We start from the raw sequence: 72,089 nt of genomic DNA on the forward strand, positions 1-72,089 counted from the left end.
ATTTCATCGAAAGTTAACGACATGCATACCATTTCATAATATATCTAACTATAATTGACTAAATACTAATCTTGATGAACTCAATGACTCGAATGCAACGTCTTTTGAAATATGTTATGAATGACTCCAAGTAATATCTTGAAAATGAGCAAATGTATAGCGGAAGATTTCTTTCATACCTGAGAATAAACATGCTTTAAAGTGTCAACTAAAAGGTTGGTTAGTTCATTAGTTTATCATAACAATCATTTCAATATTTCTAATAGACCACAAGATTTCATATTTCCATTTCTCATAAACATATGTCCCATGCATAGAGACAAAAGTATCATTCATATGGATTGAACACCTGGTAACCGACCTTAACAATATGCATATAGAATATCCCCATCATTCCGGGATCCTCCTTCAGACTTGATATAAATTTCGAAGTACTAAAGCATCCGGTACTTTGGATGGGACTTGTTGGGCCCGATAGATCTATCTTTAGGATTCGCGTCAATTAGGGTGTCTGTTCCCTAATTCTTAGATTACCAGACTTAATAAAAAGGGGCATATTCGAGTTTGATCATTCAACCATATAATGTAGTTTCAATTACTTGTGTCTATTTCGTAAAACAGTTATAAAAACAGCGCATGTATTCTCAGTCCCAAAAATATATATTGCAAAAGCATTTAAAAAGGGATTAATGAAACTCACCTAATGTATTTTATAGTAAAAATACATATGACGATAACGAACAAGTGTAGGGTTGGCCTCGGATTCACGAACCTATATCATTTATATATATGTTAACACATGTAATTGTAATCGAACAACTTTAGTTATTATTATTAGTGATATAATTGTCATATTTCATAGTTTATAGGTTTCATTTATAAATTAGTTATATATATCAATTTTATATACTTTGGTTAATTAATTAGTAAAAGTATTAATATAGTTATGTCTCATGTATCAACCGTAGTTATTTATATTTATTTGTTATTGTAGTTTATATATAGAATTTATACCAGACTTTGCCTATATATATATATATATATATATATATATATATATATATATATATATATATATATATATATATATGTTAATATGTTTATTATATAATTATAGTTAATATAAATATATTTTATGTACAAAATCTTTACTGGTTACAATATAGTAATAATAATGAAAATGATAATTTTTAATAAGAGTGATAGTTTTAATATCTATAAGAATTTTTAATAATAATGATACTTTACATAAATACGATAATAAGAATGATATTACTAATAAGATTGATATTAATAATAATAATAATACTAAATGTGATAGTTTTTATATAAACTAATAGTTTTGATAATAGTGACAATTTTTATGATGCTACTAATAATGTTCTTGATAATAATAATAATAATAATAATAATAATAATAATAATAATAATAATAATAATAATAATAATGATAATAATAATAGTGATAATAATATAAATTGTGTTACTACATATAATAAGTTTCATGATATTTGTATTAGTGATATTAATAAGTACTCTAAAGATAATAATAATGATAATAATAACAAATAAACTACCTTTAAAGCTTTTTCCTAAAAAAAATGCCATTGCTCGGGTTCGAACACATGACCTCTTGATAACGCGACATCTCCCCTAACCACCCCTCCATCCTTCATTATCTGATTTATATTACGATTTCTTTTATTTTATTTATCGTGCTTTCTGTTTAAATTCTTCATCTTCTCCTTTTTCTAAAAAAAAATGTCACAACCGAGGATTGAACCCGCGACCCCTTGCTTCCCAATAACACTCCTAAACCAACAAGCCATATCCGTTTTTCCTGCTTCGTATTACGCCCTAACATATATAATCCGACTTCTATATCTACCAGCTAAGGAACTCGACTAAATGAGGCCTCATTCCTTCAGCCCAACAATTAATAACAGCCCAATTAGAAATCAGAAAAATTAATACGGCCCCAAAAGAAGAATGAAGTTATTTGGCTTATCATCTTAATTAATTACTTCAACAATCTAAAAACGTAAAGATCCAGCTCGTCAACTCAACAGCTCGTCAACTCAACTCTCCAAATTCGTTTTCATTCAATGACCCCACGATGCTCTTATCATCTAATAAATTATAACTCAAGTGGTAACTAATGGCCCATGTTGCTATTGTAATTGTATACTCAATAGCCCAACCGACGATTTGTTTGACAAGTGGTATCGTACGTGTAAAAAAAATGGAATTGGGTTAGACATCGTGGGGGACAACATAATTACTTCATTCATTTTCATCATTATCCTAGGACGTTACCATCTTCATTATTTATATAACACTATCATTATTGACATTCATTAACATCTTCATGATCTTCGTTTATTTAACTTGGGTGAAGGTTTGGTGATGGAGATTGGCGGCTGTAAATGAAGCAGAAAACTAGCGAGGTAGCAGCGAGCAACAACAATAGTAAGTAGCACAAACAGCATAAATTACATGGGTCTGATGATCGTTTGGGTTGATGTGTTAAAATAGAAACTTGAAGAAAAGAAAGAATGAAGGAAAGGTGATGGAAGGTGATTGAGTGGTTGCCGTGAGTTATCAAGGTGGTTCGAGGGTTGTCGACTTTGGCCGGCGGTGGATGTAGTTCTTGAGGTGGCGGTTTTGGTTTGAATATGATGAGATTGTGATCGAAACAAAAGAAACCGCATGGTAGGTTGTTCTATCAATAGGAATCCTAAGTGGGTTTCGGTAGTGGTGATGTGGTGGTAGTGTTGTTTAGGGTTCTCGAAGAAGAAGGTGAAGAAAGGTGGATGGCTTCGTTTGGTGATGAGAATGTATGGGTTTATGTATATATATATTGCAGAGATTAAATACATATATAGTGCATAGATTGGATAGGTGGGTTTAGTAAACAAGTGGGGCTCTTTGTGTGATATTAAACAATATAGGGATCATGCAATGATATATAATATATGGATAAATGTTAAAGTCAACTAACACAAACAAGAATATATATCATACAGATTTTTATGGATGCATATTCAAATGGATTGTACATAAAGTTAAAGTGATAATAATCAATAAATTCAAAAGGATACACTTGCTAATTATTCAGAATGGATTTAGGATCCTATGGTTGTGGCTCGACATATAGCCAATCAGAAATAGTAGAAAGATAAAAGTCATTGATGGCAATTGGAAAAAGGCGTAATATATATATGCATTCATATTCTGTATAACTTAATATTAATAACCATTAAATTTGTTAATTATAATAATAATAGTAGTGTGTGTGTATATATATATATATATATATATATATATATATATATATATATATATATATATATATATATCTGTATATCTAGTTTTATATATCTTCATTTTACTAATAACTCACTTGTTTGTTTGTTATTTTATATTTTTACTTCTAAGTGATTAAAGTATACTTCATTAATTCAAAATATTATAAATACATTTATATTTATATTCATATATATATAATTATTTGTTCGTGAATCGTTGGCAACAGTCGAAGGGTAATTGCATATATGAAAACAGTTTAAAATTTTTGAGACTCAACAATACAGACTTTGCTTATCGTGTCGAAACATATAAAGATTTAAGTTTAAATTTGGTCAGAAATTCCCGGGTCGTCACAATAATCACATTAAATATTTAAAGTAAATATCAAACGTAATGGATTAAGGGTTAAACCCTCGATGTAAATCGAACGAGAGAGTCGAGTAATGTTCAGAAGTGAAGCTCATCGCCGATTCGTATCATATCATTTTCTTAACCGCCATCATCATTCTATATCACTTATCTCGTGATCATAATCACTTCGTGATTTTTCATCACCGAAGCACCATCATCATATCATTTATCATACTCGTCTTGTTTACATACCATCCTCAATAAAATATCACGATCTTATTCATCATAAACGTTACCATCATACATCATACACATCATCATAAAATCATATATATCCTTAACATCATCTTAAACATCATCGTCATTGTTTTCCATCTTCTGTTTCATCATTGATCATATTGAAACATCATCATCTCCATTTTTGTTTATCAGAAACATCATCCTTCTCCTTTTGTATCATCATCATAGTTCTATGTATCTACTTTGTTTTAAAAAAATTATAACGTTCGCTGATGTAAAACAGATGGAAATGATCCAACCCCCACTCATCAGTCCAAAAACGAAACATAGGCCCAACATTCAATTCCCTTATTGTAAGTCCATTCCATTCATAACCAGCCTACTAACTGAAGTAAGTAGCCTGCGTCCCAAATAGCAATACTTAAGGGATCGTTTGATACATGAGTGGTCTACAAAAAAATATTAACTTGAACCCACGTAAATTTCGGAGATACCCCAACTGTTTCCCATGATTCACGACTGATTTGTCGTGGTTTAATGTCGACAAGGAATAAATAATAAAGACAGCAACGAAATTGTTTTTTCCTCATCCTCATCTATCAAGATCAATTATTATCATCGTCATCCTTTATCTATGATGACATAGATTAACAGAGTTACTGCAGCAGCAATCATCTGATGATGAAAGTGGCAATTTTTAAATGGGTTTCGAACAAGATTAGATGAGAGAGAGGAGAGAGAGAAAACATGTGAGAAAGATGGTGGGGTTGTAGTAGTTCACGGAGGTTGTAATCTTTGATGGTTTTGGTTGTGGGTCTCGATCAAGTGGGTCTGTGGCTGGGTTGAGCTGATAATTGAAACAGAAACCTAGAAAATATCATGTAGCAGTAGGTTGGTAGAGGTGATACAAAATAGAAATTAGTAAACCGCAACAGTAGCGGTTTAGTTAATCATGAATGAATGATGGTTGTGTGGTGTTCGGACAGACAAGGAATAGCAATGAATTAAGGGTAGCGGGTTTAGTTTCAAGGTATTGGCTGTATGTGATGGTGTCATGGTGGTGTAGGGTTTCGTTAACAATGGTAGTCACAGTGGTTCGAATAAGGAGATCGTTGTGGTTAATAAGAAGGTGATTATGCAAAAAGAAAGAAAGAAGGAAGAGAAAAGAAAGATTTACGTTCATATTCATATGTATATGTGTATGTATATATATATATATATATATATATATATATATATATATATATATATATATATATATATATATATATATATATATATATATATATATATATATATATATATATATATATATATATTAAGAGTGGAGGATGTGTTATACGTAATAGCATGGTGGTCACAAGAAATCAAGGAAACATTAAATCACCTTTCAATTAGGCATAGTACCAATCAAGTAAAAGGTAGTAATCAAGTGGTTGTTAGTGGATTTGTTAGTCTAGAATAGATATAGATAATAGAAGTAGGTATCGATGATCACAAGCAAAAAGGAAAACAGAAAAAGAGAGAATATAGATAGTGGATTTTTTATACTTGAATCCATATGTGAAAGGACCCGTTCATATACATTATAAACTATTCACAATAGTTGATTACATCGCGAGGTATTTGACCTCTATATGATACATTTTACAAATATTGCATTCGTTTTTAAAAGACAAACTTTCTTTACAACGAAATTTGACGGCATGCACACCATTTCATAATACATCCAACTATAATTGGCTTAATAATAATCTTGATGAACTCAATGACTCGAATGCAATGTCTTTCAAAATATGCCATGAATGACTCCAAGTAATATCCTTAAAATGAGCTAATGCACAGCGGAAGATTTCTTTAATACCTGAGAATAAACATGCTTTAAAGTGTCAACCAAAAGGTTGGTGAGTTCATAGGTTTATCATAACAATCATTTAAATATATTAATAGACCACAAGATTTCCGTTTATAAATATATGTACACTCGCAAGTGTATAAAAGTATTCTATAAGTTGTAGGCACCCGGTAACAAGCCTTAACGTTCATGTTTTACCCTCTGAAGTACACCAGATCAGGTGTGTTTAAAATAACCTCGAAGTACTAAAGCATCCCATAGTCAGGATGGGGTTTGTCAGGCCCAATAGATCTATCTTTAGGATTCGCGCCTACCATACATAGACAAGTAGTTTAATGTTACCAAGCTAAGGGTATATTTCTGGTTTAAACCCACATAGAATTAGTTTTAGTACTTGTGCCTATTTCGTAAAACATTTATAAAACAGCGCATGTATTCTCAGCCCAAAAATATATATAAAAAGGGAGTAATGAAACTCACAATACTGTATTTCGTAGTAAAAATACATATAACGTCATTTAACAAGTGCAAGGTTAGCCTCGGATTCACGAATGTATCAATATTGAGATTCAATATTGCAGGAAAGTACGTAGACGCAACGGAGATGATAAACACTAGATTGACCTCACGAGCATACCCATGAACCATACCCATCACCTCCATAGCTATAACCCATAACTTCCTTAGCTTCGACTCATTCAAAAAAACTATTTTGAAATCACTCGGACAGCACGCCGTCGTAATATTTTATGTATACTAATAATATCTTGAAATAATACAGAGCAAATATATATATATATATATATATATATATATATATATATATATATATATATATATATATATATATATATATATATATATATATATATATATATATATATATATATATATATATATATATATATTAAGAGTGGAGGATGTATTATACGTAATAGCATGGTGGTCACAAGAAATCAAGGAAACATTAAATCACCTTTCAATTAGGCATAGTACCAATCAAGTAAAAGGTAGTAATCAAGTGGTTGTTAGTGGATTTGTTAGTCAAGAATAGATATAGATAATAGAAGTAGGTATCGATGATCACAAACAAAAAGGAAAACAGAAAAAGAGAGAATATAGATAGTGGATTTTTTATACTTGAATCCATATGTGAAAGGACCCGTTCATATACATTATAAACTATTCACAATAGTTGATTACATCGCGAGGTATTTGACCTCTATATGATACATTTTACAAACATTGCATTCGTTTTTAAAAGACAAACTTTCTTTACAACGAAAGTTGACGGCATGCACACCATTTCATAATACATCCAACTATAATTGGCTTAATAATAATCTTGATGAACTCAATGACTCGAATGCAATGTCTTTCGAAATATGCCATGAATGACTCCAAGTAATATCCTTAAAATGAGCTAATGCACAGCGAAAGATTTCTTTAATACCTGAGAATAAACATGCTTTAAAGTGTCAACCAAAAGGTTGGTGAGTTCATAGGTTTATCATAACAATCATTTCAATATATTAATAAACCACAAGATTTCCGTTTATAAATATATGTACACTCGCAAGTGTATAAAAGTATTCTATAAGTTGTAGGCACCCGGTAACAAGCCTTAACGTTCATGTTTTACCCTCTGAAGTACACCAGATCAGGTGTGTTTAAAATAACCTCGAAGTACTAAAGCATCCCATAGTCAGGATGGGGTTTGTCAGGCCCAATAGATCTATCTTTAGGATTCGCGCCTACCGTAGATAGACAAGTAGTTTAATGTTACCAAGCTAAGGGTATATTTCTGGTTTAAACCCACATAGAATTAGTTTTAGTACTTGTGCCTATTTCGTAAAACATTTATAAAACAGCGCATGTATTCTCAGCCCAAAAATATATATAAAAAGGGAGTAATGAAACTCACAATACTGTATTTCGTAGTAAAAATACATATAACGTCATTTAACAAGTGCAAGGTTGGCCTCGGATTCACGAACGTATCAATATTGAGATTCAATATTGCAGGAAAGTACGTAGACGCAACGGAGATGATAAACACTAGATTGACCTCACGAGCATACCCATGAACCATACCCATCACCTCCATAGCTATAACCCATAATTTCCTTAGCTTCGACTCATTCAAAAAAACTATTTTGAAATCACTCGGACAGCACACCGTCGTAATATTTTATGTATACTAATAATATCTTGAAATAATACAGAGCAAATATATATATATATATATATATATATATATATATATATATATATATATATATATATATATATATATCGATTGAGAGAGTTTAGAGAAATATATTTTCAAGTTTCTATGAAATAATGAAACCTATTGAATTCTATTTATAATAGATTTTTGAATTATTAAAGTGAATTATTAAAGTATGAATTATTAAAGTGAATTATTAAAGTATGAATTATTAAAGTGAATTATTAAAGTATGAATTATTAAAGTGAATTATTAAAGTATGAATTATTAAAGTTAATTATTAAAGTATGAATTATTAAAGTGAATTATTAAAGTATGAATTATTAAAGGGATTTATTATAGTATGAATTATTAAAGTGAATTATTAAAGTTAAAGTAAAGTAAAAGTAAAGTAAAGGTAAAGTTAAAGTATAGTAAAAATATAAAAACTATGTATGTATAATACGCGTATAAATATATATAATATTAATTTAAATCGTTATGTATATTTAATGAAATAAAATATAAATATCGTTATATTTATTATCCTGGTTAAGTAATGAGTTGTCAAAAATGATTCTAGATATTTATAAAAGTTATATACGTTTTAATAATAAAGTTCTTTTTAAACTGAAAACGTCTTTGTACGTTTAAAAATAGATTAATAGAATATTATGGAAACCAATTCTCCACTAACTTTTGTCTAACTTTCGTAAATGACACTTTTTGTTTTTATTTATAAATAGCTTTATAAATTATTCTGAATATCATTAAGAGGAATAGATTTTCTCAAATCATAGTGGACCTCTCAACAGAGACTTGTAATCATAATTCAATGTTTCTGATAATTCAATCATTTAATATTTTTTTTTTTAATTTCGTCAAAAATCATATTGAAACAAATACGTTCGTGTAAAGTATTATACGTTTAATACTTTATTAATATTCTCAAGTTATAATATATATATATACATATACATATCTATTTATATATAACGGTTCGTGAATCGTCAGAATTTGGTCGAGGTTATAATGAATGTATGAACACAGTTTAAAATTCTTGAGATTTAACTTAACAAACTTTTCTTATCGTGTCGGAATAATATAGAGATTAAAGTTTAAATTTGGTCGGAAATTTCCGGGTCGTCACAATACCTACCCGTTAAAGAAATTTCGTTCCCGAAATTTGATAGAGGTCGTCATGACTAACAATGAGAATGTTATTATAACGATTATAGAGTTTTATCATGTTCAATAAGAATGAATAAAATAATTCAATTACTCGAAGCGTGTGAGTGAAGTTATCGTAAATGAATGAAATAAGATAATAGTGATTCGTCGTATCTTTTGACGTCATCACGATTGATCTCCGAAAAGAAAATCTTTGTAATCTATATTGGATTTGATTATTCGGCGATTAAGGAAATTATGATCCTCTTCGAATTAATACGATAATCCATTTTGATTTCTCTGTCGGATATTTCACTATAAATCCACCTCATTTGTTTTCTTACAACTCACACCTTCTCAACTCATATTTTTAAGTATTTGTCAATATGCTTCATCCAGTGCTGATTCTTGATATACTCCTCACTTTCATATCTGTCGCTCTTCTTTTTCATCTGTCTCTGGAAGAATCTATTTACTTCTACTATACTCTTGGTTTTATAGTGTTTTTAGTTCTCCCGTGTCTTTATATTGCTATATGCATTGATATATACGGTTTGTGATTTCTGGGTTGTTGTTGGGTTTTATATCTTCCCTTATATTTCAAAGTCCTTGCTTCTTCTATAATCATTGTCATCCACAGTTAATGCTCTCTTCTATTTGCTATGATTTATACTCCCATTTCTAGTTCGAAGCTTTGTCCTTTCGTTTCTTCTTCTTGCGATTAAGCACCGCTTGTAATGGTCCAGAATTCGCAGATATAAATTTCGGAATGAACATTGTTAATGTTCTAGGAAGGAAATTGTAATGGCACGATCTTGACTTATCAAATTACCAGAATACCTCGGAAAAGGCCGAATCATCAAGAAATATTTTCTTGATATTTAGAGATCAAAGAGAATACAAGAGTCGTGTAACATAGCACATGATGACGTTATGATCTGTGAATCATCATGTTCTATTTAGAAACTCAGCATGAATTACTGTAATATAATCACGTTGATCAAGTGTCATTATATTATACTAACTCATGCTTCAGCTCCCAACACTTTTTCAAGAATATTCCTATTTTAAACTCGAATGTTTCAGAATTTAGAAACTAAAATAGTTTCTTTTATGATATAATACAGATAGCGCGAAGAGGTAAAAGATTTCAGATAAGAATAATTATAAAAATATCTTCAGAAGTATGGATGATATTTATAATGAAAGATACGATGATATCTTAGAATGTCTAATATCAGAGGATGATGAAGGATATTGTCCACAGGGGTTTAGAGTCAGGAGCAAGGTATTCGTTAATGACTTCAGCAAGTACTGAATCATTTGGATTCTTTGAAGGCAGGTTCAGCCTTTGTGATTTATCCACAGCCTCCTTCATACTTTGCTCAATCCGTTTTCCAGTTCCAAAGCTTCTCTTTTTCTGAGCTTTGCCAATATACTATCCTTTATCATCCAACTTTTTACTGTTAATGTCGTTTACAGTTTTTGCTGCTTCATCAGTATTTTTTCAAAATTTCGAGAACTGGTTCGCAGTTTAGGGTGTTTTTCAGAAATTTCTCATTCAAAGAATGTAAGTCTTGGAGGTAGACGTTGTGTGTATATGTAATTGTTGATGTAGACATGCTGTGAGGTTTCAAAATACTGATTGCTGATTCTCAATAATTGGTATGGCAATTCTTGTTATAAGGTACGAATGAGTATATGATAGGGTTTCGATAATTATAATGATTTTTTTTTTGGAAAGTCAAAGATCAGTGAAGTTGTTGGTAAGTTTATTGCTAATGTGGTGAATATAAACGATTCCCCGGTAACGTTGGCGAAAGGACAACGTATCTATCAAGGTTATAATAAGACTGTTTTGATTGAGAAGTCGAAGTTGACTTGCTGGAGCTGTGACAAAACTGTCTATTTTGAAACGGAATTGAAAAGTTATTTTAGCTAGTAAATGCCAAAGGGTCTAACACGGATACGTGTCGAACTATGACTTGGGTTTTGAGAGTTTTTCAGGTGTATAACTGTGGGTAACATGTGGTTGGATCATCATCTCGATTGTTCCTTAGTTGAAGTGTCTTCAGGAATTTCGAAGGGTTTGAGCACATATTGTAATCGTTAATACATCTGATGTTCTAACACAGTTTTGAAGTCAAAGTATAGCTTTGAAAGATATAGGAATCTAAGAGTGATGATACTGGTTATATTTCGAATTGAATTATGCGATTTCAAAATCAGAATATGTAATTGAATTTAAATGAGTATGATTGTTTTGATTTATATGAAAGAATGGATATTGTTGTGAAAGTAGAGAGTATAGTTGATGATTGCTGAATCAGTTTCGAAAAATGTAATATATTAATTGTGAATTTATATATCTCTCGGGTATTACCTACCCGTTAAAAAAAATTTCACAATTAATATTTTGTACAAAAGTAGTTTATTACAGTCTTTATGAAAATATATGTGTATATTTTCTTTAGATGTAATATAGATTTAATGAGTTAATATTAAATTAAACTCATTTGTTTTATGGTTGGAACTAGAATTGAGTAATCCCTAAAACTTTATAAATTGCATAAGTATTTCTTCAATAATATTGAAATTATGAATCATTACTTTGTTATTTGTTGGTTTTCGTGAAATTCTTGTGAACTTCGCAAGGTACGAATGATGTTATTTGAAAAGTTTCGAGTACATCGATGATGAAAGTGTAAAATCAAACATATATTCGAATAATACACTTGATTTATTATGAATTGGATTTTTATTGAATTGAGACAGAGATTGTAATTAACGATGGTTAAGTTGCGAACAAAGGAGGTACATCATTGCATATTTGTAATATGAATTAACTGAGTAGTTAAGATTCACACATAATAGCTTAGTACGGGAAGATTTATTATGGTTTAAAAATTTATACATATAAAATATACATATAAATCTTTCGATTGGAAATGAGTTAATACTTCATAACTCGTTGATACAATATATTTGTTGTTGATTCGTAATGATGTCCACAATAATTCTTGAACTGACAGAGTTTGTGATGTTGCAGGTGCTGTTGATTCTGATGATACTGACGGCACTGACTGTGTTGATGATGCTACGGTCTTGTTGATGCTGTTGGTAAAACAATTCTATCTTGTAAATCGTACACCATTTTCGATCAAAGTTTCTACTCTACCATCTCCGTTCACTCATCCGATTTACGGTCAAAATTAAATAATCTCTAAGATTTTGGAGATTACATAACTGCCGCAGAGATATCTCTTTAATGAAGTTTATGAATGAATACTTCATCATTTGTTGTTGTTGATATTCCTGGATATTTACAGGGCATATGACGTTGATGTTTGAGATACAGATTGTGATGTTGCGATGTGGGATGTGGATGTTGTTGTTGGTGGTGGTGATGGTACTGTTGGTGTTGCTGATGGTGGTACTATTTATGCTGCTGGTGTTTGTAACCTTTGCACCATATTCTCCAAAGCCACTACCCGAGCGCGAAGCTCGTTGACTTCTTCTATTACACCGGGGTGATTGTCGGTTCGGACGAGAGGATAAATAAAATCTAGAATTTGGTGTAGTATGTAATCGTGACGAGATACTCTAGAAATAAGAGAGAAAATGGTGTTTCGGATAGGTTCGTCGGTAAGTGCTTCAGGTTCTTCGCCAAGAGGGTAATGTGGTGGATGGAAGGGATCACCTTCTTCTTGTCTCCAATGATTAAGGAGGATACGAACCCATCCCCAATTCATCCAGAATAGATGATGACTAATTGGTTGATCCATTCCGGTCACACTGCTTTCGGAACTTGAGTGGGATTTCATTTCAGAATCCGAGGGACTTGAACTAATGACGAATTCCATTTCGTACGATTGAATAAAGAATTTTTCGATATGAAATGATTTTTCGGCTATCGGGTGGTATTCTAATTATATAGAGCAAAAGGTTTCGTAGATTACGGAGGAATTTACAGAATATGTCAGGCAAAGTTTACAGAAACAGATACGCTAAGATATGAATTAGCAGATACGCTAAGATATGAATTTTGTCTATACACTATTCATACAATCAATGCAATAAGATGTGTCTAGACTGAGAATGATAAACAGGTAATTTTCGACAAAAATGATGAGCAAAACTTTTGACATGCAGACACGGTCGAAGTCCAGACTCACTAATGCATCCTAACGACTATCAGTTAGACACACTAATACAGACCTGGTTCGCTAAGACCACCGCTCTGATACCAACTGAAAGGACCCGTTCATATACATTATAAACGATTCACAATAGTTGATTACATCGCGAGGTATTTGACCTCTATATGATACATTTTACAAACATTGCATTCGTTTTTAAAAGACAAACTTTCTTTACAACGAAAGTTGACGGCATGCACACCATTTCATAATACATCCAACTATAATTGGCTTAATAATAATCTTGATGAACTCAATGACTCGAATGCAACGTCTTTCAAAATATGCCATGAATGACTCCAAGTAATATCCTTAAAATGAGCTAATGCACAGCGGAAGATTTCTTTAATACCTGAGAATAAACATGCTTTAAAGTGTCAACCAAAAGGTTGGTGAGTTCATAGGTTTATCATAACAATCATTTCAATATATTAATAGACCACAAGATTTCCGTTTATAAATATATGTACACTCGCAAGTGTATAAAAGTATTCTATAAGTTGTAGGCACCCGGTAACAAGCCTTAACATTCATGTTTTACCCTCTGAAGTACACCAGATCAGGTGTGTTTAAAATAACCTCGAAGTACTAAAGCATCCCATAGTCAGGATGGGGTTTGTCAGGCCCAATAGATCTATCTTTAGGATTCGCGCCTACTGTACATAGACAAGTAGTTTAATGTTACCAAGCTAAGGGTATATTTCTGGTTTAAACCCACATAGAATTAGTTTTAGTACTTGTGCCTATTTCGTAAAACATTTATAAAACAGCGCATGTATTCTCAGCCCAAAAATATATATAAAAAGGGAGTAATGAAACTCACAATACTGTATTTCGTAGTAAAAATACATATAACGTCATTTAACAAGTGCAAGGTTGGCCTCGGATTCACGAACGTATCAATACTGAGATTCAATATTGCAGGAAAGTACGTAGATGCAACGGAGATGATAAACACTAGATTGACCTCACGAGCATACCCATGAACCATACCCATCACCTCCATAGCTATAACCCATAATTTCCTTAGCTTCGACTCATTCAAAAAAACTATTTTGAAATCACTCGGACAGCACTCCTTCGTAATATTTTATGTATACTAATAATATCTTGAAATAATACAGAGCAAATATATATATATATATATATATATATATATATATATATATATATATATATATATATATATATATATATATATATATATATATATCGATTGAGAGAGTTTAGAGAAATATATTTTCAAGTTTCTATGAAATAATGAAACCTATTGAATTCTATTTATAATAGATTTTTGAATTATTAAAGTGAATTATTAAAGTATGAATTATTAAAGTGAATTATTAAAGTATGAATTATTAAAGTGAATTATTAAAGTATGAATTATTAAAGTGAATTATTAAAGTATGAATTATTAAAGGGAATTATTAAAGTATGAATTATTAAAGTGAATTATTAAAGTTAAAGTAAAGTAAAAGTAAAGTAAAGGTAAAGTTAAAGTATAGTAAAAATATAAAAACTATGTATGTATAATACGCGTATAAATATATATAATATTAATTTAAATCGTTATATATATTTAATGAAATAAAATATAAATATCGTTATATTTATTATACTGGTTAAGTAATGAGTTGTCAAAAATGATTCTAGATATTTATAATAGTTATATACGTTTTAATAATAAAGTTCTTTTTAAACTGAAAACGTCTTTGTACGTTTAAAAATAGATTAATAGAATATTATGGAAACCAATTCTCCACTAACTTTTGTCTAACTTTCGTAAATGACACTTTTTGTTTTTATTTATAAATAGCTTTACAAATTATTCTGAATATCGTTAAGAGGAATAGATTTTCTCAAATCATAGTGGACCTCTCAACATAGACTTGTAATCATAATTCAATGTTTCTGATAATTCAATCATTTAATATATATTTTTTTAATTTCGTCAAAAATCATATTGAAACAAATACGTTCGTGTAAAGTATTATACGTTTAATACTTTATTAATATTCTCAAGTTATAATATATATATATATACATATACATATCTATTTATATATAACGGTTTGTGAATCGTCAGAATTTGGTCGAGGTTATAATGAATGTATGAACACAGTTTAAAATTCTTGAGATTTAACTTAACAAACTTTTCTTATCGTGTTGGAATAATATAAAGATTAAAGTTTAAATTTGGTCGGAAATTTCCGGGCCGTCTCAATATGCAAGAGTTTACCTATATAATTATATTTATGCAACTAACACTTTAACAATTATAATGGAGTCATGATTTCTCAATCAAGCAAAGTGGAGCACAGTAACTTAAATAGAAATAGTTATTCGCCGGATGTTTCCATTTACGGAGTGTTATATCGTGGTTCATTGCTAAACAGTTAACATTTAAAAGTCTTCCCAAAAACCCTAAATTTTTATAGTAATTATCTTTATTTATTTATAGTTATGTTTTAAATAATAATTATTATAATATTCTATTTTTATTTTATTTTACATAATTCGTTTTAATAACAACAACATATAATGTTTCGAATTATATTTCCACTTATTATTATCACACATAACTATTTACAATTAGTGGTTCGTGAATCGTCGGGAGCAGTCGAAGGTCAATTGAATATATGAACATCGTTTTCAAAATTTTCTAGACTCAACATTACATACTTTGTTTATCGTATCGAAATCATATAAAGATTAAGTTTAAATTAGGTCAGAAATTTTTGGGTCGTCACAGTACCTACCCGTTAAAGAAATTTCGTCCCGAAATTTGAGTGAGGTGGTCATGGCTAACAATAAAAATGTCTTCATGACAAATATGAGTTGATAAATAGAGTTTTATCATCATTGAGGAATATGGATAGAACAATTCGATTATTCGAAGAGTACGAATGAAGCTATCATAAAAGAGTGAAATGAAGAAATAGAGATTCGTCTTAGCTTTTGATGTAGTCACGTTTGAATTACGGAATTCAAAGGATTTAAAGAAAATCTTCGAAATCTAAAAGATTTGATTCTACGGTGAATAAGGAAATTAAGATCTTTATAATTAAATACGGTGATCTCTCTCGATTAATCTGTCTGATATTTCCATTATAAATTAAACTTTTTCCGTTCCATTAGTTTTCACCACTTCTATACCTTCTTTCTCAGTTCATATATCCAAAAGACTATAATAATGCTTAATCCCGTTCTAATCCTTGATATTTTTCTAATTATCATTTCTGTCATCCTTCTTTTCAATCTTCCATCAAAAAAAATCTGTTTACTTCTTCTATCACCTTGAGGTGATACTATTCTTAATTCTACCGTGTCTTTATATTGCTATTCGTATTAATATCCACGGTTTGTAACCTCCGTGTTGTTATTAGACTTTATATTTTCTCTTATATCTTGGAGCTCTTTGCCTTTTTATTCTCTTCTCGACCTCTAGTAAAGCGAGTAATGGTCCAGAATTCGTAAGCATGGAGTTTCGAATTATCATAATGTAATAGTAGAAAGGAAATGTAAAAGTACGATTTGATTTGTCAAATTACCAGAAGTTACGGAAAAAGATAGAACTATCAAGAAAATATGTTCTTGATATGTTTATAAGTTAAATAGAATGTAAGAGTCGTGTAACATGGCACATGATGACGTTATGATCTATGAATCATCACGTTCCAATAGAAACTCAGCATGACTTACTGTAATATAATCACGTTGATCAAGTGTCATTATATTATACTAACTCATGATTCAGTTCCCAACAATACTTCAAAATCATTCATAATTTAAACTCGAAAGTTTACAGAATATAGAAACTAATAGTTTCTTATATGATGTAACACTGACAGCGCAAAGAGATAATTAATTTTAGATAAGATTAGTTATGAAAATATATTCAGAAATGTCGAGAATATTTATAATGAAAGATACGATGATATCTTAGAATTTCTAATATCAGAGGATGGTGAAGAATATTGTCCGCAAGGGTTTAGAGTCAGGTGAAAGGCATGACTTCAGCAGATACTGAATCATTTGGATTCTTTGAAGGCAGGTTTAGTCTTTGTGAATTGTCTACAGCCTTCTTCATAGTTTCGTATAATCCGCTTTTCGGTATTAAATTTTCTAGTGAGCGTTTCCATCACTCCATTCTTTATTATCATACTTTTAACTGTTAAGATTGTTTACAGCTTTTGGCTGCTTCATTCAGCTTTTTCAACATTCCAAGTATTGTTTCACAAACTGGGTGCTTTTCAGAATTCCAGAATGGAAGATCATAATTCTAAAAGATAAATGTTATATGTATACATATAACTGTTGATGTAAACATGCTGCGAGATTTCAAAATACTGATTTGCTAATTCTCGATAATTGGTTTGACAATTCTCGTTACAAGGTGTAGGTGAGTATATGATAAGGTTTTTAATGAACAAATATAATGGTTCTTCGGAGAGACTTAAGCCAATGAGTAATGAAGTTGCTGGTAAGTTTACTGTTAATGTGGTGGGATATAAACGGTTCTCCGGTAACGATGACGAAAGGTAACTTATATATGTCATGATTATAATAAGGCTAATCTGAATGAAAAGTTGAAGTTGTCTTGCTGGAGCTGTGACAAAATTTGCTACTTTGTAAGAGATTTCAAAATTATTTTCAGTAATAAAAACGCCAAAGGAGCTAGCACAGATACGAGTTAAACGTTTACTCAAGTTCTGAGTGTTTTCAGGTGCATAACTATATGCATAAATCTTTTCTTCCGTAGATGAAGTAGGTTGGTTCATCCTCTCGATTAAGGTGTTTTCAAGAATTATGAAAGGTGTGAACGCAGATTGTAATCGTCAAGATACAAATGAGGTTTAAGATGAAATCAAGTGGCAAACTTAAAGAATTATTTAGTTTCATATGTTATAATCAATATTTTAATTCATTTTAATTGTCCAATATTGACAGTCCACAATTTGTTGTTCAACAATTCATATATAGTTTAATATATAATATTCGAATTAATTAATACGTGTCGTGACCCGTTATATACATGTCTCAGACTCGATCACAACTCAAAGTATATATATTATTTGAGAATCAACCACAACCCTGTATAGCGAACTCGATCATTACAGCATATAGAGTGTCTATGGTTATTCCAAATAATATATATAGATGCGTCGATATGATATGTCAAAACCTTGTATACGTGTCCCGATATTTAAAGTGCGTAAAATAAATAACAGAAATTAAATGATGATAAATAAAATTGCGATAATATAAATTGCGATAAATAAATTGCGATAAATAAAATGTAATCAGTTAGCTAGGAACAGTTAGCTAGGAACAGTTAGCGTGGATTCTTAACAAAATTTTTCTCATAGTTAATTTGTTTGTTTCTAACAAATTTTATTTTGTCCAATGTTTTCTTCATTATGCCACTTGTTGGATTCTGATAGGTCAAATCCAAATATGAAATTTGAATGAAAATGGTTATTCTGTGGTGAACGAATACGTATGTCTGTGGATGTAAGTAGGATAGTAAATGATCGTTGAATTAGATTCGAAGAATGTACAGTGTAACTTATTAATGTGGAATCTAAATATTCCTCAGGTATTACCTACCCGTTAAAATATTTTCTCCATTAACAGTTTGTACAATAAAACTTTTAATTACAATCTTTATGAAAACATATATACATATATATTTTCTTCCGACGTAATCATAGATTTAATGAGTCAAGATGATATTAAACTCATCCGATTTACGGCTAGAACTAGAGTACATAATCTCTAAAACATTAGAGATTACATAATCGCCATGAAGGACGAAGATAGTTTATGTAGAACGATTCGTAGAACGATGATTATGCTTGAGGTATAGATTGCGAGGTTGAGACGTGTGATGATGTTGTTGTTATTGGTACTGGTTATGCTGTTGATGGTGGTACTGTTGCTGTCGGTGCTACAAATGTTGTTGGTGCTGAGGTTGGTGATGATGTTGGTGTAGTAAGTATAGCTTGTAGATCACGCACCATTCTTATCAGGTTTTCTATCCTACCCTCTATCATTTCTATCCATCCACTCATCTGATTCAATATATCTTGATTATCAATTCGAGGTTCCCTAACTTCTTCTAATATTCCCCTTCGATTGGTATTCAAAAGTAGAGGTTGAATATTTTCTGAGATTGCAGTAATGCGACCTTCGAGGTGGAAAACTTTAGCAAGAAGGGTGAATACAGTGTTGCGCATAGGTTCACCGGTGAGTACATCGTTTTCTCCGATGTTAGGAGGTAAGTTTGGTTCGCGGTAGGGCTCGCCTTCTTCATTTCTCCATCGAGTGAGTAAGTCTCGGACCCACCCCCATCTCCTCCAGAAAGAAAAATAGCTAAATGGTGGAGACACTTCGTGTTCATTGACTTCGGAGTCTACTTCAATACGTATCTCGAAATTGCTTCCAGAACTAATGGAATCCAAGCTAGGTGTAGGATCCATCTCTTATGATCAGTTAGAGGATTTTCGATATGAAATGATTTTCGGTTATCGGGTAATATTCTAATATATAGAATATCTAATATAGTACAGAAGATCCCGTAGATTACGGAGAAAATTAAGGAAAAGTGTCAGATAAAGTCTACAGTAACAGATACGCTAAGATATGATTTTGTCTATACACTATTCATGCAATCAATGCAGTAAGATGTGTCTAGACTAGGAATAATAAGAAGGTAATTTCTTAAGGATGATAAGCAGATGATTTTCGACTAGAAATGATAAACAAAACTTTTGACATGCAGACACGGTTGAAGTCCAGACTCACTAATGCATCTAAACAACTATCAGTTAGACACACTAATGCAAGACCTGGTTCGCTAAGACCACCGCTCTGATACCACCTATAAAGACCCGTCCTAATCCATCTGGACTAATACATTATATTTGGTTACATCGCGAGGTATTTGACCTCTATATGATACATATTACCAACATTGCATTCGTTTTTAAAAGTCAAACTTTCATCACATTGAAAGTTGACAGTAAGCATAACATTTCATAATATATCCAATTATAATTGACTTAATAATAATCTTGATGAACTCAACGACTCGAATGCAACATCTTTTGAAATATGTAATGAATGACTCCAAGCAATATCTCTAAAATGAGTAAATGCACAGCGGAAGATTTCTTTCATACCTGAGAATAAACATGCTTTAAAGTGTCAACCAAAAGGTTAGTAAGTTCATAAGTTTATCATAATCAATCATTTCCATAATTTTAATAGACCACAAGATTTCCTTTAATCAATAATCATACACTCGCAAGTGTTTAAAAATCATTCATATGGATTGAACACCTGGTAACCGACATTAACATTATGCATATAGAATATCCCCAAAACAGAAATCCATCTGTATTAATAACTCGAAGTACTAAGGCATACCATTTACCAGTATGGGGAAAGTTAGTGCCCGTAGATCTACCTTTAGGATTCACGGCAATTAGGGTGTCTGTTCCCTAATTCTTAGGCTACCAAGCTAAAAGGGGTGATATTCGATTCGATAATCCAACCATAGAATGTAGTTTCGATTACTTGTGTCTATTTCGTAAAACATTTATAAAAGCAGCGCATGTATTCTCAGGCCCAAAAATATATATTGCAAAAGCATTTATAAAGGAAGCAAATGAAACTCACAATATTGTATTTTGTGATAAAATACATATGACGGTATTGAACAACGCATGGTTAGCCTTAGATTCACGAACCTATATCATTTATATGTATATTAATACATATAATCGTAATTGAACAATTTCACATATTATAGCTTATCTTATATATTATATATATTTAATTTGTGTATATACATTTATAATGACTAATATTTATATAATTATATTAATATATATTTGGTTAGTATTATATAAAAAATACTTAATTTATTATATATGAATATTTATATAAAAATGTTAATATGATTAATACCTACTTATATGTAATATTACTTAAAAGTATATTTTTATATACAAAATGTTTATTTGGTAACATAATATCAATAATAGTAATAAAAGTTGTTTTTGATTATAATGATAATATACTACTAATAATAACAACTATAAAAACAATGAATAATAATAATAATAATAATAATAATAATAATAATAATAATAATAATAATAATAATAATAATAATAATAATAATAATAATAATAATAATAATAATAATAATAATAATAATAATAATAATTTTTCATTTAAATCCATAACTAAATTGTAATCTTAATCATTTTCATATTATCATCATAATCATTATATTTATAATCATAACCTAAACAATATTTTTAACTAAATCATAATACTTTATCATATTTTTATCCATATTTGAAACTATAGTTATAATTATGTTGCTTATTATTATTTAGCTCCTTATCAAAAATCATAATCACATTAAATATTTAAAGTAAATATCAAACGTAATGGATTAAGGGTTATACCCCCGATGTAAATCGAACGAGAGAGTCGAGTAATGTTCAGAAGTGAAGCTCATCACCGATTCGTATCATATCATTTTCTTAACCGCCATCATCATTCTATATCACTTATCTCGTGATCATAATCACTTCGTGATTTTTCATCACCGAAGCACCATCATCATACCATTTATCATACTCGTCTTGTTTACATACCATCCTCAATAAAATATCACGCTCTTATTCATCATAAATGTTACCATCGTACATCGTACACATCATCATAAAATCATGTATATCCTTAACATCATCCTAAACATCATCGTCATTGTTTTCCATCTTCTGTTTCATCATCGATCATATTGAAACATCATCATCTCCATTTTTGTTTATCATAAACATCATCCTTCTCCTTTTGTATCATCGTCATGGTTCTATGTATCTACTTTGTTTTAAAAAAAATTATAACATTCGCTGATATAAAACAGATGGAAATGATCCAACCCCCACTCATCAGTCCAAAAACAAAACATAGGCCCAACATTCAATTCCCTTATTGTAAGTCCAATCCATTCATAACCAGCCCACTAACTGAAGTAAGTGGCATGCAGCCCAAATAGCAATACTTAAGGGATTATTTGATACATGAGTGGTTTACAAAAAAATATTAACTGGAACCCACGTAAATTTCGGAGATACCCCATCTGTTTCCCATGATTCACGACTAATTTGTCGTGGTTTAATGTCGACAAGGAATAAATAATAGAGACAGCAACGAAATTGTTTTATCCTCATCCTCATCTATCAAGATCAATTATTATCATCGTCATCCTTTATCTATGATGACATAGATTAACAGAGTTACTGTAGTAGCAATCATCTGATGATGAAAGTGGCGATTTTTAAATGGGTTTTGAACAAGATTAGATGAGAGAGAGGAGAGTGAGAACACATGTGAGAGAGATGGCGAGGTTGTAGTAGTTCACGGAGGTTGTAATCTTTGATGGTTTTGGTTGTGGGTCTCGATCAAATGGGTATGTGGTTGGGTTGAGCTGATAATTGAAACAAAAACCTAGAAAATATCATGTAGCAGTAGGTTGGTAGAGGTGATACAAAACAGAAATTAGTAAACCGCAACAGTAGCGGTTTAGTTAATCATGAATGAATGATGGTTGTGTGGTGTTCAGACAGACAAGGAATAGCAACGAATTAAGGGTAGCGGGTTTGGTTTCAAGGTAGTGGGTTTGTGTGATGGTGTCATGGTGGTGTAGGGTTTCATTAACAACGGTAGTCGCAGTGGTTGGAATAAGGAGATCGTTGTGGTTAATAAGAAGGTGATTATGCAAAAAGAAAGAAAGAAGGAAGAGAAAAGAAAGATTTACGTTCATATTCATATGTATATGTATATATATATATATATATATATATATATATATATATATGTATATATATATATATATATTAAGAGTGGAGGATGTATTATACGTAATAGCATGGTGGTCACAAGAAATCAAGGAAACTCTAAATCACCTTTCAATTAGGCATAGTACCAATCAAGTAAAAGGTAGTAATCAAGTGGTTTTTAGTGGATTTGTTAGTCTAGAATAGATATAGATAATAGAAGTAGGTATCGATGATCACAAGCAAAAAGGAAAACAGAAAAAGAGAGAATATAGATAGTGGATTTTTATACTTGAATCCGTATGCAAGAGTTTACCTATATAATTATATTTATGCAACTAACACTTTAAAAATTATAATGAAGTCATGATTTCTCAATCAAGCACAGTGGAGCACAGTAACTTAAATTGAAATAGTTATTCGCCAGATGTTTCCATTTACGGAGTGTTATATCATGGTTCATTGCTAAACAGTTAACATTTAAAAGTCTTCCCAAAAATCCCAATTTTTTATAGTAATTATCTTTATTTATTTATAGTTATGTTTTAAATAATAATTATTATAATATTCTATTTTTATTTTATTTACATAATTCGTTTTAATAACAACAACATATAATGTTTCGAATTATATTTCCACTTATTATTATCACACATAAATATTTACAATTAGTGGTTCGTGAATCGTCGTGAGCAGTCGAAGGTCAATTGAATATATGGACATCGTTTTCAAAATTTTCTAGACTCAACATTACATACTTTGCTTATCGTATCGAAATCATATAAAGATTAAGTTTAAATTTAGTCGGAAATTTTTGGGTCGTCACATGTTACCTAAGACTAGGCTGCATTAGAGGTCGAACGTTAGGACAACTACTGCGTCTAGACTGTAACCATAGACTTGTTAAGTTACATGAACCCTAGTTAAATAAATTGTTGTGTTACTTGGTATCTATTATGGCATGATTACTAAGTGACTAACTTTGTGTTTTTCTTTGAGTGCTAGATGACTTCTTCTAATCCTATCATTCTTACCGACTCTGACACGGAATTCGAGGAAACCGTGCAAGCGTAAGGAAATACGATACTCGAGTTTGTGGATGATACCGAATCGCAACCCGAGATGGAAACCGAGCATGAGAATGAGCTTAAGGTAAAGGAACCGGCAGAGGATTCCGAGGAAGAATCGGAGCTCGAATCCGAATCCGAACTTGATGTACCCGATTCACCCCAGTCACCTTTTTTTAAACCCGATTATGTTAACCCCTAAGGACTGAGAGGCCACCGTAGGATACAGAAAGGACCTGCTCAGCGTAATAAACCATTTTATAAGAGTTTTCACTATGATAACCAGTTACTTGAGATGTGTCGCCGTTTTCATCCCTATGATGCTTCTACATCTACTCCTAAACCTAGTACCCCTACTGCTGCTAATGACAACAACCCTAGTGACCTCACGTTGCGAGTCAAGAATTTGGAGAAAATGGTCGAGTACCTGTTGAAGGAACTTCAGAAACGCAAATAGAGATCGCTCGACTAGACTTGTTCCATGCTATTGAACATTATTTGATTATTATTGTTTATTATATGGTGTTCGCACATACATTGTTAGATGTGGCTTTACTTATGTGGTTTTACTTATGACGTAAGGAATATGTTACTTTCTTTGGTTATGCATGATTATAGAATGAAAAGTTTGTTTCTTTAAGTATTGATTTATTAATGACGATTTATGCTTAGTGTTGCTACTATTATTCTAATTAGTAATAATGTTACTAGTATACATTGTTCTTACTACTGCTACTACTAAACGCTATCTATCGCTACTACATATTACTAGTGCTACTAGAATCGTTGTGATTTAATATTAGTTACTATGCATCGTTGCGTTGCTAGTATATTTTATATATAGATTTCATTGACACTAACCGAATGTATTATCTTGACCAGAAAGATAATGCCGCCCAAGATTCCCAAGCTGATGTTTGTCGGTAGATTACCGAAAGATTGACCGAGGCCGTGGCAGAACTCCGTAATGGAACCAATAGCAACAATGTGAACGCTACGAATCAGCGAAACCAGGATACGACCAATACTCAGAATAATGGACAAGCAGCATGTACGCATAAGACTTTCTCGAGTTGTGAACCAAGCTCCTTTAATGGTATCGAAGGTCCAGTTGGTTTGACTCGTTGGTTTGAGAAGCTCGAGTCAGTTTTCCGTATCAGTGGCTGTAGAGATGCGGATAGAACGAATTTTGCAACTTCTAAGTTATCAGATGGCGCCTTGACATGGTGGAATACTTATGCAAATTCCGTAGGTATGGATCAGGCTTTTGAGACTCCATGGGAGGATTTGAAACTACGGATGATAGAAGAGTATTGTCCCTACACTGAAACTGTTAAGATGGAGCGAGAACTCCAAAATTTGAAGCTAGTAGGTACTGATCTAGCCAGTTACAATAAGAGATTCTTTGAGCTTGCTCTCATGTGTCCACATATGGTTACTCCCGAACGCTGCAAGATCACTCTTTATGCGAACGGTTTGACCGAGAAGATTCAAAGCAGTGTAACTACTTTGAAGTCGAGAACTATACAAGAAGCTGTCGAGATGGCTAGTGAGTTAATCGATCAAGTTGAAGAGCGAGGAAAGACTCCTGCCTTAATTGAGACTAAAACTCATGATAATAAGAGGAAATGGAACAATAACAATAACTCAGGGAAGAATAACAGTCAGCAGCCCTTTAAGAAACAAGATACTGCTAAGAGTAATGCTGCAACCCCAAATTCTAATTCTAGTTATAAGGGAAAGTTCCCGTTGTGTGATAAGTGTAATAGGCATCATCCGGGGGATTGTTTGAGAAAGTGTGATAAGTGCAAGAGGAGTGGACATTTGGCTGCCGAGTGTAAAACTGGTACGAATATGTGTTATGGGTGCGGAAAAGAAGGTCATTTCCGGAAGGATTGCCCAACTGCTAGTAAGACTAATGAACCTGCAGGAGGAAGAGCTTTCAACATTAACTCCAGTGAAGCTCGTGATGATCCTAAGCTAGTCACGGGTACGTTTCTTCTCGATAATCAACATATTTATGTACTTTTCGATTTCGGAGCTGATAGAAGCTTTGTGTCTAGAGATTTTTGCCAAAATTTTAAGAATGTTGCATCGTCATTAGAAAACTTATATTCTATAGAGCTAGGTAATGGTAATCTAATGAGTGTTGATAAGGTTTACCGTGATTGTACTTTGACTTTGGCTGGAATGTTGTTTAAGATAGATGTGATACCGATTAAGCTAGGAAGTTTCGACCTTGTGGTTGGAATGGACTGGTTAGCCGGGAATAGAGCCGACATTGTTTTTCATCAGAAAGCGATTCGTATTCCTGTTACTGAAGGTGAACCTTTAATGGTGTATGGAGAGCGAAGCAATACGCCGTTACATTTCATTAACTGCTTGAAGGTGCAGAAACACATGAGAAAGGGTTGTCTTGCTATGGTGGTTCACGTAAGCAAAACTGAATCTGAAGGCAAGAAACTTGAAGATGTGCCCATTGTTAGAGAATTTCCCGATGTTTTTCCATATGAGTTACCCGGATTACCTCCGCCTAGAGATGTAGAGTTCCAGATTGATTTAGTTCCTGGAGCAGCACAGGTAGAGCGTGCACTGTATAGACTTGCACCACCTGAATTGCAAGAGTTATCTAGTCAGCTACAAGAGCTTTTAGATAAAAGATACATTCGACCGAGCTCGTCACCATGGGGAGCTCCAGTACTGTTTGTGAAGAAGAAGGATGGATCTATGAGACTCTGTGTTTATTATAGGGAGTTGAATAAGTTGACTATTAAGAATAGATATCCTTTGCCGAGGATTGATGACTTGTTTGATCAACTGCAAGGATCGGAATGATATTCTAATATCGATCTAAGGTCAGGTTATCATCGGATGAGAGTGAAGGAAGCAGATATACCGAAGACAGCGTTTAGGACACGATATGGTCATTATGAATTTACCGTAATGCCGTTTGGATTGATGAACGCACTGGCTGTGTTCATGGACCTCATGAACCGTGTGTGTAAGCCATATCTAGACAAGTTTGTTATAGTGTTTATCGATGATATATTGGTATACTCTAAAAATGAGAAAGAACATGAGCAACATCTCCGTTTGTTACCAGAGATGCTCAGGAAGGAGCAGTTGTACGCGAAATTTTCGAAATGTGACTTTTGACTGCAAGAAGTGCAATTTTTGGGTCATATCGTAGGAGTCAATGGTATTCAAGTTGATCCTGCAAAGATAGAGACAGTAAAGCAATGGGAGACTCCTAAGTCGCCAACGCAGATACGACAATTTTTAGGTCTTGCTGGTTACTATAGAAGATTCATTGAGGGATTTTCTACTATTGCCCGACCATTAACAGTGTTGACTCACAAGGGTAAGAAGTATGAATGGACAGAGTTGCATGAAGCTGCATTTCAGTTGTTAAAAGAGAAGTTAACGAATGCGCCGATTTTGTCTTTGCCCGAAGGAACCGAGGATTTCGTAGTCTACTGCGATGCTTCACGACAAGGTTTTGGTTGATTGTTGATGCAACGTACGAAAGTGATTGCTTATGCATCCCGACAATTGAAGATATATGAGTTGAAGTATACGACTCACGATCTAGAACTTGGTGCTGTAGTTTTTGCACTGAAGATGTGGAGACACTATTTGTATGGTACTAAGTTCACTGTATTCACTGATCACAAGAGTCTGCAGCATATTTTCGATCAGAAACAACTTAATATGAGACAGAGACGTTGGATCAAATTGTTGAACGATTACGATTGCGACATTAGCTATCATCCTGGTAAGGCTAATGTAGTGGCAGATGCTTTGAGTAGGAAGGAGAGAGTTAAGCCTATTCGAGTTAGAGTGTTGAATTTGACTATTCGAAAGAACCTTACTTCCCAGATACGTGACGCACAGCTAGAGGCGTTGAAAGAAGAGAATGTTGCTACTGAATCACTTCGAGGAATTGATAAGAAGTTTGTTATTCGAGACGATGGAACCCGGTATTTTATAGACAGAATATGGGTACCGAAGTTTGGCGGATTAAGGGAACTAGTGCTAGAAGAGGCACACAAGACGAGGTATTCTATTCACCCTGGATCCGACAAGATGTACCAAGATCTTAAGGCACTGTATTGGTGGCCTAATATGAAAGCCGAAATCGCTACCTATGTTGGTAAGTGCTTGACTTGTGCTAAAGTTAAGGCAGTACATCAGAAACCGTCAGGTTTGTTGACACAACCAGAGATTCCCCTATGGAAGTGGGAGAATATTACAATGGATTTTATCACTAAGTTGCCTAAAACGGTAGGAGGTTATGATACGATTTGGGTTATCGTTGATCGTCTTACGAAGTCTGCTCATTTTCTACCGATTAAGGAAACGGATAAGTTGGAGAGGTTGGCACAGATTTACATAAAGGAAGTAGTTTCACGTCGTGGAGTGCCGCTATCCATTATTTCCGACAGAGATAGTAGATTTACATCTAGATTTTGGCAAGCTTTGCAAGATGCCATGGGAACTTGTTTAGACATGAGTACAGCCTACCATCCGCAGACTGATGGGCAAAGTGAGAGGACGATTCAGACACTAGAAGACATGTTAAGAGCATGTGTGATTGATTTTGGAATTGGATAGGATAGACATCTACCGTTAGTAGAGTTTTCCTATAACAATAGTTATCACGCAAGTATAACGGCAGCGCCTTTTGAAGCACTGTATGGCAGAAAGTGTAGATCACCTTTATGTTGGACTGAGTTAGGAGATAGTCAATTAACTGGTCCTGAGATTGTACATGAAACGACTGAAAAAATCGTGCAGATTCGAGAAAGAATAAGAATAGCACGAGATCGTCAAAAGAGCTATGCAGATCTTAAAAGGAAAGATTTGGAATTTCAGGTTGGAAACAAGGTTATGCTTAAGGTGTCACCCTGGAAGGGTGTAGTGCGCTTTGGAAAGAGAGGAAAGTTAAGTCCATGGTATATTGGACCGTTTGAGATTACCGAAAGAATTGGACCAATAGCGTATAGATTAAAACTACCGCAGGAACTTAGTGAGATTCACGATACTTTTCATTTTTCTAATTTGAAGAGGTGCTTATCAGATGAAAGTTTGGTGATTCCTTCAGATGAAGTGCAAGTTGATCCTAAGCTTAATTTCATTGAAGAGCCTGCTGAGATTATGGATCGCGAGATTAAGCAACTAAAGCAAAGCAGAATTCCACTGGTGAAGGTTAGATGGAATGCTCGTAGAGGACCGGAATTCACGTGGGAGCGTGAAGATCAGATGAGGCTTAAGTTGTAGTGACCCGAACTTTTCCATGTTTATATATATTAAATGAAATTGTTATATACATGATTAAGTGTTTCCAACATGTTAAGCAATCAAACTTGTTAAGACTTGATTAATATAAATAGGTTTCATATAGACAATTGACCACCCAAGTTGACCGGTGATTCAAGAACGTTAAAACTTGTTAAAAACTATATGATGACATATATATGATTATATATATAGTTAACATGATATTATGATAAGTAAGTATCTCATTAGGTATTTTAACAATGAGTTATATACATAAAAATGAGACTATTGAATTTAAGGAACTCGAAAACGATATATATAACGATTATCGTTATATCAACATCTTACTAAGTACATATGAATCATATTAAGATATTGATACACTTGGTTAATTATGTTAAATGATAAGTAAATATATCATTAAGTGTATTAACAATGAACTACATATGTAAAAATAAGACTACTAACTTAATGATTTCGAAACGAGACATATATGTAACGATTATCGTTGTAACGACATTTAACTGTATATATATCATACTAAGATATATTATATATCATAATATCATGATAATGTAACAATTTAATATCTCTTTAGTTATAATAAACATTGGGTTAACAACATTTAACATGATCGTTAACTTAAAGGTTTCAAATCAACATTTATATGTAACGACTAACGATGACTTAACGACTCAGTTAAAATGTATATACATGTAGTGTTTTAATATGTATTCATACACTTTTGAAAAACTTCAAGACACTTATCAAAATACTTCTACTTAAAAAAAATGCTTACAATTACATCCTCGTTCAGTTTCATCAACAATTCTACTCGTATGCACACGTATTCGTACTCGTACAATACACAGCTTTTAGATGTATGTACTATTGGTATATACACTCCAATGATCAGCTCTTAGCAGCCCATGTGAGTCACCTAACACATGTGGGAACCATCATTTGGCAATTAGCATGAAATATCTCATAAAATTACAAAAATATTAGTAATCATTCATGACTTATTTACATGTAAACAAAATTACACATCCTTTATATCTAATCCATATACCAACGACCAAAAACACCTACAAACACTTTTATTCTTCAATTTTATTCATCTAATTGATCTCTCTCAAGTTCTATCTTCAAGTTCTAAGTGTTCTTCATAAATTCTATAAGTTCTAGTTTCATAAAATCAAGAATACTTCCAAGTTTGCTAGCTTGCATCCAATCTTGTAAAGTGATCATCCAACCTTAAGAAATCTTTCTTATTTACAGTAAGATATATTTCTAATACAAGGTAATACTCATATTCAAACTTTGATTCAATTTCTATAACTATAACAATCTTATTTCGAGTGGAAATCTTACTTGAACTTGTTTTCGTGTCATGATCCTGCTTCAAGAACTTTCAAGCCATCCAAGGATCCTTTGAAGCTAGATCCATTTGTCTCTTTTCCAGTAGGTTTATCCACAAAACTTGAGGTAGTAATGATGTTCATAACATCATTCGATTCATACATATAAAGCTATCTTATTCGAAGGTTTAAACTTGAAATCACTAGAACATAGTTTAGTTAATTCTAAACTTGTTCACAAACAAAAGTTAATCCTTCTAACTTGACTTTTAAAATCAACTAAACATATGTTCTATATCTATATGATATGCTAACTTAATGATTTAAAACCTGGAAACACGAAAAACACCGTAAAACCGGACATACGCCGTCGTAGTAACACCGCAGGCTGTTTTGGGTTTGATAATTAAAAACTATGATAAACTTTGATTTAAAAGTTGTTCCTTCTGGGAAAATGATTTTTCTTATGAACATGAAACTATATCCAAAAATCATGATTAAACTCAAAGTGGAAGTATATTTTTCAAAATGGTCATCAAGACGTCGTTCTTTCGACTGAAATGACTACCTCTTACAAAAACGACTTGTAACTTATATTTACGACCATAAACCTATACTTTTTCTGTTTAGATTCATAAAATAGAGTTCAATACGAAACCATAGCAATTTGATTCACTCAAAACGGATTTAAAACGAAGAAGTTATGGGTAAAACAAGATTGGATATTTTTTTATTGTTGTAGCTACGGGAAATATTGTAACAATTCTATACAAATCATATCCTAGCTAACTTATATTGTATTATACATGTATTCTAATATATTATGTAATCTTGGGATACCATAGACACGTATGCAAATGTTTTGACATATCATATCGACCCATGTATATATATTATTTGGAACAACCATAGACACTCTATATGCAGTAATGTTGGAGTTAGCTATACAGGGTTGAGGTTGATTCCAAAAATATATATACTTTGAGTTGTGATCTAGCCTGAGACGTGTATACACTGGGTCGTGGATTTATTCAAAATAATATATATCGATTTATTTCTGTACATCTAATTGTGGACAACTAGTTGTAGGTTACTAACGAGGACAGCTGACTTAATAAACTTAAAACATTAAAACGTATTAAAAATGTTGTAAATATATTTTGAACATACTTTGATATATATGTACATATTTGTTATAGGTTCGTGAATCGACCAGTGGCCAAGTCTTACTTCCCGACGGAGTAAAAATCTGTGAAAGTGAGTTATAGTCCCACTTTTAAAAACTAATATTTTGGGATGAGAATACATGCAGTTTTATAAATGTTTTACGAAATAGACACAAGTAAATGAAACTACATTATATGGGTGAATGATCGAAGCCGAATATGCCCCTTTTGCTTGGTAACCTAAGAATTAGTAAACCGATCTACTAATTGACGCGAATCCTAAAGATAGATCTATTGGGCCTAACGAACCCCATCCAAAGTACCAGATGCTTTAGTACTTCGATGTTGTTTTTTATCATGTCCGAAGGATTTCCCGGAATGATAGGGGATATTCTTATATGCATCTTGTTAATGTCGGTTACCAGGTGTTCACCATATGAATGATTTTTATCTCTATGTATGGGATGCATATTGAAATATGAAATCTTGTGGTCTATTATTATAATTTGATAATATATAGGTTAAACCTATAACTCACTAACATTTTTGTTGACGTTTTAAGCATGTTTATTCTCAGGTGATTATTAAGAGCTTCCGTTGTTGCATACTAAAATAAGGACAAGATTTGGAGTCCATGCTTGTATGATATTATGTAAAAACTGCATTCAAGAAACTTATTTTTGATGTAATATATTCTTATTGTAAACCATTATGTAATGGTCGTGTGTAAACGGTATATTTTAGATTATCATTATTTGATAATCTACGTAATGCTTTTTAAACCTTTATAGATAAAATAAAGGTTATGGTTGTTTTAAAAATGAATGCAGTCTTTGAAAAACGTCTCATATAGAGGTCAAAACCTCGCGACGAAATCAATTAATATGGAACGTTTATAATCAATATGAACGGGACATTTCATAAGTATCCGCAACTGTTTCCCGAGGAGACGACTACGGTCGATGACCACTAAAATTTCGGGACGAAATTTTTCATAACAGGTGGGTAATGTAACAACCCGACTTTTTCCGTTTACTATCATTAATTGTCCATTAAGTATTTAATGGTGATTACCCAGATTTGTGTGTTTAATAGAATTAAATACATACTTATTAGAGGAATGTTTGAATTAATATGTTAGATTAATTTACGAACTTATTTCGGGTAGCGAAATAACTAGAAACGTTACGATTAAGTTTATCGTCTATAGAGCTTTTCAGTTTACGGAACTCGGAAAAACGACACAATAATTATTTTTCATAATTATTGACTTTAAGAAAATTATTTTTTTTAATTTATTATTTATTTAATGAATTAAACTCGGTGATTGCGTTTCAACGACTAGTTAATGTTCCGGAGACCCGGTACGATTGACGGCAATGAAACGGACCACGCGCGTACGAGTAATTAAGCAAAACTGAGCCCGAGACCCCATAAAAGGGCCATTCGGCCGACCCCACCCCCATGCACATTAATGGACTTAATTTGTCTAGTGGATCATTAGTGGTTGGTGTTTAGGCCTAATTACTAACTATAAAAGGAAAATAAATCACAAGAACCCTCATTTGTTTCCCCTACAAGTCGACACCCCCTCTCCCTCTCCCTCTCTTTGGCCGTCGGCCATCACCACCCCACAACCACCATCACAAGTTGATTTTTGAAGAAACCCCGTACACGAAAGACGTTCCTTTGATCGTTCTCTACGCGTTAGTGTGTTCAATTTAATTGTTTGAGGTATAACTAGAAACCCTAATCTTATGAATTCAGTTTTTTGATCAATTACATAGTGTATTAGAGTCTAGTGCTCAATTAATGATGTCTAGTGTTGTTAATTGTTGATTGATTGCGTAATTAACGTTGTATGATCGAAAAACGAATTTGTTTATTGATGATCTGATTTAATTGACATGATATCAGACTTTGTAATATGTTTAATTAGAAAGATATCGAAAAGTTATTAATTTTAGACTCCGATTTTGCGTGATTTCGTTATCGTATGCTCAAGATATGCTTAATCGAAGTTTTCGTTAGGGTTTGCATGATATCCGAATTTTCTGAGTTACATGCTATGTGTTTTAGCTTATATAAAGTATACTAATGTATTCCTTGTGAAAATTTACGCAATTTGGACTAAAGATTTGCGTCGAAAGGTTATGTAACGCTCCCGTTATGATAAAACGAATATTTGATTTGTAAAGTATGCTGAATCAGTTTTTAAGTTCACATAATAATTTCTAGAATGAACTAGGAATTGATTTAGACTTTTATATTCTGGAATATGTTATTTTATATGTTACTTGACATGTTTCATTTGTATGTGAACTTTCAAGAACGTGATTTGCCATGAGATATATGCTCGTCTAAATGATATGTCCGATTGATGGTCAAAAACTGGTGAGTCTGTAATGTTTTGCAAATCTGTACGAATTGGCTAAAGCAATGCTTCTGATTATTTTATCACTTAAATTTTGAGATGACACCAATTGGCCGTTCATCAAAATCTATTTTCTATATTTTTTTAAAAATGTTTAAAAACTGACGCGCGAGCAGAAATTTCTGTAATGAACTCAGACTTGATCCCTTCTGACTTCTGACTTTTAATTATCGTATGAGGCTTTGGCCAGACTTTTTGGAATCAATTTTAAGTCTAGTTATGATCTGTAGTTGATCATAATTATATGATTTATGTGCTACGTGCTATGGATGTATCTCATTACGACGTACGAATTTCTAAAGTATGTTACAAGGTGTGGAAAATGCGATTTGCTAAACTACGAGCTATAACATATTATATGACCTAGGTTTGACTTATTGACAATGTTTGCATGACCTACTGAGATGTTTGACTTTAGTTGACCACTTTGACCGAGTTGACTTTTGGTTTGACTTTGGTTGACTTGCTTGAATTAGTTGACTTTTACTTGTTCGTTGAGTCAGTCTGAGCACTAGGACTTTGCGTACACTATGGGTTGACGAAGTTTGACCTATTAGTGTATACTTAAGATGATTTACTTGATTAGGTTGCGTTGTTCAGTCGAGAGTTTCGACAACAGTACGATTTGCTAAGATCTTTACGAGTGCTTTTCTAAGGTGAGTCTACAGTCCCTACTACGTTTTACAGGGATGAGATGCATGCTTTTTTACAAATGTTTTACGTGTTTGGCACAAGTAACTTACAAAGAATATACATATGAGTTCAGATCAAAAATCCCTTAGCTTGATTATATTAATTACTTTGTAAGCTCGACTTATAAGGACGGTACCGTTAGGTATGACAAACCTCACCGCAACGTTAAACAGATGCTTATGTAGTTGTAACACGTACACTTGATCGGTGTATCGCCAGTATAGGGTAAACTAAAGACGCGTTCTCGGCTCACGCAAAGGTTAAAGCTTTATAATCAAGTGCTCATGATAATGTATACTTTTCCAATGATGTTTTCTAAGAAAATCTTGTGGCCTAACTTAAGAAATGATTTCCTAAACCTGTAGATTCACTCAACGTTTTTCATTGACGTTTTGCATGTTTCATCTCAGGTACATAGAGCTAGTGCTTCTGCTTTATTTGAAGTTATATGTTGTTTGCTGCTAGAACTGGACGGCGTCCAGCATGTTTATCATTTTCATTTCAAGAACATATATTCGCATTTAAACAGTTTTCTTTTAAGATGTTTGGGTTCATTTACATTAGTCATTGACGTCAAATGTTTCCAGTTACATTTTCTTTAATAAATGACTTTGTTTTAATGATTAATGCGAATACTTTTCGGAAACGTCTCATATAGAGGGCGTGACCGCTAAACTGTGGGACCAAGAGTTGATATTCCGTTAGTGGATTCTGACGGGGTATTACATACGTCCTTTCAGACACTAGCTTGAAATCCGGTTAACTTAATCCTTGGCTCATCTGTGGGACACGACATTGGGATATATACCGTCGACACGTCACATGATCTTTTTTTACGTCAATTCTTCAACTAACGCCCCGAGAGCGTCAGGCCTGACGCCCCGTTAATGGCGTCAGGGGGTGTCACCGAGTGCCAATATGTCTGACGGAGCCGATTTAACGCCGGGTTAATTTCAGTCCAACTGTATTTGATTTTGATTTGTCAAAGTAACGCCCCTAATGCCCGTAATGCCCCTAACACGACGTCACGGGTAACACTACGAGGCGTTAATCACCAAATTGTCGGAAAAACAACTCGCCAGAATACCTGGCGATATATGATTGGACAAAAAATGTTACCGTTTTTCAAACAATATTATTACCGTTATTTGTTTATTTTTAAATTCATTTTATTTTATGTCACCAGTATTTAAAAGAAGTTTCGTATGCGGTGTTAGTTATTCTTTCGAATCGCGCAAGGTATATTGAATTTCTCTAGTAACGATATTCCCGTGCATTTTAGATATATGACAGATCTTTATGATGCTATTGATAGACAAACTTTTATTACTTTACAAAAGTGTACTCCGGCTTTACGCCAGTTGGCGTATGAAAAGCCGCCGATATGTTCGATGAATACTTACAAATGAGTAAACAATCATCAATAATATCTCTTAACCATTTTGTAAGTGTATAATCACTTTATATCGTAGTGAGTATATGAGATCCCTGAATGCGCATGATATTGCATGATTCTATAGTGCACGCGAAGAGAAACTTGGTTTCAAGGGTATGCTAGGGAGTATTGATTGTATGCACTTGGAGTGGAAGAATAATCTGGTCGTATTGGAAGATCAATACAGAAGAGGTGACCACAAAAAACCGACCAATCACTTTTTGGGTTAAAAAAGGTTATAGAGTGATACTGTCACGTCACAGTCACTTTTTGACCAAAAAGTGTAGTACATGTGACGTCATAGACTCACAGACATAGTTATGGATGGTGTAACCTTCTTGTTGTTTACATAGAAAGCTAGTTAACACAAATAACGGGCTAAAGATGCTAAAAAGGTGAAAAGTGATGATTTTGTGAATCTTACTAGCTTCTACCACTTTGAGCATGACTCATTCATACGAACTCAGAATTAGGCGACTGAAAAAGGTTAGACGTTTGTATCTTAAAATTTTACATCTTTCATTTCAATGATTTCCTTTGAATCCGAGTGGTGTGTTGTCTAAAACGAGACTGATCAATAACTGAATAAGCAACAATTGGGCCTGACATGTTACATGTGGGCCAATGCCGTGAGGGTTGCACTAGATTTTTGATGGTTTTTATTTCATGTCAATCTTGGGTGTTTTTGAAATTGAAAGAAAATCAAATTAAATAAGACCATTTACATCGCAGTGTTAACAGCAGGTGATGAGGTCGACGGCGCCTCCATCGCGCCCCTGTGCGGTGTGATGGAGGGATGATGGTGGTGGCGCGATGACTAGATCACGGAAGGTGATGGAGGTGATGACCGAATTTGATTGGCTGTTTGCTTGGAAAAAGCTGCAAGGGGACCGTTGCCTTGCAGCAAATGTATCCGTTGCCCAAAATTAATCCGTTGCCCAATTTAATTTTATAGTATAAAACATAAATTTTATAAATAATAAAATTTACCCACCTCTATAAATATTCATCTCATTTATCACAACACTTTCACAACACTTCCAACTTTTAATTACTAAACACTCTCTAATATTCCCACTTTCTTAAATAATGTCTCAACATCCCGAAAATAATGAGCCCGGTTCCGGTAATTTATACAACTTCGGGTTACCTAATACTCCCGGTTCGAGCTCAAATTCCCCACAAAATGTTCGGGGTACTCGACCCGTTGGTAATGTTTCACAACATAATCTTTTTAATGATTTCAATAATCCATTGTTTTTTCTCAATTTCTACATCAACAACAACACCAACAACTTCAACAACACCACCAAAACTTCCAACAACAATTTCAACAACCTTATCAACAACAATTACCATCACAATTTTCCAATTACTCGCAACCCGGTGTTATACCATTTCAACTTCCAAATACGCAACCATGGACACAAACACAACAAACTTTTACACCTTTAGATAACGAAGAAGTAGAAGAAGTTCGTGGTGTAAGTCAAGAACCACAAGTTCGGGTGCGTTCAAGTCATAAACGAAAAGGCAAAGACGTTGCGAAAGAACCACAACATAAAAAATTGTGGACACCAAGCGAAGAAATTTGGTTGGCGTCATGTTGGATTGATTGCTCGGAAGATGGTGTTCATGGTAACTCACAAAGAGGCCCGACATTTTGGACTAGAATTCGTAATAAGTTTAACGATAACGATCAAGGTTTTTTACGAAATGACGATCAGTTAAGTGGAAAATGGCGTCATTTGGATAAGGCGTGCAAAGATTTTACTGCCTTATACAATGAAGAAGAACTTATTAATTTAAGTGTGTTTTTATAAATTTTTATTATTTAATATGTATTATTTTTATATAAAAAACAAACAAGTTAAAAAAATAAATCAAACTAAATGAAAATTAAATTAAAATGGTGGGACCAATTTAACTCATCACATAACTATCACGCCCATCATTACAAACTACATTACGCCATCACGTCATCACCGTTGCCAAATCAGCACTATACCCCACAAAAACACTCCTATCACCCCCATCACCCGTCACCATTGTGAATGGTCTAAAGAACTTAATAATGGGCTTTATTATGAGCGCCAGTTTTTGGGAGGTCACGAAAAGAAAAAAGACAGGAGAGACCAGAGGGCGACAACTCGGCATATTGCCTTGAGAGCCCAAAGGTCACAAGGATTAATTTTGGAGATCGGAACATAGCCATGGCTGGTTAAACTTCATTTAATCATTTTCTGCAACATTAAGGTTTATGATTTAATAGTGTATCTAAATCTAATAATCTGATTGCTAGTTTGTTTGAACTTAAAAAATATTAAGTTTTTGTTATTGCATATGATTTGAACTTATAAATTTGTAACACAAATCATTGCAATTCAATTATTCGTGCCGAATTCAATTAGTTTAGGGATATGGAAAACCATAATTTGTACCCAAAGTGTATTGAATTAATTCGTGTTTAATGTAAATGTAGTAATTAATTAAAGGATACATCTTTTGGTAGAAAGAATTATATACAATCTAATTTTCAAATTGTTTTCTTTAATTTAAAGTGCATTAGTATTAGTATTAAACTATTAATTATCTCATGTACTCTCAGTTTTAGTTAATTTAGTTTAATTGAAATCAGAATTTTTTTTCTTGTTCCGCGACTGTGATCTCGCGTGTATTCCTTACTTACCCTTACTAGCTAAAGGTAAATTAGGTTATTTTTTACCGGTAACGCGAAGCCGATTAAGCTTGCATGATATTACATAAATTGTCCTTATCTTTTACAAATTACACTGATTGTTAGTGATTGATTTGGTAATCCATGACGGTCGTTTCATGTGCTTTTTATGAAACTATATCAATCGTCCTTATCTTTCACGAATAATCCCCGGCTTACATAAAATGTACGTTGATGGTCCATGACTTACTTAAAATGCGCGATAATAGGCGGGACAATCAACACACATAAATCAGGTCCATCAACGTACACTTATGACCTTTGATAATCTCTTTTTAATTGACTTGATCTTTATTATTTTATCCGAGGGAGGGAGGGTCAACTTAGGTTGCTTCTCAAATGTAAGTCAGAGACCATTTGTGTGATTTCTAAAGATAATGACGATTGGTAAGAACTGTCGTTTTTTTAAGGTAAACTCACACATCTATTACAATAGCTCTATTAATCGAGTCAACAGCAAGCGTCGATTTATTGGCGACTTGACTGTCGCTTAGAGCTGAAATAGAATGTGCAGGATTTAAAACCCATGAAAATTTGATCCTACCATTTTCATGGCGTCTCATGTTTTATTTTGTATATTTTAACTTAATTTTTTTTTTTAAATTTTCCTACTTATTGGCCGGAGGTCCATTCGGAAGCAATCTCTTTATCCGTCGAAGAGAGAGGGGATGACTTTCTCTACTCCTTATAACACTTTGGGTGGAGAAATGACTTTTTTTTATTCAAAGATAGGGGAATGATTGTCTACATCTCACCTCCCCATACACCACACAACACATATGGTATTGGGTTTTGTTGTTGTTGTTGTTGTTGTTGTTGTTGTTGTTGTCGTCACACATCTATTACATGAATATGTACAATAATCCATGAATATGTCCATAGCAAGACTTGAACTCTCAACTTTATGATTGAAATGGTCACCACGATATCACTAGACCAATGGCCCTTTGCTAAGAATGGGCGGGGTGTGATTTTCACAAGATAAAAATAGTTAGTGTAATTTAATATATCACAAAGACTGTTATTATAATTTACTCTATTTTTATTAGATTTTGAATTAAATACGATTACATTACATTACATTGTTACATAGTGTAATCGAATGTGATGCTGAAAGCCTGAAAATCATATCATTTTAAAATGTGATATAACCAATAGTTGCAGTGAGCCAATAAAAGACTGTTCATATGCTCATCCAAATAAGAACATGACAAAAATTACACCAAATTTAAGTTTGATCGGTCGAGAAAATATTCTAACAATAAAGCTGTTTCTTGTAATTTATGCTGTTGTGGCGGAGAAACCATCAAAACATTCCATCTGTCAATCATATGTTCATACATACAATGTTGTAAACTTGGAACAATGCTATACTTTAAGCCCATATTTCATTATCTGAATGCGATTACTTGCGTTCTAGTCTTACATAACCAAAACACTAATCATTTAAAGACTTATTACTGCGCATCGGAAAAATTGAAAAGTAACTTGATGGTATCATACATCAGAAGAAATCGTTGTTAAAAGCGCGTGTATTTGTTTCCATGGAATTGTCTGTAAGTTGTGTGTTATGTTTGTGTTTGTTGATGTTCATAGTGGATGTTCAGGAGATTGTTGCTGCTACTAATCCTGGTGATGGTAAGTGATATGATAATATGAGACCGGTTTTATGCTACTAAAGAAGTTTTTTGTAACGGATTTTTAACAATAAAAAATGGGGTTATGTGCAGCGGAGGTTTTACGAGCATTGAAAAACCAATGGCAAAACACTCCACCGAGCTGGAGAACTTCAAATGATCCGTGTTCTTGGGAAGGTGTTAATTGCACCAACAATAGAGTCATTGCACTGTAGGTCCTTTTTCCTTATATGTCTTGGTCCTATTGTTAGGATTGTAAATCTACATATGGCAACACGCAGGGCGGGTAGGGGTCCATATGGGTGGGTTTGAGTTGGGTTGACTTGTAAACGTTTCTTCACTCCAAACTTTTTAACTTTGGTAAAAAAATTAATGTGATCTAAATGGTTAAAAACTACATCGATTAACCAATAAGCTAACTTTTTGAGAGGTCAGGAGTTCAACTCCCGTGAGGTACAACATTGCACACAGGGTTGCCCATTAACCCTTGAATTCCACCTAAGGGTGCCTTCTGCACATCGCGTTGCGGAGGCAGTGGGGGAGGGGGGTTTTACCGCCTATGCCCTCGGATTGAACCGGGTTTCCTCCTGGGCAGCAGTTGAGGGCGGGTTATGCAACTGCGGGAGATGAACGCATGGGTGGTTTTAGTCCCTGGCTGATCCGAACTGCTGTTAAAAAAAAAATAAGCTAAGTTTTTGAATAAATCGATTCAGGAAACTGTTACTTACACTAAGCGCTTTCAACTTGTTCTACCAATTTCACTCCTTACATGAAAAAATATAGTCTAAATTGATCCGTTTTCGACAAATGATAGAATTTTCCACGTTAATATTGAATAACTATTAAGGCTTACTAATTGTGTTGCAGGAGTTTCTCGAGTATGGGCTTGGTTGGTCATCTCGTTGGTGACATTGGCGGACTCTCTGAACTAACGTCCTTGTGTGTTCTTAAACGCATGTTCTAATAATCTAATTCATAAGTTTTATCTATGCCATATTTTTATTCTCTTTAAAAACTTGTGTCTAACAATATGTTTATGATAGGGACTTATCGTTTAACACGGGCCTAACAGGCCCTATCTCGCCCCGGGTAGGAGATCTCGAAAATCTCGATACACTGTAAGTTTTTAAAGTGTTCCTTAATGCCTCATAATAATATTACTCGAATGAGTGACACATAAGAAATCGAAACCTGTTAAAATGCTTGTTTTAGGACACTCATGGGGTGTAGCTTCACTGGTAACATTCCAACTGAAATCGGAAACCTGAAAAAGCTATCGTTTTTGTAAGCATCTTGAAATGAATTATCTCTATTGATACAAACGGGATCGTTTGCAATATGTTGTTAATGAAAATATATGGTTTGTGATGTATAGAGCTTTGAACACGAACAACTTAACTGGCGTAATCCCTCCATCTTTAGGACTTTGTTCCAATCTTTATTGGTTAGACATTGCGGAAAATCAATTAACAGGATCAATCCCAGCTTCTACTCTTACTGCACCGGGCTTGGATATGTTAAAGCATGCTGCGCATTTGTGACTAATTCTCACTTTTCCTTTTTTTGCATATTTAGTTTAAGGCTGATGTCATCAAACTATGTTTTGATGCAATAGTTATAGTTTTTTGATCATGTATATATGATTTTTTGCTAATAATATGCTTGTTAAATTGCAGCCATTTCAGTAAAAACAAGCTATCTGGACCAATTCCTCCTAAAATTTTCAACTCCGACATGGTTCTAATACACGTGTAAGTTGAACGATTCCTAAGGTATTTTCTTTATAAAAATTTGATCAGATACATTATGATTTAACGGCTCTGATCTTGTAAGATCAGATTGTTCGATGGGAACCAGTTAACAGGAACAATCCCCAGTACAATAGGAAATGTTACGACGTTAGAGGCCCTGTAAGTACATATCAACTTAATTAGTTGAATGTTAAAATTATTTCAGCTGCGAAAAATGAAGCAAATAATATAACTTTACATACATTTGTGTTTCAATTGCAACAGTCGACTTGATAGAAATGCGCTAGAAGGTGAGGTGCCATCAAGTTTAAACAGTCTTACAAGTCTTGGTGAATTGTGAGTACACATTTGTATCTATAAAAAGGTCAACTTTATCGACTGTTGACGTTGACTTTTTTTGTTTTTACTTCGTATACGTAGACATTTAAGCTTCAACAAACTACGAGGAGCTTTACCTGATTTAAGTGGAATGGCAGCTCTTACATATCTGTAAGTGAATCATAAAATATCATCATCTTTTATTGGACTTTCGTATTCGACTGCTCGTGATAACAAGTTTTATGACATTTTATTTAGAGACTTGAGCAACAATTTGTTTCAAGAATCGGACCTACCACTCTGGTTAACTAAGTTATCATCTTTAAGCACACTGTGAGTTTTTACTTAAAGCGTAATGATTATATTCCTAGTGACAAACATATTTTATAGTATTTTTTTGATGTCCCGCTCAGCGTTATGGAATTTGGATCACTTAAAGGAAAGTTACCACAAGCTCTTTTCGGTTTACCAGGAATTCAACTAGTGTAAGAAATGATCTAATTTACATATAAATATTGAATAACCATAAAATGACATTTTTATTTTTTTTTGGAAATGATTGAACAGGAGATTGAAGAACAACAATTTCAACGGTACACTGTTTATGGGGAATAAGATCAGTGATAACTTAAATCTCGTTGATTTGCAAAGCAACAAGATTGATAGTGTAACACTCAGTGACGAATACAAAAACACACTCGAGTAAGAACACATTCGATATAAAAAAGATATCTATTAGTGTTACATTTTCAGTTTCTTTTCTTATAAATGGGTTGGTTTTGACTATGCTTTATCTGAAATGAGTCAAATGGGTCAAATGGGCGCATACCAATGTCTATTATCGAATGCGTACAACCTCCTAATACATTTTGTTACAAGATTCAGACTGTCATTATTTTATAAAATGAACAAAACGATGTTTCTGGGTCAAATGACCCATTTTGACACCTTACCCAACTACCCAATGCCACCTCAATCTCTATATATGCGAGATATTGATTAACATTTTTAATGAACTTTTTAGATTGTACGGGAACCCTGTTTGCAATAAAACGCTTAAGCAAACTAAATACTGCCAACTTCAACAAGCATCAATATCATATTCTACAAATTTGGTTCAATGTGGGACCAAAACATGTCGGTCTGATCTAAAATTAAGCCCCGGATGCGCATGTGCTTACCCGTACGAAGGCAACATGTACTTTCGAGCACCATCATTTGGTCTTTTGTCGAACGATACGTTGTGGCATTCACTAGAAACAAGCCTTTGGACAAAACTAAACCTTAACCCGGGCTCGGTTGCACTCCATGATCCGTTCCTTAACACCGATGATTATGTTCAAATAAATGTTCAATTGTTTCCATCAAAAAGCAAGTATTTTACAAGACCCCAGGTCCAGCAAATGGGCTTTTTCTTGAGCAATCAAACGTACAAGCCACCACCAGAGTTCGGACCATATATTTTCATTGCGTTTCCTTATTCGTTCTTAGGTGAGCCTAAAATCAAGATGTTTACGGTTTAAATCATTACTTAATTTAAAGTAAATTTCAAAAATGGTGACAGTTTGAGATCATTATCACATGTTGCAGATGGTCATGGAAGAGGTATTGGAGTTGGCGGTGTTATCGGGATCTCAATTGGTTGCACCCTTTTGTTCCTTGTGCTTATCGTTCTTGTATTGTACGCAGTTAAACAAAAAAAACGTGCTGAAAGAGCGATCATAATGAGCAAACCTTTTGGTAAATATCTTGATAGTTTGGTTTTCGCCATGTTTGTGCATTTTTGTTGCTAATTTTTACTTTTTGTTAACAGGTTCATGGGTTCCAAGTACTAAAGACAGTGGAGGTGCACCGCAGTTAAAGGGAGCCAGATGGTTCTCGTACGATGAACTCAAGAAAAGCACAAGTAACTTCTCGGAAAGCAATCAAATCGGATCTGGTGGATACGGGAAGGTACAAATATATACTCCCCCGTTCTAATTAAATAGTCCACATGCAAAAAAACATAGAAATGTCATTAACACTGTATTTTTTGTTTATTTTACAGAGTTACCCCTAACATTTTTGTTTTACCTTATTATTTTTATTTATTTATAAAAGTGGGCTATTAAAAAGTGGGAAAATCTTAGCTGTAAATGGATGCAGCCAAGAACCCTGCATGTTTTTTTTAAAAACAACATTTCTTTCATGTATTTTACTCTTTTTTTGGTCAATTCTTAAAAGAAAAGGCAAACTAATCTATTCAATACACGCTTTCATAGAGTAGTGTTTTGCTGACATGCATGTAAGTTAACCTCATGATATGTACATGAAAACAGATACAGTAGCTAATTTTTATTTTTTTTACAACACCTCTATTGAAATAATGATACAGAAAATATACTTTAAGCTTTACTTGAGTGGTTGACCATGAAAACAGATGTAAATAACTATTGAAAACGTGAATATTATGTTGTTTTAAGAGACATGTGCAGCGTTCTTGGCTGCATTCTTTTGCAGCTAAGGTTTCCTTAAAAAGTTGGATAACCCAAAAAGGAAAACTGGACTGTAAAATTCGGACGGAGGGAGTAACTTATAATTAGTTGTGTTTGGTATAAGATGTGAAATTTAGTTTGTGTATTTCGTGGTTTTGTTTCAATAGGTTTATAGAGGAAAATTACAAGGTGGGCAAATAGTGGCGATAAAAAAATCTCAACAAGGATCGATGCAAGGCGGACTTGAGTTCAAGACTGAAATCGAGTTGCTTTCACGTGTTCATCACAAGAACCTTGTTGGCCTTGTCGGGTTTTGTTTTGAGCAAAAAGAACAAATGTTGGTTTACGAGTTTATGCCCAAAGGAACACTTAGGGAAAGCTTATCAGGTAAATCAGGAATTCATCTTGATTGGAAAAGGAGACTGCGTATTGCACTTGGTTCCGCAAGAGGACTTGCGTACCTACACGAGCTTGCAGATCCTCCAATAATCCATAGAGACGTTAAGTCAACTAATATTCTCTTAGATGAAAATCTCACTGCTAAAGTTGCGGATTTTGGGCTGTCTAAGCTAGTTGACGACATTGAAAAAACCCATGTATCGACTCAAGTTAAGGGTACCCTGGTACGCTATCTTTTCACTCTCTTTAGGTATGTTTGGTAAAATTAGCTTGTAGCTGAAAACAAGAAGCCAATAGCTAGATGTATTTTATGTGTTTGACAGAGTAGTAGCTAAAACTGTTAAAAAATAGTAAAATGATGGGAGTATTTTCTTAAACGCCAGTTCTAGTAGCTTTTAACTTCTAGCTTTTTCCTTTCCGTCTAAAATCTTCAAACTCTGTTAACTAAACGAAGCTTTTATTTAAATACGAGTTTTTCATAAAAGCTAGAAGCTCCTAAAAGTTGGGTGCCAAACATGCCTTTGTAGTGCTTAATTCTTTGAAGTGTTAAGGAGTCTTGCCTCTAATCTATATCATTTTTTACTCTTTTTCGGTTAATACATAAATTGCACTGTTTTCCGTATAAATGTGTAATAATTCACATGTACGCTATGTATCTATTTACAGGGATATCTTGATCCTGAATACTATATGTCGCAACAATTAACGGACAAGAGCGATGTATACAGTTTTGGTGTGGTAATGCTTGAACTAATTACCGCTAGACAACCTCTTATTAAAGGAAGGTACATCGTGCGAGAGGTGAGACTAGCATTGGACAAAACCGATGAAGAAGAATATGGACTAAGAGAACTAATTGACCCAAATCTTAAAGACTCTGCCTTAACGGGTCTTGGTAGATTTATACAATTAGCAATGCAATGTGTCGAAGAATCAGCAGCCGAGCGGCCCACCATGAGCGACATAGTGAAGGCACTCGAGACCATTTTAAAGAGCGACGGGCTACACACGACTTCAAGTTCTAACGCTTCATCTACTAGCGAGTTTGGATCGGTTAGGGGGGCTCCTACACATCCTTATAATGAAGGTGAGCTAAAAAAGAATGATAGTGATGCATTTGAATACACGGGTGGATATAATATCACTACAAGAATTGAACCCAAGTAATACAATATCAATGTTTATAAATGTATTAAATGTATGTATGTAGTCACTGTTGCATCCTTATGTGTATCTTCCATTTATCCATATGGGAATATGGGAACATTAGGAACCTACTAATAAGACTATTTGTTGACGTTTTTGTGATACGGAAATTGTAATCTAGCTGCTTTAAATTGAATTAGGACACAATGTTGTTATGCATTGAAAATTCTTGGATTTATCTTATGTTAATATATGTTAGTTGTGAGTAGTGCTGTAGACCTGTAGTGACAATTTTTATTTGTTAATGTGTATTTGTTTATACATGCAAGGTGGCTATAGCGGTCAAAAACTCACAATTGTGCCAAATGCAAGTTGTATGGAAGTTAACTAGTATGACTTTTTTTTATTAAGTTATTGTATCATAAATACGGAGTATGAGTTTATATTAAAATCGTTGTGAATTATTGCTCATGCTCTGATTCGGATGGAGGCTTTGGATGAAGATGATGAAGATGATGACGAGGAGGATTATTGCTCATGCTCTGATTCGGACACGTAATATTATTTGGATGGGGTCGTGGTTAACTCGAGTGACATCTCATAAGTTTTTCGTGATTGGCTTCCCTTGTGTGTTGTTTTTTCGTTTGGTTTCTTTCGTTGGTACTTAGTTTCGTGTTTTGTCTTGTAGTTTCGAGTTGGTGGTCAAGTCGTCCCTTATTTGTTGTTCGCGTCCTCTCATGTTCTCGTGTTGTATTTTCTAGCTTATTGCTAGATTTTATTAGTTTTTAATAATACTTGCCTTTCAAAAAAAAAATCGTTGTGAATTAAGTTAACAACTTGATAATTTTGTTTAAGTTGGATGTATTACGAAAGAGGATGTTTGGAAAGTTCAAAAATATCGAAAGTTCCTTTCTAATTTTTTTAGTTGAATGTTGTATTTTTTTTACATCAACAAAAGACTACTCCAGAAATATATTAGTAATTCCAACACTCCTCTTTAATATATTGATGTTATTCCGAGCATGTTGCGTAAGAACACGAACTTTAATCTTGGTAGTACTTTGGTAAAAATGTCTACCATCTGCTCCTCAGTCTTGCAATATAGTAGTTCAATCTCTTTTTTGGCAAAGACTTTTGAAAGTGATATTTGATAGCAAAATGTTTGGTTCTGCCATGAAACATTGAATTTTTTTTTTTTTTTTTTTTTTTTGTCATTGCAATTGCAGACTTGTTGTCGTAGTATATTTGTGTAGCTTCACAATGTTCTCGCCCATTTCTTCTAGAATTACCTTAGTCTGATGTGGTCTATTATTCATCGAGAGAATATCCAGGTAGCTTACTACGTTGCCAAGGTGTTGAACAGAGAGCAAAAGAGTGTTGGGACATTTCGCCCATTTTAGGAGCTTTGGTTATGAGGTTTTTGAGGAACGAAGGTTTGTTTGCAGAGGATCAGTTGAGAGAGTATAGACGGTCATATTATCAGTTACTAGTTAGCATGAAGATTATCAGAATAGAAAACAAGAGGTTATTCATCCTCACGATAGAGCACCTTGATGATGATGATGATGATGATGATGATGATGATGATGATGATGAGAGACAGGTGCCTAAAGTTTTTATCAGTAATGAGGAGGATCGCCCTGACGCAAGAACAGCAAGGTGAGCTAGGAGGCGAGGTCCAATAGAGATAGCAGCAGATGAGAGTGATGATGAATTTGAGGACAGAGAGCCGGTACGAGAGACAGTACCCCCATCATACAAGACATACACATACTACATAGGGGTGGTCCCGGAGTTTAATTACGGATATGCTAGTACACAGAGTCAGGAGAACCAACACTTCATCTATACCCATCACAGAGGATATGGTGCGTTGCCACATCCTGAGCTACCCATGTAAACGGTACCCTTTGGCCTGAATCATCTTTTTACAAATAAACATGCTCCTGAAACAGAGATGGCGAACCACGGTCTGGGTCTCCGTACTCTATAATCACAATATTACGTTAGTTGAAGAATATATATTAGTTGAAGAATATATATATATATATATATATATATATATATATATATATATATATATATATATATATATATATATATATATATATATATATATATACACACACTAGTGAAATGACATTGCTAAAATAAATATATAAAATTTTAATAGAAAAAGAAATCTATTACGTAGTATCTATTATATTACCATTTACCACGTTTGTTGACATACTATTGAATAAAGAAATAGTACACAACTAAAAGTATTTGATATACATCTCCATTTTCTCCGAATGTGATAATTGGCCATCTTCCTCCCTTTGATTCCAAGAAAACTTCATATTTTGTGAAATAAACAGCTGAAGATGAAAATTAAGGATTGGGTACACAATTAGGGTTAAAACAGGTATTTTTTGTACAGGTATCAAAAACAATTTTTGATTATTCTTTACGTAAATTGATGAGTACAAAAATGAGTGCAACAAGTAGGTGGTCAACCGCGCGTTGCGGCGGCCACCTTGAAAGGCATACAGGTTCCAGTTGGCATAATTGTGCATCACATATTGTTTACATATATCGCGATGTTTTTTGTTACATAATTGTACAATAGCTAAGCTAACACTTGTGTTAGAGCAATACAAAGTGTGCATGTAAATGATACTAATAATCACTATTATATACAGAATTAGATAGGATAAGTATTCGAGAAGATTTGGAAATTGCCATTGAATTATTTTTGTAATGGACTAAGAATGAGTTTACCAAATATGGAAACCCATAAGAGAGTATGTTGGAATTGCAAACGTACCTTAAACCTGGTTATAATGTTGCTATAGATCTTGAAACCAAGTATTAGTATAACTTGTGTGAAACATAATCAATAAATTAATATATATATATATATATATATATATATATATATATATATATATATATATATATATATATATATATATATATATATATATATATATATATATATATATATATAGGGGCAGGACCAATGGGGAAGTAACCAATCGGGGGGAAGCGGGTGGAAGCAAAAAAAAAAAATTTCGTTTTTTTTGGAATTTTTTTTTTTCGGCATCAAGATCACACGAAAATATGAACATTTAGAAGAGACACTTCGTGATGAATGTCATTATTTAGGTGGAAAAACGATCGACAAAAATAACATTCAAGATAATATTGTTCGTGAAAAATATGAACGTCTTTTTTTCATGTTTTGTGAAGTAAAATTTAGCCCGATTTAGAGTTTAGGGTTTAGGGTTTAGGGTTTGGTGTTTTGAGTTTATTCCATAAACCCAAAACACCAAACCCTAAACTCTAAACCGTTCGTGTTAAAAACTCAATCTAAACCCTAAATCTAAACCCTAAACCCTAAATTTCTAAACCCTAATATCTAAACCCTATAAACCCTAATATCTAAACCCTAATATCTAAACCCCAATAGCTAAAACCTCAACATATGCTCGAAAAACACGATAATTGTTATATATTACTTCTTCGAGCGTTTTCCCAAAATAAAAACATTTATCACAAAGTGTCTCTACTAAATGTTCATATTTTCATCTCATCTATAATGTTCGTGAACAAAGTTTTTTCAAAAAAGCGAAAAAAAAAAGTTTTTGCTTCCCCCCCGAATGGTTACTTCCCTCTTGATCCTACCCCTATATATATATATATATATATATATATATATATATATATATATATATATATATATACATATATATCATGAATACCAATAATCAAAAGAAGGTTGCCCCTAGAAATTAAAGAATACGCCAACTACAATAGCATCTCCAGGAACACACTATATCCACAACACCAGCATGCTTAGTGGCAACCACACACAAATGAATAGCAGACGGTATATGCATCTCATTAAATCAACACATGTAATCAGTTGCAGCAAATTGCTTTGCAGAAACAGAACATCTCTCATATATTTTACGAGGAGCCCGGGTTGAGGGATCGATGGGACGTACAATATCATTAGCTTAGACTAAAAAGGAGCTATAAACAGAGAACAATTTATAATACATCAAAAACATCCTAGAAAAAGACAGCAACATCATACAAAATAAGTAAACAAAATACAAAATTGGACGGTATCATTAATGACACCCTTCCAAGTGAAATAGTATCATTAATCAGAGGTAAATTGGACGGAGTAAGAAAAGAATTCAGAAACGAAAATAATAAGTTACAATTTGGTAAAGGAAAATCAAAATCTGCAGCGAAAAGAAGAGCACGACACCTTGAAAGATGTCACAAATGCGGAAAATGGTCACACGAAGGAAAATGCTCGACGAATCAGACATATTCCAATACCGAATTCGTTACTTTATGCAGAGATGGACCGTTCATATGTTTCGAAGAAAAAACGTTGAATGCTCGAGGTTATGCCTATGTAGCTATGGAAAACCAATTAGTCCGACTATCTTATGAGTGGGCTAAAGCAGGTCACTAAGAATTCTATTTCACAGGTAAGTTTGTACAGTTTTTATTTTTATTTTTATTTTTAACCTTTTGATAATAAATGCTAAATTGTTCGCTATAAAGTATTAAATTGGTACTCAATAAAATTAGGTTTTGCGACCGAAATTATTGATATCATACAAAAATTTATTACATCTTTAATCAATCAACCCAAAATATTTCAGAAATTTGTCAGGAGTAAAACTAGGTAATATAGCCGAAATTACTTTACCGAAAAGAGGGGCGTATATTTTTGATAATATTTGATTGATTAAAGTGGGATAAAAGACCAAAAAGATTTTTAATTTTATTTTTACTTTGTTTTTAAAATTAATATTAAATTATTATTGTAAACTTTTTAAATCAATATATATTTAAGTTTGTAAATATTTAAAAAAATTAATATTTTTAATATAAGTTTGTATGTATAAAAACAAAAATATAATATAAATTTGGTGTGAATTTTTAAAATTTTAATAATATAAATTTTTAATTTTATGCATTTTAAATTTAAGTTTGGTGTAAATTTAAAAACAAAAATTTACTTTATTTCGTTAAGTTAAAAATATGATTTTTAAAATTCGTCGTGAGTTGAAAACTAGGTCATTGAACCGAAATTTCTCTACCCAAGGGAGGGACGAAAAATTTTATTATCATTATTTTTAATCCTATTGTTCTAAAGTATGCCAAAAAAAATTAAAAATAAAAAAATAAAAAAAATAAAAAAAAAAAACGCCAATATGTTTGGAAACTTTGGTAAAATTTAATCATTTTTCTACGCTAATGACCTTCAATAATTTAAATTGTACTGATTTCTTGCAAATGAGGGCATTGCAAGATCTTAAGTGTGGAAAGGGGTTAAATCCTTTCGGATTTTAAAATTTTTTTACTTATACACTTGGTTACCATTAGAAATACTAGTAACGCAGTAGTTGTATTAGAATCTAGTGCTCTCTGATAATAAAGAACAGCCCTAGTCTTATATACTGACTTCCCAATTCTAGTAAAAATTTTTAAAATTTTCAATTAAATGAATTCAAAATCATGTTTATACATATTTATGAACGATAAAACTAGGTGTTAACACCGAAATTATTGTTACCTCGGAAATGACATAAATTGAGAAACAACCCAAAATGTTAGAATTCATTTAAAATGGAATAGAGGACAATAAAAAGGAAAATAAAAGCTAAGTGTGGGAAAAATTTACCAAGTTATTTAAAACATATATCACATATTTTTGTACAAATAACTGAAGATACTTTTGCTTTGGACTAATCTAAACAGTTTTACCAAATTTACTGTAATATATTTGAAAGAAAGATGGATCTACACGATGAATCAATTCCATCATTAAAAGGAAGTAAAGTCTTCCGAAAAAGACACGCGCTTCTTGATTTAGGTCATGAAGTTGTCGTCCAGACCAGCTGTAAGTTGACGAAAAATCTAGAAAAGTCATCTCTAAAATCAGCAGGAAATCTACGGACCTCAGCATCAAACAGGGTCGCCAAGTGGTCAGACTTATCCTAACCATGAGAGGATATGTCTTGTAAAATGGGGAGGACGCCGTGCAAATTAGCTGGATAAGACTAATGAATCAGATCCCCAGAAAGGATAATCTCCTTAAAAGATCAAAAATCAGCTTTTAAGACTGATATTACTCAATCCTAGAGATTGACTTTTAAATATTGAGAATTACAAACTCATGGAATTCGATGATATCTAAACTCGAGCTTGAACGAGAAAATATTTTGATCAAAATTACAAACCGATTTGTTTTCTAAAAACCCATTTTTAATGCATTCATTACCATTGAATGTGAAATCCTAGGGATTCACCTAGAATTCATTAGGTCACCTGAATCAAATCGGGTGTCAACCGTAAGAACGGTGGTTGCATAGCATGGTCAAAAACAGGACCTTGTGCCAGATCGAAAAATTATAAGGGTGAGCTTTACTATTGCTCCTACCAAGGATAGTAATTACATCCGATACGTTATAGACCATAAGTAAAATCATGTCAGGGGACATTGCCTTAACAGTTGCTTGTTCAACGCTTTCCTTTATAACCGGACGGTAGTTTACCGAAAGGTAATATACGGAACAAGTATACTGGACGTGTTGCTTTCTCAATACAAGGTTAGCAAGTGGGTGACACAAAACCGCAAGTTTTGAGCTAAAATTTTCAAATCTGAAACCCACTAAACCCACAAAAACAATTTGCAAACACCGGTGAAGGGTCATTCCGGAAAATTTATCTAGGATAAAAGCTAGATTGTATTTTTAAAAGATCAAATATTTTCATAAAGATCCAATTTCCTTAATGGATCTAAAATTTTATAGTCATGTGGGACTGTAAACCACATCGTTACTACCATTGTTTATACCGCCGTATAGAAATCACTGATGTACAAATTATGAAGAATAAAGAAGTGATTCTAGTATTTTTATTTCAAGACTATATTGCTTGAGGACAAGCAACGCTCAAGTGTGGAAATATTTGATAATGCTAAAAACGAACATATATTTCATAGCATTATCCCTCAAGGAAGACAAGCTTTTAGTTGCAATTGTTCTATTTACAAGTGATATTCGTTTAAATAATAAAAGGTGAAGACAAAAGACAGATTCAATGAATTGAAGATGCAAACGACCAAAAAGCTCAAAAGTACAAAATACAATCAAAGTGGTTCCAATTATTGATGAGAAACGTCTCAAAATTACAAGAGTACAAGACGCAAAACGCAAAGTACAAGATATTAAATTGTACGCAAGGACGTTCGAAAATCCGGAACCGGGACCAAAGTCAACTCTCAACGCTCGACGCAACGGACTAAAAATTACAAGTCAACTATGCACATAAATATAATATAATATTTAAATAATTCTTATAATTATTTATATATTATATTTATATATTAAAACATCGACAAGCTTGAAAACAAAAATATGTGAGCTGGTACCTACCCCTATGCGATTGCATGGCCTGGAGGCACAAAAGCCATGCGATCGCATGACACCCTTTTTCAGCTCTGGTCCTATAAATTTCGCAGTTTGGTGATCGAATTGAACATCTTTTTCTTTCCTTTCTCTGAACGTAATAATATATATATTATAATTTTAATTTTAATTTTAATTTTAATTCTAATAATAAGGGTATGTTAGCGAATGTTGTAAGGGTGTAAGTCGAAATTCTGTCCGTGTAACGCTACCCTATTTTTAATCACTGTAAGTTATGGTTAATGTTATTTTTAAATTAAATGTCTCGTAGCTAAGTTATTATTATGCTTATTTAATACCGAAGTAATCATGATGTTGGGCTAAATTATTAAGATTGGGTAATTGGGCTTTGTACCATAATTGGGGTTTGGACAAAAGAACGACACTTGTGGAAATTAGACTATGGCCTATTAATGGGCTTTATATTTGTTTAACTAAATGATAGTTTGTTAATTTAATATAAAGATTTACAATTGGACGTACCTATAAATAACCATATACACTCGATCGGATACGATGAGCGGGATATTTATATGTACGAATAATCGTTCATTTAACCAGACACGGGAATGGATTAATAGTCTATGGAATTATTAAAACAGGGGTGAAATTATGTACAAGGACACATGGCATAATTGTTAACAAAGTATTAAAACCTTGGGTTACACGCAGTCGATATCCTGGTGTAATTATTAAACAAAGTATTAAAACTTTGTTACAATTTAAGTCCCCAATTAGTTGGAAAATTTGACTTCGGATATAATGATAATTTGACAAGGACACTCGCACTTTATATTTATGACTGATGGACTGTTATGGACAAAAACCAGACGGACATATTAAATAATCCAGGACAAAGAACAATTAACCCATGGGAATAAACTAAAAATCAACACGTCAAACATCATGATTACGGAAGTTTAAATAAGCATAATTCTTTTATTTCATATTTAATTGCACTTTTATTTATTGTCAGCGTATTTTATCGCACTTTTATTTATCGCAATTTCATTATCGTTATTTACTTTATGCTTTAAATTAAGTTATATTTATTTTTAATATTTTACATTAGGTTTTAACTGCGACTAAAGTTTTAAAAATTGACAAACCGGTCATTAAACGGTAAAAGCCCCTTTAATAACAATAATATTACTTATATATATTTTTATATTTTTACAAATATAGTTTTTAAAATTATAGCGTTAAGCTTGTTTAAGAGATCCATGTGGAACGAACCTGACTTACTAAAAACTACACTACTGTACGATTAGGTACACTGCCTATAAGTGTTGTAGCAAGGTTTAGGTATATCCATTCTATAAATAAATAAATATCTTGTGTAAAATTGTATCATATTTAATAGTATTACGTTGTAAAAATAATACTATTTCCTAGTACACCTCGCACACATCAATACAACAAAATCATCATTGCCTTCAGGAAGGGATAAGATAGGTGCGATGGTTAACTTCTGCTTTAGGATTTGGAATGCCAACTCTTGTTCAGCCACCCAAACGAATTTCTTCCATTTGTGAGTTAACGCGGTTAAAGGACTTGAAATCAAAGAGAAACCTTCGATGAACCTACTATAGTAACCTGCGAGGCCTAAAAATTGGCGGATATGAGTAGGAGTAATGGGGGTTTCCCACTTGCTAATGGCTTCGATTTTTGCTGGATCGACTTTGATACCCTGGTCGCTTACAATATGACCAATAAATTGAACTTCCTTCAACCAAAATTCACACTTTGAGAATTTGGCATAGAGTTGTTCCTTCCTCAAGAGTTCAAGTACGAGTCGAAGATGTTGTTCGTGTTCTTCCTCGCTTTTTGGAATAGATTAAGATATCGTCTATGAACACGATGACGAATTTGTCTAGATACGGTTTGCACACGCGGTTCATAAGATCCATAAACACGGCAGGTGCATTAGTTAAACCGAATGGCATCACGAGAAACTCATAATGACCAGAACGTGTTCGAAACGCAGTCTTAGGGACATCGCTCTCCTTCACCCTCAACTGGTGATAACCTGATCGCAAATCAATCTTGGAGTAAACGCTTGATCCTTGCATTTGATTGAATAGATCTTCAATCCTGGGAAGGGGATACCGGTTCTTGATTGTCAACTTGTTGAGTTCGCGGTAATCGATACACATACGGAAAGATCCGTCCTTCTTCTTCACGAACAAAACAGGAGCGCCCTAAGGTGAAGAACTTGATTGGATAAATCCACAGTCTAGCAATTCTTGTAGTTGACTCTGCAACTCTTGTAGTTCAGAAGGTGCAAGTCGATAAGGTGCGCGAGCTACAGGTGCAGCTCCTGGCACTAGATCGATCTGAAACTCCACTGATCACGGCGGTGGTAATCTCGGTAATTCTTCTGGAAAAACTTCAGGAAATTCGCTTACAATCGGCACATCCTTCACGCTTTTCTCCTCAGACTCCAATTTCTTTACATGTACCAAGATAGCAAAACGCCCCTTTTCCATGACCTTTTGTGCCTTCATGCAACTAATAAGGTTCAGCTTTGGGCTACATCTCTCTCTGTAAACTATCAACGGCTCACCATTCTTGTGAGGTATACGCCAAAGTACGTGACACTAAGGTCATTACAAAACCATGGTTCGAAAATAACATAAGTAGTGAATGCAAAAATAAAAGTCCATGCTTGAGACATCTCTAACAATGCAGTGGAAGTCTAACACAGCGAGTCTATAACAGCGGAAGCAATTTCATCTAAGCACCTGAGAAATAACATGCTTAAAAACGTCAACACGAATGTTGGTGAGATATAGTTTTATTGTAAACAACAACGTAATGTAGAGCACGAGATTTCGTATTCAAAACAGTATGAAAAAGTATATGCTTAACCGTAGGCACTTGGTAACTAACTTAACGTAAAATAATATATCACCCCCTAAAAGTACACCTGGCGAGTGCGTTAAAATAGACGAAGTATTAAACACCAGTTAAATGCTAGCGCGACTAGCCCGAGTAGAGATGTCAAACCTTATGGATCCATATCTAAGATTCGCGTCTACCGGTTCATAAACCAATAGTTAAACGTTACCGAGCTAAGGGAAAAATTTGTGCCGTTATATCACCCACACACATATATATAAAGTTTAAGTACTCGTGTCTAGTATGTAAAAACATAAAAAGCGCATGTATTCTCAGTCCCAAAAATAGTTAAAGTAAAAAGGGAGCTATAACTCACAGTGAATGTGCGGTATAATCGATACGAAAACGTAAGCAAGTAGTAAGTCGGTCCAAACAAGTAAGTTGGTCGATCCAAAAGGTCCTCAACCTAAGTCAAGGGTTGCTAAGTCAGTAAATAATCCCAAAAGGTTTAAAATTGCGTAAGTTAAGTCTTAAGCATCATCATTATCATCATTTTCATCATACGTAAAAGATAAAGTAAAGTTTTCAACAAGAATAGAGATCGAAACAAAGGGCTGACTTCAGACAGCTGCTACGACTTCTATACAAACTGAAATGATGCGCGGCCAGTAGCCAAGGCTCCGTTTGTGAGTCCTCTTACCGCTATCCAATTTTGAGATCCTAAATATATGTCGTTTGACCGTGGCGACGGTTCAAGCGCGAGTAGGTCAGAAATTTTAGCACGTCGTTATGAAGGCGTAGTGATTTTTGAAAGGCTATAAATCCTAAACCATATATCGGATTTAGGTAAGTCTTAAATGAAAAGTCATCTACTCAAACCGAACTATCTGAAAATCAATTCCAGAAGTCCCAGGAGTCTGATCAGACCTTGAAAAACAGAAACAAGTGCTCCGATGGGTTTCTTGGTGTTTGATGCTCATCACGGTTCTCATCCTTGATGCGTATAATCCTCAAGTGTACAACTCTTTGATGTTTTAGCATCATTATGACCAAGTTTTAACCATCAACACACAACTAAAAATAAAAGCTAACTTTCTATAAGTTTTGAACATCAAAGTTGTCTATTTATTGTATAAACACAATAAAGCTTCAACATTTGTCTTTTTGACACAAGTTTATGCATCTTCATCATATGAGATGATGAAGACTTGATTTTTATCACCAATAAACTCATAGAAAGGTTCCAAGTAAGTGAGATCTACAATAATAACTTAGATCTCAAGTGTTAAGAAACCCTAAACTAGAAAGCTTGGATTTTTACAAGATTAATGAGACTATAAGCTAGCAAGCAAAGATCTAGTAAAAGTAATGAGATCATAAACTTAAAAAGCTTAGATCTAAACAAAATAATGAAACCCTAATCTAGAAAGCTTGGATCTTTAATGTTCTTGAAGATCCTTAAAGCAAAAAGCTAGATCTACAAGTTACATGAAGATCATAAACACAAGTTTTGATCTTTTAACAAAATAAAGTGATCTAAAGCCTTCAAACTTAGATCCAACAAAGTAATGAAGATTCAAAGCTAAAAAGCTTGAATCTTTCATGTTCTTGAAGATTTCAAATCAAGGTTTGAATCTACAAGATGTAACAAGATCAAAAAGCTAAAAAGCTTGATTTGTAACAACCCGACTTCGCTTTACCAAAAACACACTAAAAAAAAAAATTTCTGGTGCAGCACATCTGGACGGCGTCCAGATATCTGGATGGCGTCCAGCAATGAAAGGTGGGACGGCATCCAGCAGGTCTGGACGGCGTCCAATTTGCCTTCCAGCTGCTGTCCCTGGGTCCAGCTTACACGAGGGGAAATCCCGCTTCCCGACACTTTTAAATGAAAACCCTTTCACAACATATCACAAGAGGTTTTCATCATCAAAACAAGTTTTACATCACCGGGCCCACATCAGCCCGAATTACGCGTTTTGTTCAAAAATACAAGTTTCGACCAAATTAGTTTAATTTCCAAACGACACTAGAGCATGGTGTTTGGGGTTAAACTACCCAAATCTTGGCCGAACTTCCAAAAGCTACCCAAAAGCATCCCCTATCAAAATAAGCGGGAGACCACTAATCCAACCGAATACCTTTGCCTTTGTCCACGCCGGAGCCTAAAAAGGTAAACAACGAGAGGGTAAGCTAACGCTTAGTGAATGCAATAATTTTAAATATACATATACATATATAACCTACTTACTTGCATCACTTACACAATACCATACACGAGCTAGCAATTCGACAATCATGCAAAACATTATGCATATACCAATAACCGAAATTCACAATGAGCTAGCAATACCAATAGCATATAGTTCATAATTAAAATATGCCAATACAAAATTCATACAATCATGGTTAACCAATTGAACAAGGGAACGGTACTTAAAAGACCGTCGGAGTTCATAACATCCATTAGTGTTACTTAAACACCGCGTAATCACTAATTCCCTGGGTGATGTCTTGAACAACGCGACTCACTCACCCCCATGACAATGTGACATCTTGAACAACGCGACGAATCCACATGTCAATCAAAACAATGAGTGGTGCCTTGAACACCGCGGCATCCACTCCCATGACAATGTGGTGCCTTGAACACCGCGACATCCACATGTCAATCAACCAATGAGTAGTGTCTTAAACACCGCGACAATACTACTCGTTACTTAGAATGTGGTGTCTTGAACAACACGACAATGCCACATTCATACAACACAAATAAATACATTATATACGGACACGCATAATTATTCCACTCACCTTACGCCTTTGGTGAATCAATAAACCAAGCTCGCGGCTTCAAGGTAACGTACCTATTACATTATGCACATAAATCAATCATTCATTCAAGTTGGTCAACCAACTCACTCACCATCCTTAGGTCATTTTGACCCATGGTACAATTATGACCCATTTACACACTTAATCCTAATATTGGGTCAACTTCGCCAAAAACCCTAACCCTAGCCATTTATGGTCTTAATACACATATAATCACAATGTTATCTCATTTTCACACTAACAAGACAACTTAGGTCATCAAAGACCCGTTTTACCCATTCGAGGTTTCCACACCCATTCGGGTCACCACATACTCAAATAGCACCCATTTACATAACATCTAGGTGTGCTAGTGGTTAACTAACCAATTTAAGACTCATAAACACATTTAACATTTCAAAACCCTAGATTAGTCATCCTTGAGCCCTCATGACTCAAACTTACCCAAAAACCCACAATTCATTAACAAATGGGTTTTATGTTCATCACTAGCCCAAACCCTAACCCTTAAACACATTAAACTAAGGAAATCAAGTTTAGGACTTACCACCACAATCAAAACGTAGCTAGTGAGGAGATGAACAACTTTAATGCTCGAGCTCTAACCCGAAACAAGCTTCTTTCTCTTCTATTTGAACTTTCTCACACTTGAATCACACTCTCTCTCTAGAATTGAAGTGGATGAGGTTTGGTGGTTGTAAATGGAGTAAATGAAGCTCCAAAAACTGATCTAAGGTTTTAAATTCAGCCCCCAAGTGAAATTACCAAAATACCCACTTTAAATATCTAAAAACAAGGCAGCTGGCCTGCCAGCTATTCTGGACGGCGTCCAGATTTCTGGACGACGTCCAGCCCTTTACAACGGGACGGCGTCTCACCAGTTTGGACGGCGTCCAAAACACCTGGGAAAACAGGATCTTACAACTCTCCCCCACTTGAATTGGATTGCGACCTCGCAATCCAAGTCTCATGACAAGCAGGAAGATACACAAGAACAAACTCTTCGGGCTCCCAAGTAAACTTGGAACCTTTACTACGACGCCATTGAACTTTAAAAGTCCTAACCACTTTATTTCTCAATCTTTTGACCTTCTCGTCGAGTATAGCAATCGGCTCCTCAACATACTCCAACTTATTATTTAGCTCAATCTCGTCTAATGGTACCCATGATGAATCATCTGCAAGACACTTACGGAGATGGGAAACATGGAATGTATTATGGATCCCCGCAAGTTCTTCGGGTAATTCCAAACGATACACAACTTCGCCAACCCGAGCTAAAACTTTAAATGGGCCAATAAACCGAGGAGCTAACTTTCCCCGTTTTCGAAACCGAATAATACCTTTCCATGGCGAAACCTTAAGCATCACCATGTCACCTTCTTGGAATTCGATCATTCGCCTACGTTTGTCGGCATACGACTTTTGTCTATCTTGCGCCTTTTTCAAATGATCCTGAATCACATCAATCTTGCTATTTGTCTCTAAAACAAAATCAGTACTCCCGATTTCCTTTTGTCCCACTTCACCCCAACAAACTGGAGTTCAACATCTTCGCCCATAAAGCATCTCATACGGTGGCATCCTGATACTAGTATTGTGACGACCCGGAAATTTCTGACCAAATTTAAACTTGATCTTTATATGAATTCCACACAATAAGCAAAGTCTGTACAGTAGAGTCTGAAAATTTTGAATTGTTTACATAAGTACATTTGTCATTCGACTGTTCTCGACGATTCACGAACCAATATTATAAATAAAAATATTTATATATAAATAAATGTAAATATATAGATAATAATTGAAAGTAATAAAATATAATTTAAATAATAAAATCAAATATGTAAAATAAGAATTCAGTGTAATTTAAAATGAACATACATATATGATTTATATTAATAGTTATTATATTGTAATATATATAAAATATATAAACGTTAAATATTTAAATATGTTATTATACAAAATAAGTATTTCATACGTAATAAAATGAAAATTTAATATGTTAAATGTAATTACAAGTGAAAAGTTTATAGTTGTTATAATAATATTGTTATTACTTCCAATATTAGCATCAATATTAGTGTTATTAATGATCTATAGATATGAAGTTAATGTATATAGATCGATAAAGTATTATCATTATTAATATTATTGTTATTATTAATAATATTGGTATTATTGTTATTGACAATATTATTGTTATACATTTTATGGTAATTATTATCATTATCATTACTAATATTATTATTACTATTATATTAATATAAATTTGTAATATTATAACAATAAGTATAACTATTACTTGATATTAAGATTAATTATAATTATAATCTATTATTTATAAATAAATATAAAAAAAAACATACAGCAAATTCCAAAAACCGTTGAGGGTCACTCTCATTTTTATATTTTTGTCTGCTAAAGCTAACTGATGGTAATCCATTACCAATACAAAAAAACAAAATTAGTTATGTATCTTAGTCTCCTTTATATTTTTTTATATTTTTCTTTCTCTGATTGATTTAATCCATCGATATTCAGTTGGCTATATGTGACGATCGCTCCAAATCCATATGGACGAACACGTCATTCATCGATTTCATTGCGAGGTATTTGACCTCTATATGATACGTTTTATAAACATTGCATTCTTTTGAAAAGGCAAACCAAATATGAATATTTAAATCAAAGGTTTTAGACATCTGATGATTTTTACATATAGACAATCACTGTAAATAATAGTTTACCACAGTACTTCCGTTGACAATGCAGTCAAAATAAGATACATGGTGATGATTTGGTGAATGAAACGTTTTCTTGAAAAATATGCCATGTAAGACTCCATGCACATAGCTTGTCTATCATATAAGCAAACAGCGGAAGACTTCTAGGAAACCTGAGAATAAACATGCTAACAAGTGTCAACACAAAGGTTGGTGAGTTCATATTTTTAGTGTTTCGCATAATCTGTATATAAAAGTGGATCACAAGATTTCAGTTGTTTCATCCAGAAACGTCTATCAAATCATTCTACAAAACTGAGCACCCTGGTAACTAAACTTAACGTATATATAATTTGTACCCTTTTTATAATCATCTTAATAATACACGCAAACCAACGTGTACACTTCTCAAATAGCATACGTTCGTTAAAAGGCTAGTGCTCTAGCTCGGACGGGGATATCAAGCCCTATGGATCCATATACTACTACTCGCGCCCACCAGTTCTTATAACCGGCAGTTACTAGTTACCAAAGCTAAGGGATTTTCGGTTCAAACTCAGTATAGAATTTAGTATGTACTTGTGTCCATTGTTTAAAATAAAGTGCATGTATTCTCAGCCCAAAAATATATATTGCAAAAGCATTTAAAAAGGGAGCAAGTGAAACTCACTTTAGCAGCATATAAAGTCGTTCACCAAAATGTGATCGAAACTCGGATTACCAAATAACCGTAGATCTCAACTTATCAATATTGAGATTCAATATTGTAGGAAAGTACGTAGACACAACGGAGATGATAAACACTAGGTTTGATTCACAAATATACCCCCGAACATTACCTATAACCTCCTTGGCAATAACCCATAATTTCCTTAGCTCTATCCCGCTTGAAAACCATTTTGAAAGTGACACTCCCATAACCTCGTCGTAATATTTTATGTATAATATATTTAGTAATACCAATATCACTAATTAAGATTAATAATAATAATAATAATAATAATAATAATAATAATAATAATAATAATAATAATAATAATAATAATAATAATAATAATAATAATAATAATAATAATAATAATAATAATAATAATAATAATAATAATAATAATAATAATAATAATAATAATAATGTATAAGTGTATGTGTGCGAGTGTTTAATTGAAAATGAATCAAAATGAGAACCAGCGGATATTTAAAGACCTGACCCTCCCCACCTAGCCATGCGATCGCATGGGCTTGGTGTGGTTATGCCATGCGATCGCATGGCACACTCATACAGCTGGAACCCATTTCTTTTTAAGGCTGTCGACATAATTTTAATTATTATTAATTATTATTTAATTTATATAATTAATTATATAATATATTATATTTACGTGCATAGTAAAAATATAATTTTTACTCAAATGATACGGTCGTTGTCACTCGACTCACATACCACTTTCGGTTTTTTGAACGCACTTTCGTACGCTGAGAAAACTAGTACTTTTCATTTCGTGACTCGTACATTTGTCAAAATATAAACTTAATCATTGATAACTATGTCACTCTAAGTGTAGCTTTAATCAATTAAGTGTTTTGGTTATTTGCTTCTATAAATCATCGTCTCATAGTATATACATATACATATATATATATATATATATATATATATATATATATATATATATATATATATATATATATATATATATATATATTATTTTGAAATAGTGTTTTATTGTAGCAATTCACTGTAGCAAATAGTGATTTTCGAAAACAATGTAGCATTTTGGGTACTGTAGCAATTTGAAAATACTGCAGCAAATTAGTGTTTTACTGGTTCAACTTAAACGCTTTAGTTAACTTATCTAAATATTAATCTAATTAATAAACGATTGTTAGTATCGTTTACTAAATAACTTGAAATTATATATATGTATATATATATATATAAATCAGTTTTTAAATACACATTGGAAGTTATTTATAAATAAATTTTAATAATAAATATTTCAACTTATCATATATATTCAAATAGATATTTAAACTAATAAGTTTAATGTACGGTATCAAATAATTAATACATTGTTACCTTTTCAAGTTATAGTGTATATGTATCTATTTACATATAATTGTTCGCGAATCGTCGAAAACAACCAAAGGGTATTTAAATATATAAAAGTAGTTCAAAAATTTTGAGATTCAGTTTTACAGACTTTGCTTATCGTGTCGGAAATGTTAATCATACAAAGATTAAGTTTAAATTTGGTCAGAAATTTCCGGGTCATCACACTATAAATCGAGCAATTTTTTAGTGTTTTTGGAGAATTTATTCAGTTCATTATTAACCAAACGAATTACAATTATTGACAGCTAGTAATTACTGATGAATTAAATCAGAATCTTAAGAAAACAGACTCGTTTTCCCTGTTATTGACCAAGTTTATGAAAAGCTTGATTTCAAAATACATTTCGAAATCTGTTAATGCAATGTTTCTAGGAATCTCTTACTCAAACTCTCCGTAAATTTTCAAATTCCAATCCTTTATATCGAATCCCAATTTTTGAGTCAAAGTTTTGAAATTAAAAAGTCAACCGTTTTGTTCTTGGAGAAATTTGAGTTCGTTTTGATAATTCAAGTACAATTGACGAAGCCAATAGTTTATATGTAAGATTTTCAAACTATTTCATGAAGAAAGCGTGGCCTAAAATGAAGTTAAAATCAAATCGAAGAATTGTTTTATTTTTTTTATCTCGACGAGCAACAGCAGCTTTTTATTCATACTTTAAATTTTATTTTTTTTACAAACTCTCCAAATACAAATTGTTATAATTAAGTTTCAAGTCTTAAATCGAATTTGTAATTCACGTTTATGTTGATTTGATTTTGGCCATTAATTGTGATGAAGAAGAAAGAGGAAGACGATGAAGAAAAGCAGACACATGATAATAGAAATAAAACTGTGTTATAATCAGAATAGCAGGATTGGTAGAGTGGTTTAGGGGATTTGTATATAAGCGGGAGGTCATGGGTTCGAGTCCCTGCTTGGGCAAATTATTAATTTTGTTTTTTTAGCTTTAAGAGGTAGTTCCCTTTTCTTTTATTATTATTATTGTTATTATTAATATTAATATTATTATCATTATTATTATTATTATTGTTATTGTTATTATTATTATTGTTATTATTGGTTATTATTATTATTACTAGGTATTATAATTAAAATTAGTATTGTAATTATTATTAATATTATCATAATATTAAGTATTATAACCATTATTATTATTATTATTATTATTAATCTTAAAAGTATTATTAATATATGAATTATTAATTTAATCCCATAAGTATCATTATTATTATTATTATTATTATTATTATTATTATTATTATTATTATTATTATTATTATTATTATTATTATTTTGATTATTATTATTATTACTAATATAATTACACATACCATTATTGTTATTATTATTATCAATAAGTATTAGAATTATTATTATTATTAGTATTATTATTAGTAAGTATTATGAACATTAGTTATTACTGTTATTTTTACTAATATAAGTATTAGTTACCAAATATTATTATAGTTATCATAACCCTAGTTGCAATTATGACTATTATTATTATTATTGTTATTACTAATATTATTATCACTATATGTATTATTGTTAAGTAATATTATTATTAATATTATTATTATTAATATCAAAAACTATCTTTTAAACAGATAAGTATTTAGTACATAAAATATATTTGTTACATATACTATAATTATATTAAAATTTCACATAACTATATATATCAAACCTATTAATATTGTTTATATAAATCCATACAAATAACAAACTAACGATTTTTTTTTTTAAATTAACATTTAAACAATTATGTATATAAATATGGATATATTAATATAACTATAACTATATAGATATTAACCATTATAAATATATCCACAAAATTAAACATACATAATATATAAATTAAAGATGTAATATATAAACTTATTCAATTACGATTATGTGTATTAATATATATACACAAATGATATAGGTTCGTGAATCCGAGGCCAACCCTATATTTGTTCGATGTCGTCAAATGTATTTTTACTACAAAATACATTAGGTGAGTTTCATTTGATTCCCTTTTACTCTTTACATTTTTGGGGCTGAGAATACATGCGCTGCTTTTATAAATATTTTACAAAATAGGCACAAGTTCATGAAACTACATTCTACGATTGTTTTGTTATACCGGATATCTGTACTTATTATTATTTTGCTTGGTAACCTAAGAATTAGGGAACAGACACCCTAATTGATGCGAATCCTAAAGGTAGATCTACAGGCACCAACCACCCCCATTTTTGAATAGTGGAAATGCTTTAGTACTTCGAAGGGTTCTTGTCATACATTTGAATAGTGGAATGTATGATGTCAGATATCTAAGCGCTCTATGTTAAGGTTGGTTACCGGGCGACTCATCGTATGAATGATTTTTGCAGTTGTAATGATCATGCGCATTTAATTAAATGAAATCTTGTGGCTTATTAAATATTATGATTATTATATAGAAATTAAACCTATGAACTCACCAACCTTTTGGTTGACACTTTAAAGCATGTTTATTCTCAGGTATGAAAGAAATCTTCCGTTGTGCATTTGCTCATTTTAGAGATATTACTTGGAATCATTCATGACATATTTCAAAAGACGTTGCATTCGAGTCATTGAGTTCATCAAGATTATTATCAAGTCATTTATAGTTGGATATATATATTAAGAAGTGGTATGCATACTGTCAACTTTCGATGTAATGAAATATTGTCTTTTCAAAAATGAATGCAATGTTTGTAAAAATGTATCATATAGAGGTCAAGTACCTCGCGATGTAATCAACTGTTATGAATCGTTTATAATCGATATGGACTTCATCCGGATGGATTAGGACGGGTTATCAAAGTTGGTATCAGAGTGGTGGTCTTAGCGAACCAGATCTTGCACTAGTATGTCTAACTGATAGTTGTTTAGATGCAATAGTGAGTCTGGACTTCGACCGTGTCTGCATGTCAAAATTTTTGCTTATCATTTCGTGTCGAAAATTACCTGCTTATCATCCTTAGGAAATTACCTGGTTATCATTCTTAGTCTAGACACGTTTTACTGCATTGACTGCATGAATAGTGTATAGACAAAATTCATATCTTAGCGTATCTGATATATTCCGTAGATTCCTCCGTAACTTATGGGATTTTAGTATTATATATGCATATGTAAATTATGTATTGCAGGGTACTAATCTACATCCTATAATCTATTTCTTATCAAAAATCCTTCATCTGATCGTACGAGATGAATCCCTCAACCAGTTCGAATTCCGCGAATTCCGACAACTATTCCGATATGGAGTTTCACCTAAGCTCCGAAAGCAGTGTCCTAGAATGAATCAACCAATTCATTTGATGGGTTCGTAGCCTACTAAATCAAGGGAGACAAAAAGAAGGCGATCCTTTCCATCAACTAAATTCACGTTTTGACAAAGAACCTGAAACACTTATCGGCGAACTAGCCCGAAACACCATTTTCACCTTCATTTTTCGAATATCTCGTCATAATTACATACTATCTCAGATTCTAAACCTTATTCATTCGCTAGTTCTTACCGACAATCATCCCGGAGTAATCGAAGAAGTCAATGAACTTCGCGCTTGAATAATCAATTTGGAAAATATAGTGCAAAACGTACCAGCTTCAGCAACATCGACGGCATCAATAGTACCACCAGCAACAACACAAACCACAACAACACACGCCTCAACATCACAATCTGTATCTCGAGCATAATCATCGTTCTACATGACATTCTACATCATTTATCTTTGTTCGACATGGCGATTATGTAATCTCTAATATTTTAGAGATTATATATTCTTGTTCTAACGGTAAATCAAATGAGTTTAATATCATATTGACTCATTAAATCCATGATTTCATCTGAAGAAAATATATATGTCTATATATATGTTTTTATAAAGATTGTAATTAAAATTTTTTTTTGTACAAACTGTTAATGGTGAAAATATTTTAACGGGTAGGTAATACCCGAGGAATATTTAGATTTCACATTAAAAAGTTACACTGTACATTCTTCGAATCTGATTCAACAGTCATTTACTATCCTACTCACATCCACAGCTATACGAATCCGTTTACCACAGAGTAACCATTTTCATTCAATTTCATAATTGGATTTTAACTTATCAGAATCCAACAAGTGGCATAATGAAGAAAACATTGGACAAAAAAAAAATTAAAATTTGTTAGAAACAAACAAATTAATTATGAGAAATTTTGTTAAGAATCCACGCTAACTGTTCCTAGCTAACTGTTCCAAGCTAACTGTTAATTCCGTATTACCTTTTATTTATCACAATTTATTTATCGCATTTTATTTATCGCAATTTTAATTCTCGCAATTTTATTTATCGTCATTTAATTTCTGTTATTTATTTTACGCACTTTAAATATCGGGACACGTATACAAGGTTTTGACATATCATATTGATGCATCTATATATATTATTTGGAATAACCATAGATACTCTATATGCAGTAATGCTGGAGTTAGCTATACAGGGTTGAGGTTGATTCTACAATAATATATATAGTTTGAGTTGTGATCGAGTATGAGACGTATACGGGTCACGACACATATTAATTAATTCGAATATTATATATATAACTATATATGAATTATTGGACTGTTACTGTGGACTATCGACTGTGGACTATCAAGATTGGAAAATTAAAAATGAATTAAAATATTGATTATAACATATGAAACTAAACATTTCTTCAAGTTTGGCACTTGATTTCATCTTAAACCTCATTTGTATCCTGACGATTACAATCTGCGTTCAAACCTTTCATGATTCTTGAAAACACTTCAATCGAGAGGATGAACCAACCGCACTTCATCTACGGAAGGAAAGATTTATGCATATAGTTATGCACCTGAAAAACTCTCGAAAATTAAGTAAACGTTTAAAACATAGCTGTGCTAATTCCTTTAGTGTTATTATTACCCAAAATAACTTTGCAGTTCTTCTTCAAAATAGCCAATTTTGTCACAGCTCCAGCAATACAACTTCAACTTTTCGTTCGAAACAACTTTATTATAACCTTGATATATACGCGTGCTCTTTTATCGTTACCGGGGAACCTTTCATATTCCACCATATTACCATCAGTGTTTAATCCTCTAAAAAAACAATTCTCTTGAAACCACCTCAGATTAATAACCGATGATTCAGATATCATAGCATTAAATGCAGAGGAAACAGAAAAATGGTAGATGGTCTAAACGGCCAAAAGTTTGATGATAAAGAAAGGAGTGTTAGGAACGCTCGATAGAAAATTTGGTATTGAAAAACAGATTGAGCTACCCATGAAGGAGACCAAGGACAAATACAAGGACCAAACCCTATATTCAAAAGATCCAGATAATTCTGGATCCGATGAAATCTTTAGAGAATATCTTGCTCCGAGGTCATGTTAAAATCTTGCGGAAAATCTTTCTTCATCAACCATCGAACTTAGAAATTCCAAAATATCATCATAAATATCTTCGATATTTCTGAGCATATTTTTATAAATATTCTCGTCCGAAATTATATATCTCTTCATGCTATTTGTAATACATTATATTGGAAATTTATGTAAAAGCTAAGTATAAACTATGAATGAATTCTGAAGTAGTGCTGGGAACTGAAGCATGAGTTAGTATAATATAATGACACTTGATCAACGTGATTATATTACAGTAAGTCATGCTGAGTTTCTAATGGAACATGATGATTCACAGATCATAACGTCATCATGTGCCATGTTACACAACTCTTTCATTCTACTTAACCTCTGAACATATCAAGAAAGTATATTCTTGATAGTTCCATTCTCAGTAATTCTGGTAATTTGACAAATCAAATCGTGCTACTACCTTTCCTTTCTACCTTGTATATTATGATAATTCGAAACTCCATACCTATGAAGTCTGGACCATTACTTGTGAAAAGAAAATAAAAGCATGAAGCTCCGAAGTAGAAAGGGAGTATAAATCACAGCAAATAGGAGAGAGCATTAACTATGGATGACAATGATTATAGAAGACAGAAGCAAGGACATCAAAATATAAGGGAAGATATAAAACCCAACAACAACGTAGAAATTACAAACCGTGTATATCAATGTTTATCGCAACATAAAGACACGGGAGAATAAAAAATACTATAACCCCAAGTGCGAAGTAGAAGAAAGCAGATTCCTCCGGTGGAAGTTGAAAAGGGAGAATGATTGTTGCAAAAGTAAGGATAAGGACAAGGATCAGAACTGGATTAAGCATTTCAAAATCTTTTGAGTGTATGAACTAAGAAAGAAAGTATAGGAATGGTGAGAATAATGGAACGGAAGAGTTTAATTTATAATAGAAATATCAGACAGAGTAATCAAGGCAGATCACCGTATTTAATTATAGAGATCTTAATTCGTCGAAGAATCAAATCTTTTAGATTTCGAAGATTTTCTTTAAATCCCTTGAATTCTGGAATTCCACCAAAACAACCTCAAAAGTTAAGACGCATCTTATTCTCTAAAATCAACCGTGACTACGTCACTGGTTAAGACGAACTTGATTTTCTTCAATTCACTCATTTGCGATAGCTTCCCTCGTACGCATCGAGTATTTGCATTATTTTATCCATATTGCCCTATGGTAATAAAAACTCTATTTATCAGCTTATATGAGTCATGAAAACATACTTATTATTATTCATGACCATTCCACTCAAATTTCAGGACGAAATTTCTTTAACGGGTAGGTACTGTGACGACCCGAAAATTTCCGACCAAATTTAAACTTGATCTTTATATAAATTCGACACAATAAGCAAAGTCTGTAAAGTAGAGTCTCAAAATTTTGAATTATTTACATAAGTACATTTGTCATTCGACTGTTCCCGATGATTCACGAACCAATATTATAAATAAAAATATTTATAAATAAATAAATGTAAATATATAGATAATAATTGAAAGTAATAAAATATAATTTAAATAAT

The 72,089-nt window shown here is 32.8% G+C and overlaps 1 protein-coding gene across 1 annotated transcript; it reads left to right on the top strand.

The window, feature by feature from the left end:
• Nucleotides 1-25,598: 25,598 nt before the first annotated feature.
• Nucleotides 25,599-47,112, top strand: LOC139901998 (leucine-rich repeat receptor protein kinase HPCA1-like). The gene is made up of 23 exons (XM_071884659.1): nucleotides 25,599-26,106; nucleotides 26,836-26,957; nucleotides 36,381-36,433; nucleotides 36,477-36,560; nucleotides 36,715-36,821; nucleotides 40,963-41,004; nucleotides 41,097-41,214; nucleotides 41,871-41,942; nucleotides 42,047-42,121; nucleotides 42,216-42,287; nucleotides 42,379-42,540; nucleotides 42,680-42,754; nucleotides 42,842-42,913; nucleotides 43,019-43,090; nucleotides 43,175-43,243; nucleotides 43,331-43,405; nucleotides 43,486-43,557; nucleotides 43,640-43,774; nucleotides 44,097-44,563; nucleotides 44,663-44,812; nucleotides 44,886-45,025; nucleotides 45,714-46,169; nucleotides 46,612-47,112. The coding sequence occupies exons 1-23, from the start codon at nucleotides 25,599-25,601 to the stop codon at nucleotides 47,110-47,112; spliced, it is 3,699 nt and encodes a 1,232-aa protein (XP_071740760.1).
• Nucleotides 47,113-72,089: the final 24,977 nt, after the last annotated feature.

This window comes from Rutidosis leptorrhynchoides, chromosome 1 (assembly GCF_046630445.1).
Source record: "Rutidosis leptorrhynchoides isolate AG116_Rl617_1_P2 chromosome 1, CSIRO_AGI_Rlap_v1, whole genome shotgun sequence".
Taxonomy (NCBI): domain Eukaryota; kingdom Viridiplantae; phylum Streptophyta; class Magnoliopsida; order Asterales; family Asteraceae; genus Rutidosis; species Rutidosis leptorrhynchoides.

Bases quoted from the DNA above. Each gene is read 5' to 3' on its own strand.
- LOC139901998 (XM_071884659.1), top strand. From the start codon at position 25,599: ATGGAGCGAGAACTCCAAAATTTGAAGCTAGTAGGTACTGATCTAGCC. The intron at 41,005-41,096 runs GTAAGTGATATG...GGTTATGTGCAG, and splicing joins TGCTACTAATCCTGGTGATG to CGGAGGTTTTACGAGCATTG. The intron at 42,914-43,018 runs GTAAGTACATAT...CAATTGCAACAG, and splicing joins GTTACGACGTTAGAGGCCCT to TCGACTTGATAGAAATGCGC.